A 71,097-nucleotide genomic window follows, 5' to 3' on the forward strand; every position below is an offset into this window, starting at 1 on the left:
ACATAAGAAGTATTACTGCTTCAAGTAACAGACCCTTGAAGCCCCAGACGGTATTATTTTCTTTTGGCTTTGCTACTGAGAAACGAGTTATATTTTTTGTTTTGTCAGGATTAATTCTTCACTGCTACTGGTGCGAAGACGGTCGACGCGGAGATGGATACATACTTCGAGCTTCAAATCTCTTGCCATTTTTAGATGGCCATGACGTCATTCGACGGAACGAGTATCTTGTCTTTGCGGACTCGGCATATCCCAACAACAACATCATGATGATCATGTTTCGAGGAAGGAATTTGACACCGTGGGCGACTGCATTCAACAAGCGCATGGCTAAAGTGCGAGTATCTGTCGAATGGGGTTACGCTCAAGTAACTCAAAACTTTGCTTTTCTGGACTGGGAACGTCAACTGAGAATTGAAGCGATGCCTGTCGAAGCATTTTGGCTGATGGCTGTATGTTTTACGAATTGCCTGACCTGTCATTGGGGACGTAACCAGATTTCGGACTACTTTTCGTGCTCGCCTCCTACTTTAGAGGCGTACCTCAGTGGTGTTCATTTTTAAGCGGATTAATTTTGCTTTGCCTGGCGTCGGCAGCCATCGCTCTGGCCTTCAGCAAAAGCTCCAACTTTTTTTATTTAAATTCGAACTCTTTGTTGGACTGATCTTGTTTTCGTTTGATCTCAACCTGGAACTCTTGCTGTCTCATCTGGAACTCTTGCTGTCTCATCCCCATCTCCTTTAGTTTCGGTTGGTTTGCGCTCTGGATTTCAGTGTGACGTAGCTTTAGTTCCTGTCGACGGAGTGCTATCTCCTCTTTTCTCATTTCGAGGTCAGCATTGAATTGATTCTGCTTTAAATTAAGGCGGCGCTCTTGCAATTTCGCCGTTTGCTCCCGATCTTCTTCAAGTAAGCGTTCCATTCGGAGTTGGTGCTTGGGGTTTCTGCGCTGCCGCTTTGTGACGCTCGTACCATCACTTTTGTCGCTAGAAGCTAACCACAATTGTGTTAAGAGAAGTTAAGTATTTATCATCGAGGGTAACAAACCTGCCACAGCATCGTCATCTGTCAGCACCAAACGTCTTTCTCCCAGCTCAGATACCTCTTTGTCATAAACTGTTCGGGCTACATTTTCACGATGACGAAGGCCAGCGTTACGAAGTTTATCGTCTCTCTTCCGCTTTGCCGCATTCGATGTTTTGGTCGCAAGATGATCCTTCTGCTACTCTACCATTTCAGTGAGCTTCTCTCGGATACGAATCTACAACCAAGAGCGTCGTTAGCTTTATAACTAAATTTGTTGTAACCAGTATATGTACCTCGATTGCCGACCGTTCATGTTCTTGACCGGTCTCAGCGTCAAGCTCTCTTTCACGGAGCACGTGCTCCTTCAGCATACTTTCGACCCAGCTTTGAATCGTCCGGTGGTTTGCCGTATAGCCCCATGACGTTCTAAGGTGCTCTGCAGCCTCAGCGACACGCGTTCCTAACTGTCCATAGGGGGCTACATGCGCCTCTGTGTAGGAGTATCTTTCGAGCACGGCTTCCTGTGCTTTGAAGTTCGTTACCCAGTTCTGGATTGATTGAGGTTTGCGTGATTGGTTTGCACGTTGCTGGGCGTTAAGAGTAACCGAAGCAGCAGGCCGTTCCTCATAAAGTTGATGCCCTGGACCGGGATGCAAGTCTTGTACAGGATCGTTAAGCAGGTCTTGGAAGGCACGTCTTCGACGGCCATCAAGTTGAGTTGACGCTGTAGATCCTCGAACTAACGCATTATTAAAAGCAGTAGGGGCTCCTGCTATGGCAGAAACACTGTGTACTTGCAGATTATCTTGGTCATCGCCTGCGACTTGATCCGTCGACCTCACGCCTTCGCCGAAGATACGCTGTGTAGGCAACCTACGGATACTTGGGGTGTTAAGGGAAGCTGGGACCATCGCCTGAGCATCACCAACAGCAATGGCGTCGCTGTGGTCTTTGCTGTCCTCCTCTGAAGACGACCAGTTGCGCCCAAGTAAAGCAACCACGCTATCCTTCGCTTCCGACATCGTGTTAGCCTTGAACAAAAAATGTGGATTGAGGCGCTAGCGGTAGGAATGATGGTCGATTGGTTGAAGTGGGAGTGAAGGTCTTAGGTAATTAGGTGACTGCAAAGTGCTCCAAATTGTATACAGCGGAAAGGACGGTTTGACTGCAACAAACACGAGGTTTGCGGCAACGAACTGATCTTTGGCCGACCAGTAGGTTCGCAGTACATTTTATGTTGCGCTTTTGGCTGCAAAGTGCAAAGTGCAAAGTTCTCTTAACTGCCCCACTCCAAGCGGATCTCCGTGGCCCGTGGATTATTGACTTGATGAGTCGGTCACTGTCGCAGTACCTCAGCTTCGTACTGTAGCTTAATGGGCTTTAGCGAATAGGTCCACCCCTTGAAGAAACAATAATGAATCTACGTTAGACAAAAATGCGCAGGTGGAGAAGCAACACTCAATGCAGCTAGAACCCTATCGAGGTAATCATCACGGTGGTAAACGACCTCCATCCAAACAAAATCGTGATTCGGAGCAGCGGAAAAAGCAGCAGCTTAAAGACAAGGGCAAGACGTTGAAGGCCCGAAAGAACCATGGTTGGAAGTCGTGGACTCGGAGCAACAAGTTTGGTAGCAGGAACAAGTACGAGGAAACGATAAGACCCGTGAAGAGGATAACGGTTATGGCTGCCATCAACCGGGCCATCTAAAGATGAATTGCTCAGAACGAGAGGGTATTAGCGCAAATGCTAGTCATGTAAAGTCACTGTTTATAGTTACCTTAGGCGTTTCGGCTGGTAGAGCTGAGAAGGAGCTTGCGGCAACACATGCTGACGCCGCGGCGAATAGAAGACGTAATCAATCGAAATCTTTCGATAACGCCTCCTACATCCACGCGGAGATTGACTGCTCCAACGCCGGCAGGTAGACGACTCGCTAAAGTCGCGTACGATGTGTTTCCGCTTTTCGCTACCGGAGACCTCGCGGAACTGACAAAATACCGCCTGTCCCTAACGAGGTGTCAATTGACAGTGCAGTCAAAATTCCAGCATTCTGGTTGGTACATTCTACCTACTTGATCATCTTCAGCTGAAACATTGCGACAGCATCCTCGTCGTTACTACAGGCTCGAAGCGCACGAACAAGGATTCAATGTCCTACAATAATGCCAAAATACGCTATTGGTTACTCAAGAAGGGTACTGTAGCTTTGCAAGCCGACATGCACCGCTGCGGACTGTGGAATTTTTACGGTATAATAAGTTCATGTCAGACAAAGGACTACTTAAGGCATGTCATAGCGCACGTGGTTTCCTGATAACCAGGCTGCTTTGTTTCGACGACTAATTGCTTCTCGTATTGTCCATTCACTCTCCCATCGAGATGTTTTATGAATTATTAATTGGATGCGCCAGCAATATCCTTACACGACTGTGGTTAGACGAAATAGAAAAACGTCCCTCATTACCGTAGACGCTACTTCTAGTGATCGGTTGATGACCCGTTATTACCCCCATGCGACATAAAATTTCATCGCTGATAACGTCATTGCTGCGCGGCTCCTATGGTTGGTCCAGGTATGGATATGGTCCGCATAATTCAGGCTCGGTCCAGCTGTTGACGGCCATGTCCTTTAGGATATCAGAGCTTATCCTGCCACCAGCAATCCCAGCGATTCCACCGGCAGCCTCAAACAGAGGGTCGTAGAACAAGACGCCACCATTATCTTCTTCACTATTGCTCTCGTCTTTACTGTCTCTAACCGCAACACCACCGGTCATTGAGTCCACTCCTGCAACACCTGTATCATCGTAGGCATCAACGGAAGCTCCATCATCGTCAGGCGCCGTCGCAGTGAAGTCGAGGAGGAGAGGTCGATCGTGACCGATCGCTTTTACACGTCACCGGCGCTAGTGATGCAGCTTCTACACCTTTGCCAGTCCAAATCGGCGACAGTGGAAAGCAAAGCGGTGTGAAGTAACTTAAGTGACAAAGAAATTTTTAATTTTTATTTTCAAAAATTGACTTCAGAGCAATGGCGATTTAGTGCGGAGCTAACTGGTGGTCGGCATCAAAACCTCTTCTTCTGGCATCATGCCAACAGAACCAAAGCATGGCCTCGCGGCCCGGACACGCGTTCTCGACGCACACAAGGCTGGGCAGGACTGGGCCTTAGTAGCCGATTGCAACGGAATTCCAGCTACAACGGCTCGGACTATCGTCGAGCGAGGAACCCCGGACATCAAGAAGAGAGGCGGCGCGCGGGCGACATGCACTAGGTGCACGCCGGAGATGGAGGAGGCCCTCGTAGAATACCTGGAGGATAACTGCCAATACACGCTCGTGCAGATGCAGGAGATGCTGCACTTCGACTTTGGACAACGCTCCTGCTCATAGCCAGACTGAGGATCTGATTACTGAGCAGGAGGACTTGGAGCTGTTGCGGTTGGCGCCATACTCCCCCATGTGTAACCCGATTGAGGGTACGTTTTACAGACAATTATAGCGTGCACATGTACTAACATTTGTGTCTATTTTACTGTGCGGCAGGGTGTTTTAGTGTATTAAAAGCACGCATTAAGGCTTATCTTGCCTTAAGTCATGACGTAATGTTTCTTGCTCCACACGGAGAGAAAACAGAGCGCCGGATGCAGCTGCTTGAAAACGCTGCAGAGCATAGCTTGCCATGTATGGATCTGCGCTTGGTTAACAAGATGGCGCGCCACTGTGCGTTGTCAGTGGCGGCAGCTATTCGTAGCGAACCTATGGAGTACGGCACGTAAAGTTTTGCACTACACTAAATCAACTTTGCATGACAGGCTTTTTCTAAAAAAAATAAATTCAAAAATTAAAAAAAATTAATTACGGGACGCTCCACTTTGCTTTACACTGTCGCCGATTTGGACTGGCAAAGGTGTAGTGCTCGGTTTTTATTGATGACACATTGGAAATGTTTCTTTAATGAAATTGTGAAGAAGACAAAGAAACAATCCACAGATGTGGAGAAAGGAGCTTATACTCCGGCGGAGGCTACAGTAGTACCGGACATGAAATGGTATGCGGGTGCAATAACCGTCTTAATCATTTGTTAGGTACTGGAGGCAGCATTGTCGAAGACCGCGTCGCCAGGGGACAGAAGTCGGGTGAGAAGGTAGAGGTCGCATGCGCAAGAATCCTAAAGGAATATCAGTTGATCATGGACGAAGTTGATGTTCATGATCAGCCCCGCCTTTGGAGGCAAGTACCGTTATCTTGTATGAGCAGAATATATTGAAGATTAACCTGCATTGTTCGTGTTACGTAGGTATTCACTTCAGCTCGCTTTAAAGTACAATAAATATACAATAGTATTTTTCCTTGTGCTGAATGTTCTAATTGTGCTCAACCAATGTCGCATAGTAGAATTGAAAAAAGCTTACCCATATCCAGTGAACTTTGAGAAGCATTTTTGGGACGCATTCTAGAATGATATTGCAAGAATACAGGCACGTCACGGTATTGAGAACAACTAAGCTAGTGTGTGTGGGAGTCCGATATTTTTGTTTTTTTGCGAGGTTTATTTTGCGTACAGCTTAGCTCTCGTGTACAGTTCGAACACTGTTTAGAAGTATAATACAAATATTAGTCAGTTTTGCGAATTCTGGGATTAGCTTTTTTACATTTTATTGAACGTGTTTTGAGAAATAAATGAATGCCTTATTATATGCGAAATGTAAACAGTTTCATACAAAAAAAAAATTTAAGTTTTGCGCACAAGTACTTGTAATTTGACCGAGCTACATTACTAAACTCGATCATCGCACAGCTGCACTCGAAAAACATCTCGTTTTAGCAAAACTAGAATATCGAATCGCTTTAGATTTGGCCAACGAGGCGCCGGCTACGACGATCTGCAGTGCGTTCAGGTTATGGGGTTGGATGTACAGAGCTATACACCTTCTTATAGGCATCGAGAATTGTATATCGAGGGTCTGCAGGAATGTCGATTGGCCTGGGTCCGGAGATTCGAACCATTAGCATTCTTGCGACGTCAGCAGGAGTTTTGCGCTCTGCGATCCACACCCTGTACTGAAAATTCTGCACCATCTCCGCCAGATTTTTAAGATCGGGGAGATGTGCAAGCGCTTGGAAGAGATCTGCAATTTTAGCCTCCGATAGCATGCCTTTCCTCTTCAGAATCTCGTAAATGAGATAATCAGAGAACTCCTCACTTCCCCTCGCCGCACGGTAATCATTCACGAATCGAAACCACTGGATTGTCTTCCTGCTCTCATCAATGTCTATTCCGAGTTTTGAAAGACGGAGACGGTTAAACACCTCCTCGGGGCTATTGTTATTATGAATCCACATCTGTCTCGTCAGCTTCATGTCAAGTTTGCGTATTCTCCAAAGCGCATCGTCCAGTTTCGCAAGTTTCGTAAATTCTATCGCTCTCTCGTCGTCTTCAGTAGAGAAGTTAGTGTTGATGTCACGCCCAGGTGATCCCCCATACGACCTTAAGTGCCGAGCCGTCTTCAACACAATGTCGTCATGTGGTAGCTTAACTTGCTCTTTGGTCATGATCTCGTCAACAGCTCCAGCCCCACCTGTAAGAGCCAAAAGAACCACCAGCACTATCCAGTACATCTGCACAGTACTATTGAGGTGATATCGTGGTGTTTTCAATTGTTCCTGGCTGTCAGGTGGATTTTTACGAAATGATGTGAAGGAAGACTGAACTTCCGTAGTCATGCTCCCTCCCCCCCCAGGAACCACTCACGGTAATTTTGCCCGGGCAACGTGTATCAATACCAGTTAATCTTGGAACTCGAATAGCCGGTTTTAAATCTGTTTCGCGTCAGCATGGTTGTCGTGACACGAAGAGCATTGATGACGTGCCACATCAAATGTTCTTTATTTAAAATGACTACTTAGACTGTGGGTTGAGTAGTGAGGACCTCGTTTGTTGCCTTAGAATGGTGGACCAAATTGGCCTGGCCAATAGGTCGGGCTTGGTCCCAAGTTGGAAGGGTGACCTCGACATCCATATAATATGCCTCTTGTTTGTTGGATTCATGCACCGCTGCATTGGCACACTGTGTGAATTGATTTTCTGGGTTCCATGCACATATTGTGACATTAATTGGGCTCCAGTGTCCGCTCTGCGTCGCGCGATCGAGTAATGTCGCCCATTCCGCGCACTATACAGCCTGCGGCCTGACCATACCGGTATCCAGGAAAAATACGCATTGGTTCCTACGATAGAAACTGTGGGAAGCTTGACTTGAACCAGCCCGCCAATTAAATCGTGCAAGAGAGACTAGAGGTCCACACAAGAAGAAGCACTGGTATAGGCAACATCATTTATTTATTACTATGGATAAACAACTAAGAGTGGCACGATTGGTGAGCAAAATATATTTTTACATATATTTTGCTGTGATATCTGTGAATATGAAGTTGTATGTGCATTTCATTTACTCTTAGCTAATGAATTATTCAATACTGTATCATTACAGTAACGTATTGATAAGTCCAAGGAGCCGCCTCTTAGATGGCTTTCGTTTGGTAAATTTAAAGTTGATTTTGGATTGAAGTTCAATTGGTATTTCTGGGCGAGAAAGACAATCAATTCCATTCCACCAGCTCATAATTTAAAGGTATCGCGATTTGGATAGATACTTCTCAAGGTAAACAAGACCAAGCACCCTGAAGCAATCGCGGTGATAAACTAAACGAAACCGTTTACACGACCAGTTTTATCCGTTACAGGTTCAACCTTCTACTTTATTTACCGACCCGGCGATGCCGGTGGCGAGGAGTCAGCGATCGATGCAGTAGTATGTACAGTACCTCATCGTCAGTTAAGCGCCTTGAACTGGTGACTTCACCCCGAAAGCCATTGGCAACGACTATCAGACAATAATCAGTATGAACGCATGCCGATGCGTGAGCTTTAGACATCCAAGTTGTCGTGACACACAGCTATTCAGTCTATTCCCATTCAGGAACGCACACCGCCTCTCGAAGACCTGGTACAATACCGGTATTAATATATTTTTGTTCATTTGAATTCGGTAATGAAGATTGCGAACTGGTTCGACGGTCCTGTGCACATTTCTAGAATCACGCTGCTATTAAGGATTACTCTTTAAGATTTAAGACTCGGCAGCGTTCCTCTTCTTTTCGAGTGTTGTCTGGTTCAAACAGCTAAGTCAAGACGACCACAATTTTGGTAGATGCTGCCTCGGTTTGCTTTCTGATGATACGACGTATCACAACCTTTTAAAATGGCGGAAGATTGAGAATCATATTTCTCGATCTTCCCAAGAATCGCTCTTTCGCTTCCTCTCTATTCATCTGTACGTGTATAGTACAGTACTTGGATCGAGATATCCCGTCATTCTCTATTCCCAGATATAAATAAAGCTGACGTGACGAGAATTCATGATCGAGACATTGGTGTTCAGTGTGCGTTTCCCACCACCGACTCTCATGGTCCCTACACTATTGACTTCTTTAACATTGTCCTCCTGTCACTGCTCCGCTTATTTCAGCTCCAGCGCTGTCGCCATTGACGCTCACGATGATTCACCCAAATGACAGCGGGGTGAAGCGTTGCCTGCGGACTTAACAAAGCTAGGGGAAACCTCTACATGTACATTTATTTTTGGTGACACAATAGCAGAGAAGTGGTCTTGAGAAATAATAGCTGATGAAGACAGCTAAGTCCTGTATAATTCCTATCATCTCAGCGGGGCCTAACGCAGCTGAATACCACTACGCGAAAAAGGATCGTAGACATTTGGTTAGCCCAATCTCGTCCCGCCAAGAAGTTGGGGCTGTCGAGTTCCACAAATACTCTTCTCAAGAGAGAAACCGAGCGCTATTCTCTATTTCAGGATTAATGATAAACGAGGTTTATGAACAATTAAGGCTCTTAGAACGCCACTTGTTACAATTCCCGGCCCCTTCCCCCTTTAAATGGGATATGACGACAGGACGTGGTACTACGCGGTGGCCGTGGGGCGCCGCGTCGGCATCTTCACCGACTACCAAGACGCTGTAGACCAAGTTTCACGGCTACCCAAACTTCCGGATGAAAAAATTCCAATGCTACGACGAGGCTCAGGACTTCATCGACTATTTCAACGAGGACTGCGAGTCCGTGGAAGACGAGCAAAATCCGGTATGGTACTACGCAGTCGTCGTTGGTCGTTGCACTGGGATATATACAGACGTCGATCAAGCGCTGGCTGAGACCCATGGATACTCCAACGCCAAGATGACAAAGTTCCTCACCTTCGATGCAGCACATAATTTCCTCGGGAAGTGGGAGCTGGTTGTCCAGGATGGCCACGAATACAGCGACGGATCTCGATTCTGGCTCGCTTTCGACGTTAACGGACGGTATCCGGACTGTCAGGACCCCAAACATCCGGACTCGATGGTGGCGTTCTGTGACGGGAGCGCTCTACGAAATGGTCAACGTGACTGCGATGCGGCATACGCTCGTGTCTTTCCCCATGACCAAGCATCGAACGTTGTTAGAACGCTCAATGGCCCGTGGGCGACAAATAACCGCGCTGAGTACATGGCTGCACTTGCAGCGTTGCAGTGGGCGCGCGATGAAGATCCGTACGAAGACAAAGTGCTGTAGACAGCAGCATGCTGATAAATTCCATGACGAATTGGATCTACAAGTGGCAAAACAATGGGTGGACCACTCAAAACGGCACGGAAGTCAAGAACCGCGATATCTTGGGGCAGCTGCTGGACGAACAAGGCAATCGTGAAGTCATTTGGCGCCACGTGCGAGCTCACACCGGGAATAAAGACTGGGAATCGTATTGGAATGATATTGCGGACACGAAAGCGCGCCAAGCTGCGGAGAAGCTGGCCAATGGCTACTACTGAAATTGCAGCTCTACTTCAAAGTAAATATTACTTTTTCAGTGTAATTTCTTATCCAGTACTTAAGCAAATCAGTAAATAAAGGTTATTTGTCACTTTTTCTTGTAAATTTTATGAAGAAAAATGAGCTGATTTTGTAATTTAAAGCTGCTAGCAGAGCGCCAGCTCATTGGGTAAAAGTATGGGCTCATATCCTGATTAGAGGCAATCTGTATTGGGAGAAACAACAAGTGTTACGCTCCTGTGTAGGCGCCGTTGGCTGCTGTTGACTCGATGGGCTGGTATGAGTATGACTCAGACAACGGCTACGAGTATTTTGAGCCCTCCGAGTACTATGCGGTGGCTATAGGGCGTAATCCTGGCATCTACACGACACAAGATGAAGCCGTCGAGCAAATTTCTGCGTTTCCTGGCTATCGGATGAGGAAATTCGAGGACTACGAGGACGCACGCGACTATTTAATAGACTTTGAGGTTTTCTGCGATAGTGAGACTGAGGGCAGCGACCAAGAGGACGAAGACGAACTTGAGTCAGACGAGTGGTTCTATGCTGTAGCAGTGGGGAGATCGACCGGAGTTTTTCTAAACTTGGACGATGCAGAGAGCCAAATTTTAGGATATCCAAGAGCACGTATGAACCAGTTTCTTGACTATGAAGACGCAGAGCGATTCGTTGAAAATTATCACGTTTTTACTATCGAGGAAGAGGAAAAAACTGAAAAGCCAGAAAATAAACGCAAAAGCTGGTTTTATGCCGTGGCGGTAGGACGTTCGACGGGAATCTTTATGAGTTCATTAGAGGCGTTGGAGCACGTGCACGGGTTCCCTGGCTTCAAGATGAAAAAGTTCCGGGAGTATGAAGAAGCAGAGGAATATCTTGCGTTCAATCAAGTGTATTCCAGTGACGAAGAATACGAGACTGAGAGTGAAGAGGAGACGTGGTATTATGCTGTGGCGATTGGACGGTATACGGGTATCTACATGGATTGGGAGGTGGCGAAATTGCAAGTACATGGCTTTTCTGGCAGCCGAATGAAGAAGTTTCTAGACCATGACGAAGCGTTGAAGTATCTTAGTGAGAACCGACAGAATTTTGGTGAAGAGGAGGAAGAAAAGAGTGAAGAAGAAGAGGAAGAGACATGGTACTACGCGGTTGCAGTTGGTCGACGGGTTGGCATCTATACAGACCATCAAAGCGCAATCGACCAAGTTCATGGCTACTCAAACTTCCGGATGAGAAAGTTCTTGGACTACGGTAATGCCCTGGAGTATTTGGCGAGTTTTAGCGAGGAAGAAGAGGACAGTGAAGAAGAGAGCGAACCAGAGCCAGAGGAAGACGAATGGTACTATGCTGTAGCAGCTGGACGCTCTCCGGGCATTTACAAGAACCATGAGGACGCTATGGAGCAAGTCCATTGCTACTCGGGCTTCCGCATGAAGAAATTTCAAGACTATGACCAAGCTCAGGAGTATATCGACTTCAACCAAGTGTATTCCAGCAGTGAAGACTGCGTAAGTGACGAGGAGACGGATGGAGGCGAAGAAACATGGTACTATGCAGTGGCAGTTGGACGCTCGACTGGCGTATACACGAACTGGCAAACAGCGAGAAATCAAGTGCATGGCTACTCAGGTAATCGGATGAAAAAGTTCCTTGAATACGATCAAGCGGTGGATTACATCGACGTCTATCATCGCTGGGGGTAAAGATGATCAGAGGTCATAGCTACGAGCTGTCAAATACGGGAAGTAGTAGTATTATAACCAAGAACCCCATCGTAACGGTCTCTACAGAAGCAAAGGTGGCAGCATTTACGGACGTAGCAACTCCTGTCTATTGAGTGTACGTTGCCGTGGGTTATATGGACCAAGGCTTTGCAACGCGAGCTTAGCAAATTGGCAACTGTTTTTTTTTACTAACCGGCCCGAAACTTGATGTTGATACCTCGTGAGCTTGTTCAGGTTGAATATAAATGTAGTGAAAACTTGGTGATGATAGTTCAAATAATGGAAGTCTTTTTTGGAAAGCCATTAGAGAGTCATTACAGCTGAAATTACCACTAATTTAGCAGTGCCTCCGTCTCGCTGCCTGTCTTTGCTGCTCATTCTCGCTAAAGCCATTTATAAGAAACAGAGAAATGAGTTCGGCGGCCGGTGACTTGAAACATCTCAATAGAACTTTTCCTTGCAATCTCATAAAATGCCGGACTTTTAAGATCAAGAGCTCCACTCGCGGTACGCCGAGCCTGTGAATGTTTGCTACCTAAAAGATAAAAGGCTAGCACTTGCACTTGTGATTGGTTAAGGTTGTTAACTAACATGAGACCTGGCGCTAGGAAGAAGGATAGATGTTGACCAGAATTCTTCCCTGATCACACGAGTTAGTACGCATTTTTCGAGCCCGCCACAAATCTTCACTGCGCTGCCATTTTAGCAATAAGTAGACCGTTTTGGAATTATTCCATCACGGCAGGCGACAACTTTATTGATGGTGGGTGGAGTCAAGCCGTTCTGATACCTGGAACGCAGCTAGAAATTGTGCGGGATTCGGATTCTGCCCTTCGACCGACACACACTACGGGTGGGGATTCGCCTCGAGAGCCTCGACTGGTTGTTGAAATCAAGGTTGGTGGTCGGGGTATAACCGAAGCACAGAAATTTTGTCGCGAATACCTCGATCTCATCCCAATGTTACGAGCTGTTCTTCTGCTCCATATAAAGACCGTGTGCTGGCAATTCTGATGATTTTTTATCGCCGCGGCTTAGATGGCGGAGCGGTGGTCGTAGACGTGGTGAGTTTCGGGAGTGCTCCTGTGAGTCCTGGAATGGCAAAACGCGTGGAATGCGCTTGTCCTCTCCGGAAGTTGCCACTTGTTCCGTTTATCGATTCAGCTAGCGACCAAGAACCCATGGAAACCCGAGGATCGACCATTCATCGAGGTCCCGACTGCAGACATTTTCTACCAAGCTATCCAGGATCCTACCGACCCGAACTGCTCAAAAGAAATTCTCCGAATTAACCTTTGGGCCGTGCTTACAAGAATCAGCTATTCCTAAGTCGGGACAACACACCTTAGTGCTCTCCAGATAACGTATTCGTAATGTGAAGTATTCCGGAGATAACTCAAATTTTACTCGATTTTCTTGATGCTATTATTTTCAAACAGGTTTCCCGAAATTGAGCACCCATAAATACTTAATAGAACTGCTCCTTCAAAAATAGTTTTTTAAGCACATTCTTGTTCGATACTCACGAATAATTGACAAGCATGGAGACCGTGGCACTTGAATGGATCAGCTCTGCCGAAGTAGAGCCTCAAGATGTGGTGCAGCTCGTGCAGCGGCTCCATAATGTTCCGGAGGATGCGGTCTGTGAAATTGGTGATATATTTTCTCGAAGGTGGCGTAGCAGCCAGAAGCAACAAGAACACCTGATCCGAAATGAGATACACTTGACCTGTGAACCAAGTGTAGCAGAGTTTCTCTGCAAAAAATTCAAGTAGGTCTTGTAATAGTCGAGCATCTATCTAGGCCACCACGTACTAACTGTTTCGCTTGACCAGCAAACAGACCCAACACGTAACAGGAGGTGAAATTATTCAACTGAGATGCAAACATGTATATACAGGTGAGCTTGACTTACAGCGTTTCTCTTGTTGGATACTAATACTCAATTCGTCTTTGCAGGATCTGTACCTATAGGTAAACGCATCGGTACACCTCAAGTCATGATGCCTGCTTCCGAACGTGTAGACGATGACGAGACGGCATTTGAATCGCGATCACAAGCGGTAATGGGCTCTTTCAACGTAAATGGCATTGCGATGCCACTAACACGACTTGTCTGAACAGATACCAAGCACAACAGCGTCCGTTTTACCTATCGACAAGGTGATTGCGTTGATCGATCTATTGGGAGACCAAGTTGTGGATGCCCAGGAAGCATACGAGCTATTTTCCGATAGAGACGCGTGTACACCCCAGCGAATGACGCTGCTAGGGATCACGAAAGCTCTCTCAAAGCTATGGTGAGGTGTATGTGTGTTGTGTAATTGCACGGCTAAATGGTGGACTTATGATTATTCTCATGCTGTAGTAAAAACGAGTGGACTGCGAAACCTACTCGAGCACGGAACATTGGAGACAACACTAACGCCTCCGTTCAGAATCTTCGATTTTTGCTAGCAAGTCTCATCGCAAGCAACAATGTGGCTGTGGAGCGTGTTCCGACTGCTACGACAGTGCCATTCCTCTCGTACACGGACTTTTTAGCTACGTACGTCGCTTTTCTTGCCAACCTTCACTCTTCAAAGATGTGAGCCATCACTTCACAATGTGTAAGCACGAGAATAAATATACCGTTGATTCTAATTCAAGAAGATCTAGAGTTACCAATTTAGAGCTCTTGCGACGAAACACCCGTAGTTGGCTCATAAATTGAATTGTCGTTTATCGCTCGAAGAGACCGAATATCACCATCCATGAGTGCGCTCTCTTCGACAGCAATCACCAGCGAGATTTCTTGCGGTGGGGCTAAAAGTAAGCGAAAGGGTCGACGACACCGCACGACGACATCAAGATCTAATGCCCCTGAGCACGAGTCTGAAGAACTCCGCGAAAGGAGCCGTCGTAGTCGAGTCCGTCGTGGCGCGACAAATGGGGCAACAAATGACGTCAAGCCAAGCACGAAACGTCGATCTCAAATCGCGACTTCCGGTGTCGAAGGCGGAAGAGTTCGACCAGCGACATTGACGACTGACCGCCGGTCAGAACAGCCAAATATCTTACGAGACTCTACTATGGCAGCTAGACGAGCGCTGACTTCTTCGGCTTCTTCCATCCGACCGTCGTACCGTAAGCGTCTCGATGTTAGTCAAGGTGGAGAAACGTCTTATCCGTTTGGTTGTCATCAACACAACAGGGGCAACAACAACGATCCTGAAGATGATGGTTATGCCATGCATCATGTACCTCTTCGAAAGGGGTCCAATGGTTTCCCTCTTCCTGAGCAGGACTGGCCAACAAGTACCAGTAACAATCACGCAGCCACGAGAGTCCACTTGCCGTCTCGTGCTAGTAAGTACCGGAACTTGTCAGCTGGAGTGAACAAAAAGCCACGACTTCGTGTTCCAGTGGCAAATGAGCTCCCGATCCGTCCTCCATCGCGGCAGCGACATGCCTTCCCAACGCACCTCATAGACACGAATGCCTTTGACTCTCCTGAGACCACGGCAAGATGCAGGCGCGGTTCTGGTACGAGCTCAAGGACGTCTAGTGCCAGAAGCAGAGGGAGTCCGACAGAGTTTTTCTCCCCACCTGAAGGTATAACGGAGCGTCCACCATCGAGATATATGGTCAAAGCGAAACGAAATAGCAAACAAGGCTTGACACAGGATCCCAATGAAACTTCTCGTCGCGGAGTCGTCGACAAAATTATTTTTTCGAGTAACCAAGCGCACCATGACCCAAAGACGGACGGGTTTGCTGACGTGGATGAAAGCGTGCCACCGCCATTCAGAATTAAGGTCACCACGGATGCCAGAGAGACGACTTTGGACTCGCCAGATCCACGATCGACGACTCCTTCAGCGTTAAATTCATCGAGATTTTCACGGGATTTGCAACGCTGGCCGTTTAGCAACCAGGAACAGCTCTTGCGGATGGCAGTCAGAGGCTCAGACTGCAATCGGAGCGATCAATTCTCAGCTGAAATAGACGCCACACAAAGTCAACTGCAGTGGTTTGGAAAAGATGATCAGATCAACAATGCGCATTTATTTGAGACGGTAATCTCGCTCCCAAGTCCACGACCTGTAGAACCTGATGTTGACATCGCAATTGAGGATGATCTTGAGGATAGTGACGGACCTCAAACACATAGTCGGAGTGTAGTTGACAACCAACGACAACCTCAACAGGAGCCTCAACAGCAAGGAGAAGAGCGTTTCCCTTCGAGACGAGCAGCTGCGGCTTCTAAGATGGCTGCGCTAAAGAATGCAGTATCGGTGACGGATAACCCAGAGCTCCAGTGGATACGATCCAGCACGAACCCATTCTTTGTTGACTCTTCCTTAACTGTCGACTACGACTCGATGGACCCCGAGACAGCGATCGAGCAGACTCCGCTTTACACGTCTGAAGACCTCGTGACCCTCGCAGCGACGGAAATGACGGACTTGCGCTTAGATGACTACACTGCGCTGGGCGACGCCTCTATGCCCGTACCCTCATCATCTCCTACTCGAATGGAGTGGGATTATTCAAGATTGCTACCAGCATCTCGCTCACCTCCCCTTCGCACTTCATTGGGGAAAGATTTCCTCAGTCTCTTTGCACAACATTAATCTAGCTTGATAATTTTTAAAATACTTCACGTGGCCTGAGCTTATCACATCGAAACAATTTTTTTTGTTGGGCCTCTTTAGAAATCATGGATAGTCGGGATCAGCCAGTTTAAATTCTCTTGATTTTGACAAGAGTTTCTCCCCAAAAATCGGCTCGATCGTTTTGGAAATAATTCTACGCCGAAGAAGCTCTATAATTGTCAAAACCCAAGCATGATCATCGAATGTTGGAAGTTCCTGTATGGATACCACCGACCATCGGGGTCGGTGACACGCATCTCCTACGCCCACTTCCCAGCATTTGCTATGTAAAATCGCGCTTTAATCGAGTCCTTTCCGATCCAGTCCGAATAGCGTTTAGAAGTCGAACACGGCCATACCTTTATTGCATTGATATTCCAGCTAGCGGGGAATAACTATAAACTATACATATAACTTTTATACTTATAGATATAAACTATACATACAACTTATATACTTATATGATATACGATATAAGTCACTGATCTGTGCTCAGAGCTCTATTTTCTTTGTTTCTTTTGTTTCGAAGACCTCTCAAGTGTTTTCCGCTCTTGTCGTTGTCAGATGTCGGGGGATGACTTTGGAGTTACGTCCCGTCTTCTCGCTTGTGTTCAGTCAGGTCTATTTCAGCATTAGCCACTAAAGACGGGTCCCACATGAATAGAGGAAGAATAGAGCGATCAGTGGGCAACAAACTAGAAGCCGCATGACGTGTATCGGAAACGATGCAGCGATTTGAGGGAGTGGGGGGGGGCTCTTACGTGTGCGTGGAGGGGGGGGGTCAAAAAGAGCCGGCTACACGGTAGCTATCAGGGCTTGGCCTCCGAGTTAGAGTCTGGCGCTGATCTGGAACCAAACCAAATCTATACAATTTGGACTCCAAACTGTCGCCCAGCATCCTTTGATTTGATTACTAGCGTCGCAAATCAATGTTGGCTAAACTATTATTGTAACTAGCCGAGCGCCGCCGCTACGCAGCGATAGTTTAGATTTAGTTCTACTTGTTTTGGCCTTCCCGCCTGCTACATTTTGGCGGGATAATTATTTTTTAATACCCGCTGAACCCCTGTGCCTAATCATTTTTTTTTTATAATCTGAATCAGTATCATGCTTACCTGACTAAATATAATTATTCTAATGATTTTGAATCAAGATTCTTGATACAATCTCTTTATTATTGCTGACTAACACTGTATCTTCATCTTCCACCCAAAATTACCTGCACTGCAAGTAGCATTTATGCATACGCTACACAATATGTTTTGTTTAGCGTCGTGCTCAATATCACCGGCCATTTCTGAGCCGGTATGAAACGTTGTCCACATCGACGCAAAAGATAGTAATGACCTGTCCAGCTTGCACTACTTACCCGCTTGTACTGCTTATTTGAGCTTGTTAGTAACTAAAGATTGATCACGTCTCATACCAAACTCAATAAAAGCTTTACAATATTCAAATTGAAATATTTTTAATGCATGTAGCGTTCATTTTGTACTGATTCAGAATTAGTTATTAGACACTCGATTCTGTGCCAGTTATGATTAAAGCATTTGGATAATGTGTCGCGAGACGTCTAGCTGCTGTTGCTGTTGACTGGGGGGTAGTGTTATTTTTTTAGTTTAACGATTTCTCAGATGGTTAAACGTCATTTAGGCGCTAAGTTTATTTACGGGTCTTTATGGGGTCTACTAACCAACAATAATCTACACCTCTCGTATTTTGTTGTTGCCTTACCCACTCCATTTAAACTATGCCCTTGTCGGCAACACGTCCGCCCGTTAAGTAGTATCGGATTTTGCTGTCAAAACAACTCTTAAAAAACAATGGCTTACAGCAGTATCACAAAATGTTTTGAGTTATTTTTGCTTAATCTAAAAGTAACTATCTCTATGCAAAGTCTACAGCGTACATGCTCCCAGCCCACTACAATATTCACAGCTCATTTTAACGAAAAATATTAGTTTTTTTAAACAATGAGACAGTGGGGGTCTTCATTAAAGGCTTAAAACTACGAATCCGAAAAAAATTAGTGACATTTTCGAGGTTCTAGGGAAATTCGCCTTCACATAAGCTGATTTTGCCCTCGAACCGCTAAAAACAGCAGTAAGAGTTTAAAGATCACCCCACTTTAGTGACTGAGTTAGCGCCCTGGAGCTTAGAGGTCCCGACAAATACGACAGGCTGCGGGAAATTCTTAAAGAGCGCTCACAAGCTTCGCTTACGCAGGCCAATGAATTGCATGCCGTGGAGCTAGAGGAGAGACGTTGCCAGTACAACGAACACATGTGCTGCTACGGGAATTTCTTGGTGTATTTAAAAGAGCAGAGAAAGACTGCTGCATTAAAATAAAATCTACTTTTTTGTATTACTTTAATCCAGGAGCGACGAGCCGTCAGAGACCTTCGCCGATCAAGATTGTCATAAGATTATAGGTTCCAACGCTGCGTGCTTAAAATAAAAGTTATTTGTATATATATTATATTTCGCTACCACTACGAAATTCAAACCATTTTTTGAGATTGGCACGAAGATTATCACCAGTTGAGTCTTCTACTTCGGTTTCTGGGTCGGGAAATTTATCTTGATATTCTTTTAGTATGCGACTTCATTGTCATCAAATTCAAAAGAGTCTTTGTTGTCCAGCAACACGTTTTGAGTAATGCATAGAGCATAACAATATCAGGCACAATTTCGATATCTAATTGAATGCCTTGTAGTAGTATCCTCCTAAGGCACTTCAATTGACCAAAGGAAAACTCTACCCGATACCGGGCATGGCATAGTTGCTTGTTTAGCTTTGCACAAACACGATCCACGGTGTCAGCTAACTCGAATATCATCCCAAGCTAGTTTGTATACTGGTAACCCGAGTCACCAAGAGGTAAAAAAAACTGTTGCGATCGTCACTGCCTTTGATGTGGCAGAAATTTCAGGGAATGAAAGTGTCAAAGCCCAATTTCTGAAAACACGACTGTCGCCAACAATCAAGGTCGCAGAATCGACCCCTCCAATCCACAACTGCTTGTAATACTACACTGTACTAGCACTTGCGATTGTACTACATATCCCCATTAACACCTGGTCGACAGATTGGTATGTGTGATCCATCAATACAGCCTATTATCTGCGGAATACCGCATTGTTCTTCAAATCGAGATGCGCACGCCTCAAACGGAGGGAGCGAGACCAGCGATTGCAGCTCACAACACACAACCTTGACAGCTTCTCTCATAATTCCGGACACTGTCGATGGCCCCACCCCGAAACGGTCAGCGGTGTTTTGTAGAGTCACCCCTTGCGCACAGAGAAGCAGAAAAATTGCCGAGCGCGTATGCGGCAATACAGCGTCGGCGGTCTGTCGAACCGGAGCGAGTCGAGGACAGAAAATTTGAGCGAGAGACTCAAAACTGATAGCATCCATACGAAACAGGTCACGCATACTGCTGTTGAAAAATGTTCGGGAAGAATACAACATTTTTGCCCAATGTGAGCTTCTCTCTTTGGCAAGAATTTCCCGATCTTCAGGCTCAGCGTATGTGTCTATCGCCTCCATTTCCATATTGAACGAATTATGGAGAAGCATAATAGATTGCCCCCCTCCTACTACGACGGGTGCCATCGATTCCAGAAGCAGGAGTGTTACCAGAGCTTGTTCGTGCATGATAGCCTCGATTTGTATCCAGCGTTTTTTTTAGGAGTCGCACTTGTATTTATTTATACACGAGCCGTCACAACACATATTCGATGTTTCAGGTGTGTGCTGCTGCTGTCAACTGTGAAATAGACGTTTATACTTGAGATGAGCGGGATTTGTGTATCCCAAGACCGTGCCACACAACGTCCCAGTGGGACGAGAAGGGGTGTCAACCTTACAGGTCATCCCGATATCCCGCAACCTAGATTGCTGATTGGTCCATCCCTCTTTTGGGACGATATAAGTCTGAGCCTTAACCCCTTGAACGCGAGAGCGTGGACCGTACATGATATCAACGATTTCTTATCGTGTACGGCCCACGTTAAGGGATTTTGACTGGGATTTTGTATTGACCAATACAAACCACTAGTCAACAAGGTTTAGGGAATTTAATCTTTCCCTCCTAACAAAATCCACAGCCGGGGATGCTGATAAAGCCACTACACAATTATTTTATGGAGGGACTGTGATGTGCCAGCCTATCATATATTCAGTTTTACAGTTAGACGATCGGTATATCACTCATTTTATTCACTCACTTTCAGATTCCTAGACTTGGGCGTAAATAGCTTTCCAGGCAAGATGGCGGGAGCTAACAAAGCTTGGGTGGACATCAAGCAAGCCGGCCATGTTCTCCAGCGACTATGCGTAGCTGATACCCGGAAAGAAGAAGTTCGCGGCAAAGACTATTTCGTGGGCAAAGAAGAGCTCATGAACACCTCGGCAGCGTCGAACTAGGTAATGTTTTATAGTGTTTTGCCTTTGTAACATTACTTGCTAATTTTGATTAATCTCTCTAGCGGAGCTACGCAAAAGCGGACAAGTTGATGCCCTGTACCAAGATAAGAATCTAATGCGCCCACGAGAGCCTTCTGATGCAGCCAATACAAAGCCGAAGGAAGACCAAAATCCGTCAAAGACGGCTCTCAGTCACAAGTGCTCAAACACAAATGCAGAAGAGAGCACTGCGTGTTTAGGCGGAGGTATGATTTTATTATGCTGTATGTTTCCACGTTTAAGCTAGCTGTAATCGTGTATGTCGGGATAATGTGTACAGTAGACGAATCCGATCCTATCAGACATGCTGCAAGTCCTGTTACACCTCCACCTGCCGATCCTACTGCCGCTATACTTCGACCCGTTTCACTGCACGACACAACCGTTGCCAATGATGAGTCTAGCGCTGATGATAAAGTTTCTCAGAGCTCAACTAAGGGTAAGAATGTGTATATACACGTTTCCAACTGTCAAGATACTCACTATCGTGTATAAAATTGGTATCAATAAGCTTGTACCCCTCAGACTCGACGTAATCTAAGCTACATAGGTGAGGCAGCTGACACGGACACGACTAGCTGCCCGTCTTATGGAATTGGACGCTCGCTAGCTGCAGATGAAGAAGAGAAAGATGAAGCAACCACATGTCGTGGTGGGCTAATTCTTGTATATACATGAAAAGTGCTATGCCTAACGTGTATGTACGTGGTTACTTACTAAAACAGTCGGAGAAATGGCAGTTGCTGGAGTGAAGAAGTATGCTGCGCTTGATTCCGATGGCGATAATGATGAAGGTGCTGGTTGGGACGACAGCGAGATCTCCGAAGAAAATGAACCTTTCTTTGGTATCGATGAAGCTGGGCCTCCCCAGCCAGATTTGATGTTTGGCGCTTCTGTGATTGCAGCGGCCGGCGAGTATGACTCAATCACTACAGGCAGTGTATCAAACGCAACGCTAGAGCGATAGCAATATCGGGATGGTCTCGAGCTACGAAGCCGACGCGTTACGAAGCTCTAATAAAGCCACACGAACCACGGCTGTCGCCAGCCATGCAAGAAGATTATCCTAGGCTGTATAATGAAGAAGAAGGACCAACTCCTGAAGCGGTGAAGGCAGCTAATACACCATCTGGATCTTTTCGTTATGTAACCAAGACTATGGGAAGTCATTACGTATACTAGTAATGCTTACTTCAAAGAAATGATGAATGAGCGGGTCGACGGTGTGTTCAAGAAACAACTCGCAAGAGCAAAAAACACCCGAGGTTCAAACGCAAAAGTCTGAAAGAGGTCAGAGATGGCCTTCAGCAAATTCCTGACATTACCGCAAGAAAACAATGTGTTTTCATTTGTCTCCTAATGGCCCGTACAGTTGCGCCAAAAAAAGAAAAACTGGAGAAACATGGGCAAACTACTGACGAGGGCGCTATACCTCAAGGGTGCTTCGGTCAATTTATGGTGCGCGATCGATTTATTCATCTATCTGCACTTCAGTGACAATGCTGACGAGCGGGCGGCTGTTGACCGAGCCTGGAAGCTCCGCCCGGTCATCGATGCGTTGCAGCGGAGGTTCCAGATGGGGTACACGTCTCCAGCAACGATGGCCTTCGATGAAGCCATGTTGCTATCGCAGTCAAGCTTCAACAGGATGCGTGTCTTTATGAAAGACAAACAACATCGCTGGGGCACTAAGGTATTCATGCTTTGCTGGTCTACGACTGTCTACTGTATCCAGTGAGTACCAAGTGCTCCTTCGGGGATCTTTTTTTGTATCAAAGTTGCATTACCGTGAACATACATGGTAACGTTGGCTCTTATAATGGATGTACAGTTTTGAGGTTTACTGTGGAAAGCAAGAGCAGCCAAATTAATTGGTGCTGTCGGATTACAATTCCGACCCAGCCGCAGTGGCTAGGAATCTTCGCGAGGTGTTCGGGCCTACGGGGCCAGGGACTCAGAAGATGAAACTTGTTGTCATGGATCGCTTCTATACATCAGTGCGGTTGGCAATGCAGTTGCTTACCATGGGCTTTTACGCTATCGGAACAATACAAACCGATCGACTGGGGCTGGCTGTATCAATAGTCGGAGAGAAAAAAGAGGGTGGAAAGAGAAAGAAAAAGATTCCAAAGAGCCGCCTGCGTACCATTGAGCGCAGAGCGTTTGCGGTGGTCGACCATCTGCAGATCAGTGGGCTCCGTGAGCTCCGCTGGTGGGATAACAAAGCTGGTTACATGCTTGCTGCTGGAGGAAGCGTCGATCTGGATCCAATCGTGAGGGGGGACAAGCTATCCAGTGAACAGGCCGAAGTTGCATGCCCCAGAGTGCTGAAAGACTATCAAACTCTAATGGGGGATGTCGACGTCCACAATCAGCTGCGTCTACAAAGGCAAGTATTGCTATGCTGAATATACAATTTAAGATTAATATTATCGTGTATGTACGTGATGTAACAGGTACTCGCTCCAGTCGGCAATCAAATACAAGAAATATTACAAGTCCCTGTTCCTCGGTCTGGTGGATCTCGCTGTAATCAATGCGACATTATCTACAACGCTAGACGTGGGATTGATGAGAAGCGAAACGTATCCCACGTCAGATTTTTTTATAGAGCTACACTTGGAGCTGCGTCAACTGAACGAGGAGGATTGGCATGGTATTCTCAACAACGACATCCTTGCAACGAATTTGGCAACGCCGCCACCATGATCGCAAGCCACTCGCACACGCGTTCAGAACGATGAATGGCGTCTGGGTAATAACCAGGCCGGAAGGAAGCGGAGGACTCGCGCTTGCAAGGTATGCTCGCTGCTAAAAGGCTCTGATGACGCGAAAGGTGGTGATTCGTCTACTTACTGCAGTGATTGTAAGCTTAAGTCGGCGAAGACCAGACTGAATTCTTGCAGGGGGTTTCTGTGTGATAAAGCTCGCCGTACGCACAACGGTATACCCATGACCTGCTTCGACTTGTGGCACAAAGTGTGGCGGGACCCAGCTTCCACACTCGGCTCGTAAGAGAAAGATTCGAGCCAGCAAGCCAGCGCGAGCATTGTCAAGAGGGGGTGGTGCTGAGGAGAATGACGGGAAATCAAGCGAGGTTGAGGGATCAACTGAGGAAGTGGCAGAGGGTCAGGATCCAGCCAAAGCGAACGCGCATCGCAGAGCCAAAGGACTTATCAGTAGCTTGCGTCACAACGGATATCATATGCTTCTATCACAACGTCTTTGTGCACGGATGGCAACCCTTCATCTCACATCCTGGCTGCTTTTGGCCTTCATTATACATGTTAAAAGCTAATACTGTATGCTTTACTTCGGTTTGCAATCATTATCAGGAGGATACATGCTAACGATAGGCAGGAGTGGGTTTCGAGGAAATACCATCGGTCAGTATAAAACTACTGATCTGTCCCCAACGCGGCACAGAAAAGACGGCAATCAGTAGAAAATGATAAAGTTCGATCCGTACCTAACTCTAATCAAAGCTACATTTCTGCTGCCTTCAGCAAAACCGCTTTTGCCCTAAGCGTACCATGCCTCGAAAGCCGCCTCCGAATTATGGGAGTTCTCCCTTCGTGGTAGATCTTTCTGACATCGCTACAGCTATAAGCATGGGTATTTTGAGGGAGGACGCAAAAGTTGATACCTCAGACCGCTCCAGCCAAAAGTATGGGGGAGTATACGCGACGCGAACCAATATTGCAGACACTGAGTTTCCAACACAAATAAGGAAACTAACGACACAAACAATTGCAATCGTTGACTGCTGATTAATAATTAAGGTATTTCTTTCCAATAGATTATCTTACTGATCCTCATTCTCAATAAATATCAGCGTTGACTGCTGATTAATAATTAAGGTATTTCTTTCCAATAGATTAACTTACTGATCCTCACTCTCAATAAATATCAGCAGCAAACGGACTGGGGAGTCAATCTCTGTGAGTAGATAGAACTCTACTAACGTACCCTGAGAGTAACAGTTGGATACGCTGTGTACCCAGCTACTTCAACGTCAATATGTTATTTCGGTGTACCATTTTTTAGCTGCTCTAAACGCCTTTATTTATATGGTTGTTTTTGTGGAGTGCACTTCCGTGGCATTCGCCATTTTGGTCGATGCCTCCGCTCAACCCCCGACAGCGTCACGCCCGAACGATCCAGCGCCGACTGGACGGCTTCTTTTGGCAGCTTCGTCTAAGCAGAGAAGTTAGCATACCGAACGAAGTCGACCGAGAGCTGGACGCCGAGCGTGCATCGTCCATAGGTGGTGGGTTACGTGACGGTGTCAGTAGAGGAGGAGGTCTTTTTGCCGGAGTCAGAGACTGATAGACCAAACAAGGCAGGACTAAGAGAATATGCAAATGCGAACTTAACACCAAACGAGGCAGGACTAAGAGAAAATGCAAATGCGAACTTAACAGCACTCCAGTAGCTGTGAAATCAGTAGTTGTGCAGGCAGCGCCGCGTTGGGGACAGATCAGTAGTTTTCTACTGACCGATGGTATTTCCTCAGTGGGTTTCACGTGCGCCTATTCGGGATATCTGATACTAAAACATACCAAGTTTTGTGAAGAAACCCTATACTCAAATATACAAGTTTATTTGGCGCAGAGAGAGTCTCGCGCTCAAGGGGTTAATACATGTTTTAGCGCTATAGCCCATACACTATTTTTGCTCTATTTTGTCAATGGATTTGCTGTGTTATCTCAGGGGGCCGATTGCAGTTAAGAAATCGCGAATGGAGGTTGGTGACAAAACATCGATGCTTTCTCGTAATTGTGAAGCTTTGCTTGTGTAAGTGTAACTTTGCCGCTGTCTAGAATTCGATTGGCGCGCTTTCAAGCCGAAGATGCTGCAGGGTAAAAAATGGCATTCGTCCATAATTAATAAATAAATGCGTGAAAGATAGTAATTTTGGATAATTACTTAAAAGCCCTATTGTTATGCATCCTTAAACCCACTGCAAAGTTTTCTGATGCTCTGCACCTGTCGTTTCTCAGTCAATCTCGAAATCACTAAAGTCGCACTGAGAAAATGCATCTGCGAGCTTGGAATGGTAGTGGCGATACTCATCCATCACAAAATTGAAAGGAGAATCGTCGTCAGCTTCAGCGAGGATCCCATTCCCTTCCGGAACTCCCCCGTGAACGACTTTAGGCTGCTCCTCGGCCCTTAATTCTTCGACTTGGATATCAATTTCGGGATCGGCAAAGTTATTCCCAAACCACCCGCCTCTGCAGTACCATTGCTGAATCGTTGCAGTAAAGCTAGGACTACCATAACCGTCATGAGACGCTTTGCCTGGTTTCCCATTACAACCTTGCCGTCCCATCAATCCCACTCCTTCCCAAACATTTTGATTTGCTTGCATGATGAAAAGTTTGCCACCTTGTCCACCCGCACCACCCCGACCACCGTCTCCAGCTTGAATTCGTGGTTTTCCAGACTCAGAATCCTTTTTTACTACGACATTTGCCACCCCAGGTGTGCCGTACACTCGCCCAGATAGTGGAGAATCGTTCCTCTTGTGTTCCACCAGTTGGAGACCACCTTCCAAGCCCGCTGGGGCTGAATAGTCACGATTTAAAAGCCCATGCTCGATTTCGCAATGGATCATTTCCTCGAATGTTGCCACGCAGAATGACGAATCTGCTCCATCCGCTCCATCACCGCCATTTTGCGCGTCTCCTCCACGTTGGCCATTCGAAACTGTGCTTTGAAGAACGTGCAAATCATCTTGCAACTTCTTGCACACAACAGTCAGGTCCCCGCCAGGAAGCCCAGGCTCACCATGAGCTCCATGTCGTCCAACATCATCATTGATGCGCGTCGCACTTTTCGCTTGGCACTTTGCTGATAAATCCATGGCACGTGATGTAGTCACCACGATTGTAGGGCTAATGAAAGCAATTTCTACCCACATTTGAATATTCACGTCAATGTCGAGTGACGCGTAACCAATGAGGGTAACAATGGGGATCACTTCTCGCTTTGCCAAGACATACTCCGCTTTATGCTTCCGCACAAACTCATTGATCGTTTCTAGCTCCTCTGACAATCGAAGCTGAAACGCACTGATAACCAAGCTGTCGTGCATCTCGTGAGTCGAGCGATACGCCTTCACTGCATTCCTCAGCTCTAAAAGCTTCTCTTTGGCGCCTTCCAGTGCAAGGCGACACTTTGCATTCAATTAATCACTTATATGACAGCGGGTATCGCCACCATGCAATGTTTCTACAACAGAAAGCCGGTGTTTGGCTCGACAAAGCGCTGGGTCATTATCGTAGTCAGCAGGAGCAACCCGAGACAGAATGCTCACCAAGGTACTTAGAGGAATTTTGTCGGGGCATTTCAAAGCTTCTAACGTGTTGGAGATTTCTTCGAAAGTTGCTTTATAACTTTCCCAATTGTAATTTTCCAAAAAGCGTGCTGACAATTCTTCTTGAACAAAGTGAACACAGCTTTCCGTGAGCAATTTCAGCAGTAATTTTGCCGCATCAGGTAGTTTTTCGTCATGTTCCACCTTAGACGCATGAAGACCGCGCAGCGTCTGCAGAATCTCACATTTCCTTCCACAGTATTGTTGCGAGTAGTCGTGACCATCAAAGTCTCCTGGCGCTGGTGCCGGAAGAGCATAGGAGCGAATGTCAAGCTTACTTTCGACAATTTTAAGGTCCGATGTACTGTTTGGGTCAAACTCGGGTCCGCACTTTGTGTAGACAATAATGGCATTGTCTCTACGAATCAGAGAGCTGTTAATCATGTCCTGCAGCATGACAATCTGGGGTCGTTCGTGCAAAGGCGGACTTACGAGTATAAACTTCAACGGTTTATCAGCTTTCAGCATCCATTGAAATATAAAATGCACCACCAACTTCACGAACGGGCCCCGCGTATCACGATACCCAGGCATATCCCACACGGCAACGTCTTCATCTTGCATGCTGACGTGGTTCACAATAGGAAGTAGGCTTGCAGAGACTGAGCCACTTCGAATTTCGACGCCATCCAGTGCTGGAATGGCAACTAGCACTCGAGAGTAGCGAGAGGCATGACGAACAAAAATACGTTCGCCGAAGAGAAACGACACAACGGTACTCTTGCCGGCGCCAGTGGTCCCGAGAGCCACAATATTTGGCTCAGGGTCGACATCGCGATCACTTCCGAAGACGGAGTGAGTCAAGTAAGCATCCACCTCATCCAGTAAATCCAGGCACTTGTCGACATCGGCGGCGTTCGGAGAACCAGTTCGTGTGTCCAAGCGGTGTGAAAGCTCCGTAATATCTCGCTCGATTCGTTCGCGATCCATGGCTCACTTGTGCAACCACCAGGGAAAAATGTAATGGTGCTGAGAGTCGTTAAAAAGTATGCATTTGCATCCATCAGAAAATTGAGAAAAGTTCAAGAAAACCCGCATCAACTGTCAAAGGCACATTTTTATTTGTAAGTAAAAAATAAAAAATCACGATATTATAAAATCCCGCACCTCTGCGCTACATTGGGATCATTTTGAGAACTCATTAATCTCTTTGTAAATGCTCCAGAAGTCAATGTGCAGGCTCTCTTTCACTTCGCAGGGGTGGTCGGGATCCGTTAGAGCCTTGTAAAACAAGTCTGCAGCTGTAATCTCCAAGAATGGACGATCAGCACTTCTCCACGGACTTTGTGAGTCATAATCAGTGTCTTGGGACGTAACAAGAGGCAATTTTCGATAAAAGCATGACCTCTCCACTCGTTTCGCCATACCAGGAGTCACTGAAGCATTCCCGAAACTTACCACATCTTCAACCACCGCTCCGCCGTCAACACCGCGACGGTACAAAACCATCAAACACGCAAACTCATCGCCCTTCCGATAGCTTAAGTAGACCAGGAGCACAGCGCGCAGCATCGGGACGAGATCAAAATATTCGCGACATATTCTCTGCGTTTCAATAATTCCCCGACCACCAACGTCGATTTCAACGATCAGTCGAGGCTCTCGAGGCTTCTCCCCACCTGTAGAGTACCTTGGTCGAAGTGCGGCATCCGGGTCTCGCACGATTTCGAGCTGTGTTCCAGACATCAAGACGCCCATCTTCCATACGCCAGAAAAAAGGCTACGGCCCGCTTTGGCATAATAATCGTAAAATGGGTCGTTAATGGCTACAACGACCGCGCAGTGAAGGTTGTGGCGGGATGCAACCATCTTAGAAATGTGAACTAACTGGCGTATTGGCGAATGGAAGAAGAAGGTAATCTTCCAAGTCTCGAACCCTCACACCCAAATTACAGACCAATCACAAATTTAGACGAACAACTCTACAAATCACAAATACACAAAATAATTCTTCAGAATTACAAAACTTTTTTTCTATGGCTAAGGGAGGTTTCTACGCAGTAGCGGCGGGGCGCTCAACTGGCGTCTTCACGACGTGGAGCGAGTGTGAAGCGCAGGTAAAAGGCTTCACTGACTGCAGATACAAGAAGTTTAAGACCCAGGGCGAGGCACAGGCCTTCATGGACGCCTACAACGGTACTCAGTCAAACCCTAAAGTCAAAAGACCTAGAGACTACAGTACCGTGGTCGAAGATGAATTGAAACCACCTTCCGCTCAGAAACTTAAACACGACAATAAAGCTCAATCAGCAGACACTTCCAAGCCCGCTGTGGCCAAAGGGAGGAAGACGGGGGTCTTTCGGACGTGGAAAGAGGCCAAAATTCAAGTCGAAAATTTGTTCAGCGCCAGTTTCAAGAAATTTCCAACAAAAGAGGAGGCCGAAGCGTTCGTGAATCAACACGCAGCATCAACCACGAGACTAAATGACGATCCAGACCCCAAAGATCCCAAAACTTTGGTGGCTTTCTGTGACGGTAGCGCACTGGAAAACGGACGTCGCAAATGTCGTGCAGGTTACGCCTGTATCTTCCCGCACTGTGAGCAGTGGAACGTGGCCAAGCAGCTAGTGGAGGACCGAGCCACGAACAATAGAGCGGAGTATATGGCAGCACTGGAAGCCATGAAACGTGCCAATGTAGAGGATCCTGAGAGATCTCGGATGCTGTACATCTTCTCCGATAGTATGCTACTGATCCGATCCATGACAGAGTGGGTCGGTACGTGGCAGAAGAATAACTGGAACAAGTCGGATGGAACTCCAGTGCAGAATCGCGATCTGCTGGAGCTGCTGGTGGCGGAAAAGGGCAGTCGTCGTATTCGATGGACCCATGTGAAGGCTCATACGAGAAAACAGGACTGGAGATCCAAGTGGAACGATGTCGCCGATAATGCTGCTCGGAACGCAGCGTTAAGTGTAGGAGGCAAGTAGTTTAAAGTGATTTTACCTCTTTGAAGTACACAAGACGAACGATCAATGATAGATAACTTTTAGCAGAGTTGGTGAGTATTTCACTGCTGCATTAGGCCGTTGGCAAGTCATGTGGGACGAGAGAACACTCAACACTCGTCGCAGATCTAACCGTATTCCTTAAATCAACGCACTGCTCAATTGCCAATTTGCAGAGTTCTAGTGAAGGACAAGCACGTTCAAAGTTCAAGTGCTCTCTCTTACGATGAAGTCGTTTGTACTGCTTTTGGTGCTGGCGATTACCTTTGTCGTCGCTTCAAGCGCGCGTGGGCTAGACGTCGCTACCCAAGGTAGGACAGTATTGGCTTTGGGAATCTTCCAAAAAGTAGTTGCTCTTATCTGCTGTCTCAATGCCTAGGAGACAACCTCCGCTATCTGCAACGGAACGACCAGCCGGAACAACCGGCGCTGTCTGTGATGCAGCCTATCATACAGCCTGGTGTGCAACCTGGTATGTCGGTGGGTGTCTCGAATATGGATGGAGGTGGGATGGTAACTGAACATGCCGACGCCGAGGGTTGGTGCGGCGGTGTCTGCCGACCCGGCAGACGGGTCTGGCCAAAGTGCACTTGGTGGTGCAATCCTTTGACTCAGTACTGGCCACGGTGCCGCTTTGGTGGTCCCTGTTAATCTGAACTCCCTACTCTCAAATGACTCGCCGGTGCCAAGTCAACTACTGCGTCCTTGATTGATTTATGCTGTCTTCAGTGGAGGTGGATAAGTGACCTGAAATTGCGGTTAAGCTTACTATTAATAGGAAGAAAGCAAAATTTTGTGGGAAAAAAGTAGGATACTTCGACTAACAGAAAGATACTTAACCCCCCTGTTACCAACGTCATAAGTTATGACATAGTCCAAATTGTACGTCGTAACTTACGACATAGTGTTTTCTTCATATTGGAGTTGGCTCGGAAACGGCGACCTGATACTGAAATCAAATCAAATTTGGGGCCGATCGGATATAAGGCTGGAGAGGTTTTTGCTGCACACACAAAGACAGTACGAGGAAAAGGGTTCAAGTGGACCTTTCCAACTGTCATCATTTGATGAGTGGCCAGAAGTCTTCGGGCACTCTCAGCCATTCCAGATTTTGCCGGCTGAGACGTAAGCAAAATGCCGGTCTCTGTGAGCGCAAGGACCAAAGCTGAGGCTCAAGCGTCGGTGTCAGCGCCCGCCCTGGATCCGCGCCTGGTAGACTTCGGCCACCTGTGGCGCCAGCTCAAGGCCGCGGGGTGGCGGTCGAAGCCTCCCACCGGACTGTCAAACGATTGGGCGTACGTCAGGCCGTCCAGCGAGGTTCCTGCAGAAGGCGAGATTGTGCTCTACGGTATGTTGTGCTATTGCAGTATTACTATGCGTCATTTCTAACTTGGTTTGTGGTAGGTGAGAGAGCGGTGGTGGAGCACGCGATCACAACCGGACTGATTCAGGATGAAGAGGACAACAGCAGTGGCGAGGAGAGTGGAGATAACGGTGAGGGCAAGAGCGGTGGGGGCGGTGAAGCTGAGAGCGGTGGCGGCGGTGAAGCTGGGAGCGGTGGGGGCGACAGCGGTGATGGAGATATGGTGCGAGCGTCGCAGATTGATTGCAATGTGGCTCTCTCGGCCAACACAGTCGACGCGCTGTTCGAAAGTGACAGCGAGGACGATGGCACACCTGCGTTGTCGCAGAACGCGGTTGGGAGAGCTTTTGGGCTATCCCCGCTACGTGCTGACGCGGTGCATGACTCAGACCAGAGTGTCGTGATCGGAGCTTTCCAGCGGCTGCTCTCGGAGACGGAGCCCGACCTAGACTCTGAGGACGACACGGTGGAGGAGCCGAGAGACGCCAGCGAGGGTGACGACGCTGGAGGACCAGTTGTACCACGCGATCCAGCTGATGTAAACTTGATGAAGGCTGGAGATCTTAGAGAGGAGTACGAGAGTCTGAGTTCAGGCTCCGACTACGGCCAGTTTTCTGACGACGACGACGTGGAGCCTGTCCGTCCTGATCCAGACGAGGACGAGGTATCGGACGACGAGGAGTCGCCCTACATGGATGCCGCTTTCATTGAGGCCCTGGGTGGCACCTTGTCCATCGAGCAGATGGACCAGGAAGCGCTGCGAAACTTTGCCTGGAGCGCGCCTTCGACAGTTTTTGCGGACGATGTGTCCTGCTTTCGCGGATTGGTGCAGGAGACCGCCCATCCAACACCAGAACTTTGCTCGAAGAAAGAATCACCTCTTGAATTGATGTTTTATTTCCTACCGAAGCGCCTGTGGATGCGGATCACCAAAGAGACGAACCGGATGAAAAGGCAGACGGTGGACCATCGAGCGCGTTATGAACGATCGCGGACGTCTAGAACGGAGAACATGCGTACACTTCGTGAACTTCGACGCCGTATTCGTCGGGAGAGCGACTACTCACCGCGCGAGATCTTGTGCGTTATTGGGCTTCTCGTGGCTCATATGTTGAGCCCCACCCGACGCTTTTCGCAGCACTGGGCAATGACCGACGATGGTGCTTTAAGTGCAGGTGCGTTCGGCAAGTACATGAGCCGGAACCGCTGCACGTCGATCCTGCGCGATCTACACTTCGCGAACAATGACAGCCCGAACCGTCAAGACAAGCTGTGGAAGATCCGTGACGTTGTTGATGTACTGCAGGAACGGTTCCTGAGCGCGTGGAAGCCGCCGAATATCATCTCGTTTGACGAAGGTGTCTTGCCGGCGACATCCAGACGCAACACGACCAGGATGTTCATGCCAGACAAGCCTCACCGCTACGGGACCAAGATGTTTATGACATGCGACTCGTTGACTGCGTACTGCCACCGGTAAGCGACGAATGTTTTTTTGTATGATTTGCTAGGTCGTAAGTTATGACTTGATGATTTTGACCGTGCTCTCAATGTCGTATCTTTCAGGTTTGAGATCTATGTCGGAAAACGCCAAGCCAGCGAGTCTGCTGCGCAGGCATATGACCGTAAGACGGGCGCTGCGGCAGTCATCCGCAACCTGAGCACTGTTCTAGCTGGGCATCGTGGCTTCCGGGTTGTGGTCATCGACCGCTTCTATTCGTCCGTAGCCCTCGCCATCCAGCTTCTCTCTATGTCAATCTACGTGATCGGTACGATCATGACGAACCGCCTGGGCTTCAACCGCGACATCGTAGCGGAGCATAAGACGCGACCAAGGCGCATCGAGCGTGGATCCTTCAAGTTCGCAAGATCGACGGCAGTGCCGACCATGGTTTCGTGCCTCTGGTGGGACCGGAAGCCGGTCCACTACCTCGCGACAGGTGTGTCCATGGCAGAGGACAGGATCCAGCGGAACCTGAAGGGGCTCGGGACTTCGATGTTCAAGTGCCCGAAGTTGGTGACGGATTACCAGCGCTGGATGGGAGGAGTCGACGTGCATGACCAGCTCCGCCTCCAGTCCTCCTCCATCCAGCTCTCCTTCAGGTTCCGGAAGTATTATAAGAGTCTTTTCCTCGGACTACTGGACCTGGCGCTCGTCAACGCGTACCTCACGCATAAAGAGGCCAGTCGGCTCGCCGGCGAGACGCCCATGAAGCGATACGAGTGGTTGAGCATGCTGCACAAGCAGCTGCTACAGCTCAAGGACGAAGACTTCATGGCAGCCCCCACTCCGTCGCCAGCAGCACGCAAGCGACGGCGCCCTGCATTCTCCGGGCACACGCTCGTGCAGTTCAACGACTGGGTGACTGTGAGGGGCGGCATCCAGAAGAGGCGTCAGCGGTCGTGCAAGGTGTGCTCGCTGTATCGAGGCGAGCTCAAAAAGTCGTTCCAGACGACCTACTACTGCCCGGACTGCTCCAACGGCGACGCCAAGTTCTACCTGTGTGGCAAGGCGCGCAGAGGTGGCGACAAGACTTTCTTCCAAGTGTGGCACGAGGACTTCGCGTGCGGTGACAGGATCCCAGCACACTGGCAAGCGAGTCGTGCTGCGCCGCGCTCCCAAAACCGTCGGCGTCCGCAAGAAGACTCGTCGTGAGATTCTCCGCGAAGACAATGAGGGTGCTGACGAGGAGGCCGAACCGTGAATGCGAAGGAACGCCAGACGATGAGGACAACTAATCCCAGCTGGAGGCCCTCCATAGTTATCCCCCCTGACGATGAGTGTGTTCATTGCTTCATAAATGTGACGTCCTTTACCATATGCTCTGTGTCTGTTCCTCTTTTAGCATGTCAGTCATCGAAAAGCCCTGCTCTATGTGTGCATTCGCTTGCGTCTTCCCGTTTTAATTTTTATGTTCACTCTTACAAAGTCGTAAGTGTCGGTGTCCGTGTCGTTTGGGTCATCCTTACGTCGTATGATATACGACGTAGCGTGTCAAAACCTTTGAGAACGTATACCTCCCATCGTTTTGGATAGGCAAGTGCACATAGAAGCACCATACAAACGCGCTGGTAAAAGCTACGCCGTAAGTTATGACGTAAAATTAGTGGTTCACGGGCTCATTTTGCGGTAACAGAGGGGTTAAGCTTGTTCTAAAAACAATCTAAACATACTTCCATTATTTGCGCGTTGGACTTCAAGCGACCACCGATTCACTAACACTAGACGAGAAGCGCACTGTAACTTCAAAGATCGATGCTGTTGGGCAGACCAGCAAGCTTGCCCTTGACCGATGCACTCACAGACACGCCCGAGAAGTCCAAGCCAGACACCACCTTTGGGTTGGCGACAATGTCATACAAGTTCGTCGCCGAGCCCGTAAGACCCGAAATGGTGACACCTGAAATGGTAACCTGGCTGGTAGGAGAACCGGTGTAGCCACCCTTGGCCTTGCTATAGTCCGAGTGCATGACGACGGCGTTCTTGACGTTCGAGAGCTCGTTGTCGATGTATTTAACGTTCGAAACCAGACCCTTCAGTCCGATGATGGTCTTGATACGCACGCCGTTGTCACTGTTCTGAATCGTGTTTCCTTCGACTGTGAGACCATCGACGGTAGTTGACTGGTCAACACTGTTACCGCCCAGTGAACCGATCGAAATACCGTGGCCACCGCAGCACAGGTTGTAGCTGAAGACCGTGTTGGTACTGGACTGCATGGCGAGACAGTCGTCCTGGTTGTAAATCTTGTTGTGGGTGATCGTGATGTGGTCGTTCTTGGTCAGGTCGAAGCCGTCCGTGTTCTTGGCCAAGCCGTTGCCATCTCTCGAGTCAATGGTGAGACCTGAGAGTGTCGTGTCCTTACTGGTGACGATACTGAAGGTTCGGAATGGCATGTTCTTGATGGTAAAGCCAGACACAGTGGAGCTGACGACGTTCTGCAGCTTGAAGAAGACCGGGCGAGTGATCGACTGACCCTGCTTCCAGTACCAAGCACCCTGGCCGTCGAGGATACCGGAGCCCTTGACGGTAAGGTCAGTTCCACTGACACGCACCAGAGGACCTTCCCACTTCTGCGTACCGAAAGTGGTGGTGCCGACGAACTCGATAGTGGCACCGGTCTTGGCAAGACTCAGGTCCAGCGTGACACCGGGTGGCACGCTGAGCGAGCTCACAGTAATACTGCTGCACTTGGAGATGTCCGTGCCCTTCTTGTAAGTACCGGAAAGGGTGCAACCACTGCCCGACGGTGCTGACTGTTGTTGTTGCTGAGTCGGGTTCTGCTGCGTCGGATCCTGTTGCTGAGTAGGGTCTTGCTGCTGGGTCGGGTCGTCTTGCTGTACCGGAGCTTCCGTCGGTTGCTGAGTTTTCTTGCTCTTCTTTCCCTCCGCTGCTTGGCGGAGCATGGGGGAAGCCTCCGTCGTAGCAGCGAGGAGTGCAAACACAGCAAAGGCGGTAGAGAGGAGCTTCATGATTGAGTTATTCCTTTGGGAGCAGCTCTTGTGCGGGGTGTTGCACCGAAGTGGCAAATTGGGAAGTGAGGATCTAAGGATTTCAACCAGCAACAGTTGGAGCTTGTGCCCCCTCAGTCGCAACAGTAAACGAAGGCATGAGTCGGGGGACCGTTAGTTCGCTAAGGCTGGCTCAAACATCGGGCACGCCCTCTTTCAGTGCCCTTAGGCCAGATGGATCGCTCCGTACCCGGGCACAATGGCACGCTCGAACGTCAATGGACCAGGTCATGACTGACACACCACGAGCCAGCAAATCAAGACGAGCGAAGGTCCGCCGTAGACGGCGAGCAACTTGGACACTTAGAGATTTGAAATCCTGTCAAGTTGTCAACGTGCGACTGTAACAAGTGTTTCCTCTGCATGGAGCAGCTGGAACCGCCGAATAAAGGTCATGGAAAATAAGCACTCGCACGAGGCGCATACACGGGTTAGCTATTTTTGGGGTCGTTTACGGGTAGGGCCTGATAATTGGGTCAGGCGGGTTTCCTGACGGCCCTACCAAACACAGGACCAATTGCTAAGCTACATATTGAAGTGAAAGATATGAAGCTAAGCAGTTGGGTTAAATGCTTAGACCACGATGGTCTGCGCGGCACGAGGTTCGTCGGCTTCAGTGTCGCATTCATCGGCATCACTGTCATTGCTGATCACATCTGCGCCCAAATTCGTAGCAGCAGCGTCCCCTTCGCTGCTAGTACCAGAGACGCCCTCGTTGTCATCATCACTGTCGACATCTACAGCCTCGTCATCTTCTTCACTGCTCGATTCTTCTTCTTATGTAGGAGGATCCTGTTGGAAATGAAACCTGATCCAATAATCAGGCCTGACCTGTATACGACCCCGTTAAAATTCTACCCATTTACCACCGTTCAATGCATAGGAACACGCTTCCGCCACCTACAGTCGGATGACGGGCAGCCTGCCATGCCGACGAATATGGGTGGAGATGGTGTGACCGCCGACAATTCTCAAGTGCTTGACGGCAACAGTGAGCGCTTTGGTATGTGCATGCCCCGGATGAATAACTGGCCTGGCTGCCAGATCTGGTGCCGTCCTGGAACCCGGTTCTGGCCGCGTTGCCGTGGCTGTTACGGCAGCCCTGGAAGATTGATCTGTCTCCGCTCCGGTTAGCAGGTCGAAACCCAGATGCAACTGTTATCAATGGTGCGTTCTACACCGATGCAGATCTGTGTTCTAAATGCTTTGAGACGAAGAAAGAGCGGGAATTTGAAAGACATGAACTGCGCGTGGGTGGGTGTATTCTCTTATGAAGAGGAACTCTGTGCTTAGTCTTTATTTTTGGGATCCGAAACTCAAAGGTGGTCCTCTAGCTGCAAAGCAGTACTTGTTACTGTTTAATCACAATAGCTCGGTCGGATTACCAAATTGATCGCTATGAATATATCGTTGTCGCTGCAATGCGACCACTTTGGAACGTTCTACTGTAATTTCCAAAGCCAAATTAGGAGGCCTGCAATTATGTATCGATAGACCTTTTACTAGGAACATTCTGCATGCGCAAGGAGGCACGTCATGTGAGACGAGCAACATCGCTGCGGTCTCGCTGTTTCGGATTCAGTGTTGAGGACTCGTCGCAGAAAGTCAATAGTCAAGACAAAAATCTCGCATGACATTTACCGCAGTTTGGTCAACCAAGATCGGCCCGTTAGGGTTGTCAAGAATGTACGTGCCGGCAACTGCAATGTACCAAGCTTCATCCAAGAGCTCAGTTGCCATTTTGGAGCGTTGTTGCGAAGCCACCGAAGAACTTGCTGACTGCAACAATGAAGTCGTGTGCAGTGCTACTGCTTTTGGTACTTGTGATTGCCCAAGGCGCGTATGGGCTCGAGGTCGCTACGCAAAGTGAGATAGCGTCGTTGTTCTTACGTATTTCCGGAAACTTTTTCACATATTAACTCTATCCAATACCTAGGTACTCACCTCCGCCACCTCCAAGGTGACGATCAGCAACCCGAGCAGCCTGTGCAACCCGAGCAGCCTGAGCAACCCGAGCAGCCTGAGCAACCCGAACAGCCCGAGCAACCAGCTATGCAGCCTGCTATGCAACCAGTCATACAACCAGTCATGCAGCAGCCGGGCATGTCGATGGGTGTCTCGAATTTGGGTGGAGGCTACATGACCGGTGACAATACAAACACCATGGGCGGTACAAACCAGTTCGATGGTGATGGCTACTTCGCCAGTGCGATCGTTGCTAATATTTTTTCTATTACTTAGGAGCGCGACGCCACCTGCAAGGGGATGACCAGCAGCCTGTCCAACCCGAACAACCCGAACAACCGGAGCAGCCTGAGCAACCAGAGCAGCCTGAGCAACCGGAGCAACCAGTTATGCAGCCAGTCATGCAGCAGCCGGGCCTGGCGACGGGTTACTCGAATGTGGGTGGAGGCTACATGACTGGTGACAATACGAACACCATGAGCGGCACCAACGAATTCATCGGCCGTCGCTGTTACCCATGGCCTCAATGCCGTTGGTGGTGCCGTCCGGGATCCTGGAACTGGCCACGTTGTCGCTTTGGCGTTCGTCCCCGTCCCCCGTGCTTCCCAGGCGTGTGGAACTGGCCGCGCTGCAAGTACATTTTCTAAGTCGGAAATCGTGAAGGATGTGAGCAGTGAATTGATTTGCGCTGGGGCAAGCGCTAATGTTGACCCTGACGGACAGATGCGACCTTGAAAGTCAACATGATGAAGTGTCGTGTGGTGAAGAGTCCTGCTAGTAGTGACGAGACAAAACGTAGTGATGAGAGGACAAATACCAAAAAATAACCTTGATGTTTTATTTCGCCGCTATCATGTCGTTATCGATTTAGTAAGAAATTCATAGCTCTTGTGACAGTGAACAATGATTCCGCTACAAGAAAGTAATTGTGCGCGTATCACGTCACAACACGTAAAGTGATCATCCCTCTTTCGTCACATTGGACAGTCGCGCACGTCGCAGAACAAAGGTCACCACTCACTGAGTGGCACTCAGTTGCCAATTTGTAGCGCCGGACTTGAGTAAGATGAAGATTTTTGCGGTATTACTGGTGGCAATTGGCGCTAGCGTGGCTTCAGGAGCTCTTGCTTTCGAGGTAATTAAGCAAGGTGGGAAAAAGTGTGGGCATCCGTGCAGTCGTTAGCAGACCTTGCCGCTAACACCCTATTTTGCTATACTTTACATAATATGTAGGAGCTCACCTACGTCACCTGCAAGGGGATGACCAGCAGCCTGACCAGCCTGAGCAACCTGAACAACCTCTCACGCAGCCTGCCTTGCAGCAGCCCGGCGTGCCGTCGGGTGTCTCGAATATGGGTGGGGGCTATACGACAGGCGATATTACTAACATCATGGGTGGCAGCAATGAGATCGTGCTCGGTCGCTGCGTCCGCGGTTCGCTGAACTGGCCACGTTGCTGTGTCCGTGGATCGTCGTTCTGGCCTGGCTGCCGGTTTTATCGTTGCTTCCCCGGCTCGCCGATCTACCCGCGCTGCACTCTCTACGGCGTGTAAGTATGCATCCACAAAATGTCGCTGTAAAGACTTCAGTTGCCTCGGTGGACAAGCAACTCGAAGGTGAAGTCAACATCAACTAGTGTCGTATCGAGAGAGAAAAGAACAGGTTTTAGCTACAAGAAGTCAAAGACGGATCCCGAAAAATAAAAGGATGCTCCCTATTTGTGAGCCACAGGAAAAATCATATTTGGTACTACAGAATTATTATTAATAGCTGTAGAATTATAAGCTGCTACCGCCAGAAATAAACTTTTGACTGCACGGTTACTGTGGCACAAAAATTGCACCCTGGACATTTGCAGCGCTTCCGCTATGCGTTAAAGCTCAAGTGGCAACACCAGTAGCACAATACACCGAACATTATAATTAAATTTCTTTCACTATGCTTACACTTCGAGCTTGAATTCAAATAGATACTTACAAATTACTACTTTAATTAAATGTCGTGTTCTCATAGATGTCAGAACAATACTGCGCAGCGAAAACTAGCGTAACCAGCGCGAGGTACCAATTGGAGAGTTCTGGTGAGAACGCGTCTCAGTGGCTGTAAAAGTGCAAGGGTCCTGCTGGATCATCGTATAAATTCGTCTAGGAACGTCAACGCGTTCGATAACGAAATCTTCGTTGTGTGTCAGGATAATCCCTAACGTGGCTTATGTTACATCAATGTTAGCAGCTGTCTAGTTGCTGACAAAACGATTAAAAGAAAGATTCGGGTGCAAGAATGAGGTACCTTGCTTGGGAAGTATCGAAACACATCGAAGCCCACATCTCCAGCGATGAATCTACACGCACAAAACTGAATAAATCAAGTGGAAGGGCAAGAGCGTTGCAGCCGACTTACTTGATGAGTTGGGAGTCGCATTCTTTTTCCAAAGGAGGAAGATTTTGCTTCCGAATTCAGTCGGCGTTAAGGTAGACCCACTTCAATATGCAGTCACTTTCGTTATTAGAGCGCAGTATCTGCTGCACTGGATCTCGACTGCAACGTGGTTTAACCACGGTGGTTAGCTATTTTCCCCGTGAAATATTATCAGAAGTTTTTGAATTGTACCTAGTTCCGACGACAATGGCCAACACAAGCTCAACGGCCTCAAGGACGAACTGTCGAACACAGTTAAGAAGCCACAGTCCAGTGCTGTACCCTCGCGAGCTCTGAAAGAGATTCGACTGGTTCCGAAGTCGTTGCCGTAGACGCGAGTACAGCCAAAAGCGCGCCGACTCGTTTTTCAGCGCATTGTTAACTTTGTGGCACGTTGCGCGCGCAGTTAACAAATCCTTAGCAGTCAGGAATTCTGCAATTTCAAACTGCACTTCGTTCGGTAGCGCTGTTCTTCTGTGAACTACCAGAAAAGTTATTATCAAAACTGTTATAGATCGATGATTATACACTTACTACTGGGATAATCGCGTTAACATATCTGCCGTTAAGCGACTCTCAGCGTCTAAAACGTATTTAAACAGAAGCTTCACAAAAACGCACGCCACGACTCCGACACTGAGAGCGACAACTGGGTGTTAGGGCCATAAAATAGCGTACGATAGACTGCCACCTCCACTGAGCCAGGTAGCCATCATCCATGGTTGGGTTGGTACTCGAGAGTGGCGACGCATCGACGCTGGAGTCGCGAAAAAACGAAAGTGAACGCGATACTAGCTACAGTCAACATTGGCAGCGTGTTCCACCCGATAATATGATGATCACGAGTAATAATCCGTAATCTGCAGCAACGAAGGCATGGTCTTACAAATGGTGTAAACACGACGATGATACAACAGCGCCGTAATGTGCATGCAGGAAATACTTCCAGTACTTACCCTCAAAGGACGCGTGGTTCCATACCTTTTTACAGCGAACTCTGAGCAGCAAACGTGTTGAGCTCACTTTTTAAGCGATGTGTGCTCCTGACCGTGCGTTAATAATGCAATATGAAGTTTACCACTCGATACTATTTTCCGTAATCCAAGATACCAATCCGGATGGGATCGGAGGGAGGAGGAAAACTTTCTCACTATAATGGAAACGAAGTTTGTCACTTAGAAATCCTTACAAAACATGTACCAAAAGCACTCGCCATCATGATAAAAAAAAGGGATGTGGCATACTTCAAGTTTGGAGGATGGGACAAACATAGTTACAGTTAACTGTAAAGCAAACGCCAGGCTCGATCGTTGTTTCAGTTGAGTTTTAACTATCCTTCTCAAATAATACACGATAAAATCTTCGCAATCGTCTGCTGTTCCGTTGATACTGGAGCTGTGAACTCCGGTCCCAATTCGTAGATTGCGAACTGGAACTGCGAGATGCTGGAGTCAATCCGCCACGCTATCGCAGGACGCGACGTTCGCATCTTCTCCGACCTGTAGTGTTCAGAGCGCAATGAGTACTCTCTTTCCAGCTTCATCTTATACTACACCCATGACTTACGACAGTACTAGCGGATACAATGACGAAGCCAGCTCAACTGGAGATCTCTCCTTTAGAGTATCCAACTCATGCGTTAAAGTCGCTCCCTAAAAACAAATACAGAGATGTGAGACCGTTGTCGCCAGTTCAATCTTTAGATGCATCATACACTTGTGCACTCTAACAGGTCCCAGACCAGCACCCTGCCGTTCGAGAACGAGGCATAAAAGATGCCAGGACGTGACGTCGACCATGCCACGGCGCAGACACTAACCCCAAATGGTACTTCTTCCCACGATGTGAGACACAAGGACACATCCGAGTGATACAGACTACAGAAGAAGCAATGACATTACTGATAAAGAAGCCAAAAAAACACAACAACTCGATAGCAACGCACCAAATGCTGCCGTCTTCATAACCCACGAGGAAATAGTCCGACTCGAAAGGATGAAAGTCGATACAGACGACTCCACTCGCCGCATCTATCGTCTTTAAGCCTTGTTCCCGTTCATATTGCATACGAGAAGTAGCTTTATCAAAGCGATTGCCACGTATTAGCTGACCTGTACGCGTTCCAACGATAAACCTGGGGGTATAAAAAAATAGAGTTTAGTGATTAGAGACACACTCTAAAATTAGAGCATGGAATAGAGTTACTGGTTAGGATCTCGAGGGAAATACTTCAACACAGCAACCACAGGACCAACTTGCGCAACCAAATTAGTGAAAGAAAGCGACACCGCACTCGTCTTTGATCCAATGCGCTTCGGAGGCGCTTGAGGCGTTAGATATTGCTGTATTTCGATGCGCGTATTCATGACCATTTTCACGTTTCCTCCAATCTGCACACACTTGTCTGTAGCCAGAGCTTCGTCCCCGTGTTCAAACTCTATTAAGCTCCAGATAATCAACACGCCTCGGTCATCCATGGAGCCGAACTGGAACGTTCCACCCGTGTCTGACCCGTCTCTACCTCGATCAATCGTCTCTAGTGCCACAATCGTCGACGTGTGTTGCTCCAGTGCACGGTAGTTCATCCCACACGTCGAATACGCTGGCGTACAAACTGCCTGGCCCTCTATCAGACTCGTGGACTGAATCATGGATTGCGGACGAAGATCCCATACATGTATACTACCATCTTCCGTCCCAACTACCACAAAAAGGTCTCGTGAAGGACTCAAGCACGCAGTCGACGCCACACCTTCACTTTTGAGTATATAGAGAGGACGATTCGGTAGATTAACATCCCAGACACACGACACGGTCTTGTCCCGGAACAATTGACTCTTATCGACACTGTAAGCAGCCCCGTAGCAGGATAGAAGCGTGCTGGATACAGCTGGAGAGAACCGAAGCGCTACCAGGTCCCGACCTTGAAGAACTTGCTCCAGTGCGTCGATTTTCTGGCTTGGGAACACTAATTTCCGGTCAAATTTCGAGATATTCGTCACTTGATGGCGCTTACTGTCTTCTTTATTCTTAAAATTCTCTTCTTGCGCTTCTCGTTCCGCCGCCATCGCGTTCTCCCGCCAACGTCTCACATACATAAGCAGCATGTTCCAAGAATTTGAAGAACCGCGCTGTAGATGTCGCTCCTTCTTCACTCTCTTTCTCCCTGTCAATCCCGATATCATCAGGAAAGTGCATACTCTTATTATGTGTTTCTGGAGGCTTCGTCTGCGTCGCCAGCGTCCTCGCGCCCTCACTCGTCTGCACAAACGCCTGCTTGACTAATCCTCTTCTCAAGCGATTCGTCACTTTCTCTTGCTCACTAACAGGATTTAACTGGAACAACGAGAACTTGTCCACCTCAAATTTACGTCGTTCCAGAATCTCCTTCACGCGTTTGGCGCGAGGATCCAGCGACTGCTTTAAGCCAGCAATCGACGAAGAAATGGACGTAGACGGTCTCATAGTATCCGACCTCTCTTCACTACGATTGCTGGCTTTACTACTCGGTCTCGACAGACTGGAAGTCGCTGAGTGGAGCCCTTTGGTCTCTGCCTGCATGGCCTGTTGGATCCGACGTAGCTCTTCTAGTTCGGCTGCGTTCGAGACGCCTCGAGTCTTACTCGCCTTGGCCTTAATGGTCGGTAGACAAGTGGATTTGGGTTGACTCGTTTCTTCTTCAAAGTCCTCGTCGTAGTTCTCAAAGCCGTCGTCGTCGTAGTCGTCTGCTTCTTCTTGACATTCTTCTGCGTTGGCGTTTAATGCCTCTAGCTGCTGTTTCTGACGAGCTTCGCGTTGTTTCTGTTCCTCTACCCGCTGAGCTTCCTGGAGCGCCTGTTTCTCCACTTCTTCTCGACGTTTGGCGTCTTCGAGCTCCTTGGCTCGTTGCTTTTTGGCTTCCCGTCTCAGCTGCTTTTCACGTTCGGCGTCTTCTTTCTGCTTGGCTGCAGCGACGTCGACGGCTGCATGAGCTTCAGGACCTGTAGGAACTGATGGACCTGGTGGAGTGGACTCTTCTCCACCGCGCGACGTTGATGATGTTCGTTTCTTTGATGATTTACGTTTAGTATCGACGTCTGCTTTCGGCTCTGCTAAGTGGATTCGAGGTACCGTGGGCACTGCACCGGCTGGAGATGCAGATGCTGCAACGGGTTGAGCCACAGATTGGGAGGCAGGAGCTGCGACTGAGTGTCTCGAAGAACTTTTCTTGCTCGATTTCTTAGCTGGAGCAGCATCGCCGATGGCTGACGGGCCCTTGGGCTCCGACATGGTGAAGATACTGCAGATAGAGATCCTTATGCGTCTTTTCGGCCTTTTAAAGGTAAAAAAAATCGATGGACATATTTATGTGTAACAATTGGTATTCTCTTCGCTTAGAATTTTTTTTTCCTGCATGTTGAAGAGCGGAGCAAAAGCACCAGCTGCACGACTTTCGCGGTAATTGATCATGGTCTTCCGCACAAGTGAGTTCTTCGTCGCCGGGCGAACCGGTTAGCACCATCCAGTTCAACGTACATGAGAGGTACCGCGATCGAATGTCGGATGGACACGCTACAGGCTGTCATAATGAAGGGATCCGCCGATTTGTTAAAGCCCGTTGATGCACGGCTGTGTGCACAGTAATTAAGGTCTTCCAGCTTCCGACACTTGGCGTGCTTGCTGCTAAACCATGAATCTGGGGACCGCCCAACAGAACATTCATTTTGGACATAAAGAGAAGAGTTTGGGCCGATCGCTTCCGGTTCTTTGCAGCAATACGAGCCTCCTTCGTGGGCTCGTTTGCCAAGTCGGCGAGAGCTTTGCGATGGGAGCCTGCTAGATCTCATCATTCTTTCCGTGCTTCTCCATTGAGATAGCTTAGTACTGTGATAAAAAAGAAAAAAAAATCCCTGAATGAAACACGGCAGAGGACTATCTCCGGGTTGGGTATTAATAAATAATAAGCTCCAATACGACAGTTCTCGTTGAAGCAGCACACGCTAATAGCATCCATCAGTTTATTCTCGTTCTTCATTTTACGTACAGTACTAGTCTACATCTCGGTACTCTTAAACATCAGTTCAGTTAAGGACTTCAGTCGTCACCCGTAGTAGATTCCTTCTCCAATGATGTCGAGTTTGCTTTTCTTGTATCGCTTTATCTGGTAGTCCCACATCTTACGCGTGAGTGGCACGTTGTGGCCCGCTACACGGCTGGACACGAGGTTCTTTTTGCGGAGATCAGCCGGGATTTCCACTGGTGGCTGGGCCACAACATGGCGCATGCGACTTACACTGAAGCGAAGCAGCGGCTCTGGGTGGGCGGTCAGGATCTTTGTCTTTAGTTTCTGGGCTTCGTGTGGCAAAGACGTCGCATCCTCTTTGGTGCGTTTGGTTGCGCTAGAGCGCGACTTGAAGAGTAGCTTGGACTTGTTACGAGGAGGTAGAAGACCCATCTCAGCGCTGTTAAATGGGTTTAATGAGCTTGAGCTATGCGTAACCAATTCGAAAGTGAGGTGGGCATTGCTGTCCTTTGAACGTCCGTGTCAACGTCAACCACAAGAAACGTCGTGTGCCGGCGCCACTTGTCGGTCTAATCAGGCCGATTTGATGGCAACATGAACATGTGACTCGACTCCAGGACATCCAATCGGAGGGATTACCAGATCGTCCTATCAACCGAATTGGTTGGCGGTACATCCCGAAGATATCGATTTGGAGAGGTATTAGACGGGCACCACAACATGTACCGTTCACTGACATGACGGTGTTCCCGCGGACTGTAGGCTTCAAGTTGCTGGTCGATGCATTAATCCAATGATGCAAATAAATGGCTCAGTCACAAGAAATTGGGAGGCCACTTTAGAAGGCATTTACTGTAGTGTTTCAAGTCTCTTTCGTCTACATGGCTGCTTGGTGCACGTCGACGTAAGAATTGGCCACTGGGATGTGCTCCTTTGATGAATAAATACTGCGTGACACTGTGTACAGTATCACGTTCAAGACTTAGGCTACCTGGCGAAATAGAGTGCGTTAATCTATGGGCGGAGTGCTGTAAATTAAAGTCTTCATTTGACTGCGGCGAGATACTTTGTTAAAACGAACATTGACGCGGTATCAGTGATACTATCACCGGTAACTGACGTACTCATCGATCATGTCGAGGTGCTTGGTCCTCCTCTTGCAGTTCTCCCACATGTGCATGGTGAGCGGCACTGTCTTGCCGGACACGAGCGTCCGCATGGCTCGTCGGTCATTGAGGGTCTCTGGAATGAGTACAGGTGGGGTGGCCATGTGGCGCATGTGGCTGAGACTGAAGCGAAGCAGCTTGACTGGGTGTGACTCGAGGATTCTCTGCTTGAGCACACGGACATCCTCCGGCAGGTCCACAACCACTGATTGGGACTTGCGACGGAAGCTTGAGCGCTTTCGAAGTCCGCGTGGTGACTTGGTAGCACGTGGCTGGGAGCGCTGGATGTGAAGAGGGGGCACTTCAGGCTGGACTGCCATTGCTGCTATGTAGCGACTTTGGGGCAACCGAGTAAGTTGTGGAATGCCAAAAGTTGTTGAATGAATCTGAGTACAGGAAAACTATGAAACGAGTTGGCACGTTCTCGTACAGTGCACTCTGAGTGGCTGGCTTCGTGCCGCACGCGGTTTGCCTACGCCAGCGCACAGAGCTCGGGCGTGGAAGATATCTTTGCTGATTGGAAGCCACCCGCCTATCCTTGTGTTATTGAAGGAACTTATTAATAGCGGTGGTGGTGCTGAAGCCCGTCGCATGGAATCACGAGGTGCAGTTTGGTCACGGAAGGAATCATGGCCGTGATTCATTGGCAGACACAAAACCGTCTGGTCCAAACAGGCAGCCTTTTCTTGATCAGCACACCGTGTCGCCTGCTTTAATAAGAGGGAGAGACTCTCCGAGAGTGTTGGCTGCTGAGTTGCGAGTGCAACCCGCAGGGCCACGGCACCTGAATTTCGAATTTGTTGTAAAAAAAAAGACGTGTCTTGTACTGGAGATCCAGTGGTGCTTGGGCGACCATGTTCGTCTACGCCTTTCGCTATCCCATCTTCGACTCGTCGCATTTTCGACTGTCACATGTGCTGTGGCGTCCTATCCGGCGGCGATGATACCACCTCGTCAGCGTCTGCGCTTTGAGCTCAGCATCTTATTTCGTAAATAGCCCAGACCAACGGCAGCGTTCAGGTGGACTTGTCAAGTCACCTTAGATCCCGTAAAAAGCTAGTGACCTGGTACGGCTCGCACCACGTGAGGCTTGCCAAGCTGATGCTTCAGCATTCGTCTTCGGCGTGGAATCGGTATTTGGTCTAAAAAAAATAGTCAGAACTGAGTTGTCATTTTACAAAATTGATCTCGTCAGGACCAATGCACGAAACAGCCTTACTCACGCGCACATGAAATTCAGCGCTATAAGTACAACAGGTTTTGAATACAGTACTGCAGCACGTGCAACATATTTCAATTCGCCGGTAGATTATGCTTTGCCGTGTCGAGACGTGATCCATGAGTGAAGTCCAACATTGAGCAACCTCGTAAAGTCACGCTAATCCTTAGTTTTTGGACACGTACCGTTAGTGAATTGCTCGCGCAAAGTTGGTACTTCAGCTAATGAATTACTCAGGAATAACTGCATAGAATAAATATTAGGCCACAGGCTAAAAAAGTGAATTTTTCGTCAGTTATGTGCATGTACCTTATATAGCAGTATTTGCTCACGATACAACGCTATCTGGCGCAAACAATACAGTTTCAAATTTAAAACGCCTTAATAATTCTAAGCTGCGATATTTTCGCATATAGCTCAATCACTTTTAATATAACTAGGCTGCAGCTGTAATATTCAAGTATACATAACAGCGTGGTATCATTGGCAAAAATATGTATCTGAAGCTAGTGCGACATCGTATTATCTATAATATATCTGGTTTTCGCGAAATCCTGGCCATTTAATTTGGAAAAAAGTCAAAGCACAGAGAGGAAGCTCAGATTCACTTGTCAATTACCAAGATGCCCAGTACAGCCAGCCAAGTGTTCGACCGCCTCAACCGACAGTTGGAGGACGAGACCTCCAACCTCATTGGCAAGTTGGAAAGTAGGGAAGATGAAGTGTCTCGCTGCTGTATTTGCACTTGTAGAGTACCTGATATTGTACTGGCGAGATGAAATGCAACACCAAACATTGCCCTTTCACAACTTCTCACCCAATTACCCAATTTATATAAGCTTTTTTTTGTTGGAAAGATAATGATTTCTTCTCTTAAGTAGTCATAATCATCCTTGAATATCTGCTCAAATTCACATGCTACACTTAATCGAAAAGTGCGTGTCTTTCGTTCCGCCCAAAAAATCGAGGCTATGTTCTTGACATACGGCATCAGATGTTTTGGTCCTTACAAACTTTAGTATTACAATCAACAATGCCCTTTTTACTCATTTCTATGCACATTTGATCCTAGGAAGTGGGGCTGTCGGCGATGCGTTTAACACTGCATGCAGCAATCCCTACGCTGCTCCTGTAGCTAAAACCAACTTCTGCAGATGCGTTGCATTCCAAGCTGCATTCTGGCGTAAAGCTTGTCACTTTAGGCTTCTTTGTTTATTAAATATCGCAAGAAATGTTCTGTGCATGCATGATCAGCATCAATTTCCCGCAGACGTTTGAGCTTCCACCATTTTAATAAAAGACAAGAAAGTCAAACAACGTGTGTTTGTCTGTGATCTCTATGCTGCCCTGTTTCCATTGCGGGTCTGCCGGCATTAATCCGATAATTACTTTTGTATTTATGAGCAAAACAAAAAAATGGTGGTGCATTTCATCTCGCCAGTACAATAGTGTACCGGTATTGATAACAAAGAGTAATTCATAACTAAGTTATAGGCAGACCCAGGTGTCGTTGAAATAGACCGACTCTTGGGTAGAAGCCTCCATAATTTAATTTTTGGGTCACAAATGTAGCCAACTGTATTTCATAGGATCGTACTTATACCAGAAGTAGCATGAGATGCGAAAATACTAAAAACAGCAGGGTAAATGCAAAAAAACAAGCATGTGCTTTTCCAAGAATCATGTTTTCCGGAATAAGGCATGGAATTCGCATTAAATTAGATTTTATGCGAAATCAAGCACCATACGCTAAGACACACTTTTTGAGACTGTTATCTATTATAGAAGTCCTTATTAAACATTTTTTTTAATCGGTCAGGGGATTCCAAAAATATATGTTTATTTAATAAACTGTCACTTTTTTCGCGATTACTTTCTAAAGAATAAGAAACGACAGATGGGTCCTTTAAAAGTCTTAGCGTCGGGGGACCGCCTAGCTAAGGGTTTTCTTGTTGTGAGGTGGCTCAGTCAGGTGTACCTTTGAAATGGTACAAAACAGAAGCATCAACTTCATTCTTTGCGTTTGCGGTCCTCCCAGAGTCTCTCTCATTCTTCAATTTTCCAAGGTATTATAGTGTCCCCGAGATGTCAATCATGCCGAAGTCAACTACCATGCTCACCAATTGGTGCCTGCGAGGATACTGGATGCGAAGCAGATAATAATGGTTTAGAGCTCGATTCTGCGGATATTAAGGTGGGTTAGCTATTTTTGGGGTCGTGTACGGGTAGGGCCTGATAATTGGGTCAGGCGGGTTTCCTGACGGCCCTACCAAACACAGGACCAATTGCTAAGCTACATATTGAAGTGAAAGATACGAAGCTAAGCAGTTGGGTTAGAATGCTTAGACCACGATGGTCTGCGCGGCACGAGGTTGGTCGGCTTCAGTGTCGCCTTCATCGGCATCACTGTCATTGCTGATCACACCTGCGCCCAAATTGGTAGCAGCAGCGTCCTCTTCGCTGCTAGTACCAGAGACGCCCTCGTTGTCATCATCACTGTCGACGTCTACAGCCTCGTCATCTTCTTCACTGCTCGATTCTTCTTCTTCTGTAGGACGATCCTGTTGGAAATGGAACCTGACCCAATAATCAGGCCTGACCTGTATACGACCCCGTTAAAATTCTACCTTAAGGTGCACCTTAATTGGGTTGCACAGCTGCTTATTCGAGCAGATTCAACGGGCGTATCGGATAGATGTGTACAAAGGCTAAAAGCGATGCAGAGAGTACTGCGATACGAGCTAAGTAGGAAGGAAGGGTGCAAGCAGCAAGTGTCTACTTTGCACGTGCTGCATAATAATGACTTTGGCATAGTTGAGCACCGCAGAATCGTCATTTTTCGTAATTGAAACAATTGGCGGGACCCCGGGGTCCCATCCGGACCCCGGGGCTCTCATAAGTAACCGGTACAAACAGTACCAATTTTTGTTTTGGCTGCTGATGTCTCAAGAGGTACATCCACGACTACATTTGAAGTGCTGATATGCTGCCGAACTGTCAGCATGGGTGCGATAACGATGCCTTGGAATGACGCTCAGAGACTTCACAGTAATTTCTGACATATTATTGTTCAATATGGCAGCTAACGGCTTATAGATGCACTTGCTTGCAGGGCCCAGGGACTTCACAGCAATATCTGATATTTTACTGTCCAATAGGGCCGTTAATGGCTTCTGGATGCTCGTTCACGGGATGCTGGGCAAGCTAAATTTTGAAAAAGTAAGTCACGAAAGAATTTTTTTATAGGTTGTGGTGCATGCCCGTAATAAAATAAATAATTCTGGATACCAACAAAATTTTTTGCGGGACCCCGGTCCCGCCAACTGTTTCAATTATGTATTCCATATTTTGAGGGAGGGGTGAGAGGTATCCGATACTCCAAGAGCAGGGATTACTATTACCGAAGGGCTCATCTATGCACGTACACAGAAAAACACTTTCTTTGCGAAAATAGAAACTGACGGCAGTTTCTAACCATCCAGACATAAATACATTTCATTTAATTATTATATTTTGACATTTTTCTTTTTCTGAATCCTGGAACGTTACGTAATCCGTTTCTGGGTAATGTTTTCCCAACCACTCCAGAATATGTCTTTGTTCATGTTTTCGTGCAAATATTTTCGCTGTCGCCGTGCATCCTTCTCTGCGATGAGCTCGTAAGAACAGCAGCACTTCAAAATGCTCACGCCCAGCAGCAAAATCCATGGCATCGACGGTGCATCCCTCGGATCGATGAAGCTGTAGCCATCGCACGACCTTTAAATGGCCATTACCTGCAGCATAATCCATTGCATTGGTCGTGCAACCTTCACTGCGATTCTTGTGTAGCCATTTTACCACTGCAAGATGTCCATTTTCAGCTGCCGAATCCATGACATCAGTGGACCACTCGACGTCATCTCGATCGTGAAGCCATTGCAACATCTCGAGATTGCCGTTGCGAGCTACCATACTGGTAGCTGAGGGGGCGAAACACAACTTCGGATAGTGTTTCTGTAGCCACCTCACAACTTCGAGATGTCCCATCGAGGCCGCCGACTGTAGAGCCCAGTTCGTGCATGTAGGACCCTCACTTTTTCCTTCATTCTGCATTTCGACAGCAACGGTGTGTAAAACTTAAGCACGTGCAAATGCCCGTTATTTGCTGCTCGATCCATCGCAGTTTGGGTTGACCTTTCGAAACGAATAGAGTCAGCTTTCGGGAAGAGTTCTTGAATTTTATACTTTTCGAGAAATCATTTTATCAGATGCTGGTGGCCATTCAAAGCAGCGTCAATCAGCATGAGCGAAGGAGCATTCGCAATCCCTGCCTCGCTAAGATACTTGACAATGTTCAAGTGACCTTGACGAATGGCACAATTCATTGCAAAATGGGGATACGGGACATTGCCGCGTTCCAGAAGCCACCGGACAACACTCAGATGAACTTCAGCACAAGCTGCTTGCACCGCTTCTCTGGATCCTTTCGTGATTCCTTTTTCTACGAGCCACTGGACCATATCCAGTTGACCATTCTTCGCAGCGCCCTCGAGTGCGTTGTCCGAACATCCACCGTAACTTTGGTCGTAAATCCACAGTAACATTTCCATGTGGCCTCCAGCTGCAGCATCATCCATCGACGGAAGCGGGAGAAATGGCTCTGCTGTGTACACAACATCAACTAGCCACTGAATCAGCAATTGATCACCGTGTCGCACTGCATATTTCATCACAGTATCAAAATTGTGTCGAGCATCAGGTGTGTTCTCGTGCAGCCACTTCGCCACTCGTCCATGTCCTTCTGCTATGGCATTGGCAATATCATCACCACCCCAGTATATAACATTTCTCTTGCTCTTTTTATGGTCTCTACGACTATCACACTCTAGCAAACATTGTAGTATCTCCAATCGGCCATGACGTGCTGCTTCCTCCACTACTTCAACACCCGCTGTACAATCCGAAAAATGCTCTAAAATCCACTGCACAATATCCAAATCTTCGCGTTCCACCGCCTTACGCAGAGCTTTGCTGAACTGGAATCGATGGTAGTGAGTGTTCGCTCGCAAGTACTGACTCAACGACCAAATGGTGGCTGCTTTCGCATCTGGATCACCGTTCTCCCAGATCCGATCGAGCAAACGAATCGAACCATGCGAACAGGCCTCGTCGAAGGGGATCGTCATCGAACCGTCCAAATACGAGGAGATGCAGATAGCGACATGATCCAATGCAGCAACTGCAGGAAACGTCGTCAAGGCGAGGGTAACTGCTGTCAACGAGGGCGCCGGCATCGCTAATAGAGCAGGGAAAGAAGTGAAGTGGTGCGCATCATTTAAAGCAACAGGTGGGTACCAATCAGCCTTTCGTGTTTTCGATGAATCGTGAATCACATGTACTGTCCTCACACGGTCAACACTGATGTCGGGCCCGTTTTAATACATAAAAAGTTTATTCGGAAAAGTTTTAGAGAGGCACTGAGTAAGATCGCACCTAAAAGCACTTTTACGGTACCCAATCGGTAAATTACCTTGATATATTACCAGATATTTCAAAATTTCGAAAATCTGAAATCAGACACCCCCCTTTAGGTCCCTCCGCAAAACGTTCAGAGCCGCTCATTTGGAGCCGCTCATTTGGATTTTCGCGCGTCTAGGCCTCAAGTCGACCTTGGGTCGCTATTTGTGTACGTTACGTTATTGCGCTTGTGTTGGTTGTTATTGTTGCTAAGAGATATTGTAACCGCACTGGAGACGGTCTATGAGTGAAAGCGAACCAGAGGCGCACGTTCCATCCGCCAGCGTGTGGGAGGCCTCACCAATCGACCAGGAATGGCATGAAAACTGAGACGCATTCAACAGCTACATGGGCGAGTATCAGGAGAGGACACACCAGCTCTTTCGACTCCGTAGTTCGACGTCGGTGGCCCGTCGTAACACGGAGATCAGAGCTATTGCTGACAACACATCGGGAGAGACGTCCGATTCACCGCCCTCGCTTATCCCAGATGAATTCAAAACCTATTGGATGAAACTTATCTGCACGCACGGATGGCGTCGAAAAAGTCACAGTACTGGTCAACGAAAGAGCTACTTCGGCAAATCGACTGAGTGCAAGGCGGATATGAAGGCTGCTGTGACGTGGAACAGAGATAAGCAGAAATTCATGGTGCGCGTTACTGGCTACAGCATCAGCCATAATCATCGCGTCGACCGAGCTGTGTACGAGAGCCATTCGTCGGTGCGGCGTGTCGAGGATCCAATGCTACTTGCGTTCGTGGACGTGTTGCAAGCATCGGGTTCGAAACCCAAGCGGATCATGCAGTTTCTGCGCGAGAAGACGGGTACGTATACATGACTTTCGTCTTGCTTTAGCTTCTATTTCTGATGAATCCGTTTATAGGTCAGAACGTGACGCTCCGTGACGTCCACAACATGGTTGCCATAATGAGAGAGAAGCGGCGCGGTTCCAGAACCGTAGAGCAGCGACTTGAATCTCTAATGCGGGAATTTTGTGGACGACGGGGTAACCGAGCTTCTGTGTTTGTTGATGACGAATCTTTGGCGCAGACAATCACGCTGCAGACGCGCCAGATGCGTCGCTGGCTCAAGGCTTTTCCGGAGGTGCTGTTGATCGACGCGACGCACAGCATGAACGACTCGAGGTACAAGCTATTCTCGTTCATGATACATGATGTGTACGGCCATGTAAGTCTACGTGTCTAGAGGTACCTGTTGGTGACTATAGACACGTAATGTACAAGAGTTACCCTCAGATGTACCTGTAGGTACCGAAAGGTACTAATGTTACCGTTTGCGTGCCTAGGGTCAGTATGTGCAGCACAGCTTAATGAAAAATGAGAGTGCGGAGTGTCTTACCGATGCGATCGAATCTTTCAAGTTTATAAATCCGTCGTGGGAGGAGATTCGTGTCATCGTGATCGACAAAGATATGGGTGAGCTGAGCCTTTTGGAGGCGCACTTTCCAAACGTTAAAGTGATTCTCTGTCACTTCCATCTCAAGAAATACATCCGGTCGGAGATGTCAAAGCGTGAGTACGGAGGGCCAAGCAGCTTCGACATGGATCAAGTAGAAGACGCAGTGGATATGATGAGAACAGCAACCACAAGTGAAGATTACACAAGGTATCTCAAGTACCTGTATTTCCTCTTGGATAACGTTCAGTTACGCTCTACGGACGCGATCCCAGACCCAAAGCACCCGTTTCTCCGTTATTTTATGAAGAATTGGGACCAACAGAAGGAGCGTTGGGCTCTCTACGCCCGTTCAGACGTACCGCATCTTGGAAATCACACAAATAACCGGTAAGAATTTATGGAGTTAAGGCTTCTGCATTTAATTTGACGCTAACGTTTGTGTGTTATGCGATAGCTTGGAGGCATCGTGGGGGCATCTTAAGGAAATCCTGAAACCTGAGATGCCTCTTGACGAATGTGTGGATACACTGATATTTCTGCAGGCAGCTGCAGAGATGAAATACAGTAAAAATATGACAGCGGTGGGTTACATGCGATATCAGGGCGCGGATAAAGAGCTGGAGCGACTTTGTGAGCCCACACGCCTACCGTCAGATTGAGCAACAGTACTGGATTGCAAAGGACCGAGCTACCCACTACGAGGTCACCGAAGTGACGCCCAACATGTTCACCGTATCGTGCGGCAGCGACAATAACGCCTATTATGTCGATACGTCGGTAAGTTTTATAGTTGATGCTAGCAATATTTATCTTAATTATTGACTAATTGTCTTTGTATTGGTACGAATGATAGGTATATTGCTGCTCTTGCGTTTTCATGCGTACCACGCTTCTTCCTTGTCGTCACGTCATGTACTGGAGACTGAGCAATGGTAAGAATGTAATTCCGATTCGGCACATTGCCCAGCGATGGAGATTGTCGTGTAAGCTGAATCAACCTGCTGAAGAGGAAGACGCCCCCCAAGATCAGATCGCACGCAAGTCCTTCCAAATCCGTGAGTCGATGATGGTGTCAAGCAAACACAAGGTTCTCAATGGCACCACCAAATTCAGTACGGCTTGTCGACGCGGTACTCAGATCGCTGACATTATGAGCCGTAATGGTACAGCAGTCTTCAATGAGATGCTGGCAGCGTTGGACAAGTTTGAGGAGATCATCAAGGACGGGGTTGCACCGTTCGTGGGTCGTGAAGGTCAATGGAAGACCCACTTTCTCAGTTATCGATTTCTTCGTACGACCTACCTTCTGCTGTCGATGCAAGCGGCACCGCAATATCCGATCAAGAATTGGATCCTGTTTCCCCCAAAATTCTCGAACAAAGTCCTGAATGTGACTATTCTGATGACGTGCCGCAAACACACCTACACCTGTGCGACTCTATGGATACTGAGACTACAACTACAGATGCTGTGTCAGGAAGTATTAATACCGTGACGTCAAATATAACTGGAGTGGCTACAAGTACCACAGGAACACCTCCAGTGGCTTCAGGTACCAGTGGAGTGGCTGCAGGTACCTCAGGAGAAGCTGCAGTGGCTACAGGTACTGATGGAGTGCCTACAGGCTCTCAGAATGGATCATCTGTACCTACGGTGACTGAGGATACCAATCGCGCAAAGGATATAGAAACGGCGCCAACAAGCATCCTGTCGAAGCGACAGCCCACAAGCTCGGCTAGCGAGAACTCTGACACATCTGCACCGGCGACATTCAAAATCAGTAAAAGTGCGAAGAGCCGTGGGCGCCCTAAAGTGCGAAAACAGCAGAAAGTGTCCGGGAAGAAGGAGCGCATGACTCGTGGAAAGGAAAAGGCGACAAAATTAGTTCAAGGAACATTGGTGCCTGTGCCGAGCCTAAATAATCTCGTCAAACTTCTGGATAGGGACTACAGCTACATTGATATCAAGTCGTCGACGCAGTCGCTCTCGGAACGATCGGTCCCACAATCTAAGAAGGCTATTGCTGGAATTTTCACATCCGAGGAGAGCGAAAAGGACATTCGCTACATTTTCCCGCAGTGGTTTGTGACGAAAGCATAGAGTGCTATTCAGCAGTTTCGGAAAGCCGTACCTGTGGTCTGTGGTGAAGATGGCGTAGGAGTACGAGTACCTCGCTTTGGTATCTATCAACTAAAAGATATCAACGCGATGGATCGCTGGCACCGTGCTTTGAAGTGCATTACGGACGTGGAAGATACTGTGGTTTGGGCTGTCAATACCAGCAACAAACGGTTGTCATTGCCAGATGAACTTTTGGACGGCGTGAGTGATGACATCGGTATGCGTGAGCAGAAAATCAAGACATTATTATTGCGCGGAGGACCGCGTCCACCGTTTGGTTCTCCATCGTCACTCTCGCTACTCACGCTACGTGGAAATAAATGGTTAGATGATGCATGCATGGCTCAAGGGCTGGTACTACTTCAAAAGGAAAACACCAAAGTGGGAATTATCGATCCGATATTTCATCGGTTTCACGACCGAGAAGATAAACTACGCGTTATACGCAGTGGTACTCCTTTTGATTCCGCCAATCAGCTGGTATTGATGGGGTTACATGTGGATAACAATTACTGGTGTGGGATTGTGTTTGATTTTCGCCCTGAAACCAGATCAGTCACGATATTCGACCCATTGCAAGCTACGAAGACCAATTATTACGGCATGTGCGATGATTTACTAAAGGATCTATTCGGAGAATTGCGTGCCAACAGGAGGCTCAAGAAGGAAACCAAGCCACGCCAGCCAGATGGAGCCAATTGCGGTGTCATGGTACTCCTCTTCTTTGGGTGCTACATTCGTGGTATTTCTATGCCCAACAAGCCAGGCCCCGCAATGTTGCGCTTTATGCGGCTGCGCTATCTACTGAAGTGTATACCGTAGCGCTTTTGCAGATGATAGCACTATGTTTACCTTTCAGTACAAAACACAATTCGTTGATATCTCACGTGTCCAGTATCATTTACAGGAATAAACTGGTAAGACGAGTTAATGACAGCTCATCAGGGTAGCCGTTTGCTCTTTGAGATAAGTAGGAGCACTGTAACTCATCGGTGGCATTTCTTCAAATTGGAAACTCTATAGTACAAGTGACGCTCGAAGCTCTTATACAAGCGGCCTAAAATCTCCCTCATAGGCGCCCCGTGAAATGGTTTGGAAGCCAATGTCCAAAAAATCACTAAGTTATCTGTACATTCGATCAACATTCACAATGTGTTTTATAAACTGTGCAACCTTCGCGTAATACCTTGTATTTCAATCCACCACCACCACTCATCGCAATCTCTAAATTTAAAGTTTTTTTTGAAATGTATTCTTTTATATTACCCCCCTTTTATGAATTCGGTGCCTCTTGCACCAAATAAAGTGCCTTAAGGCACGCAGGTGCCTATGGTGCCGCTCAGCGGGTAACACGACGCCCCGATTAGGTACACTCCATTCAGTGCCTGCAACAACGGTCAAAGTTTTATACAGAACCCTCTTTTTATCACTCGAAAATCACGCAAATGAGAGATTATGTCCACCACACCAATATGCCGCAGGAAAATGGGACAGGAGCGTTTGGATGCTCATCCACATCACCCTCGATCAACTGTGCACAGCCGGACATCGCGGCTTGGCGTGTCCGTGCGTATTGTGGGAGATGGTATCAGATTTTTGACTGTGAAAGTAATATTTCCTCCTGTTTTGGAAGGCGACCATTTACGGCTGATGTCGGATCATACGACCAGGTAAGTTAAGGGAAAATGCCAATTCAGGGCCGATCAAAGCAACATTATCTTGTTTTGATTGTACCGGTATCTTTTGATCTAGTAAAAAGTAAAATATGGCCTTGGCACCAATCAAAAGCTGACACAATTGTATATTTCCCTGGCTATTGAATTGTCTTACATCAGCTATGTAGGACAAATTAAAAACAGTGCATAAAATGTGACGGCCGTGCCAATTAAAGGCCGCTTGATATCACTATGGGTTGCTAAGTAATCTCTTATATGATACCTTAGTAGTGGCCAATGAAAATAGAAAGCCTGAAGTTCCGAATTGCCTATTGGCTAGCCCTTGCCACCGGCCCCTATTTGGCATTTTACCTTACTGCTAGTAGTGCATCCAGTGCGTCCAGCACTTACGCCACTTCCATGACGGGGCTCAGCGCGTCGGAGCTGCCCCCGGGGCCTATTCACGCTGGGGAAGAAGTCGAGTACTACTCCCGCGCATTTGTATACGGCGACAGCAGAGGCCATCGCCGCGCCATCGTCACCCGTGTTGATGGAGGTGAGGACGTCAAATTTCCAATCGCGGTGAACACCGAGGAGGTCCTCCCTCCCGACATGATGATGAAGCGAGTCGCTGACCGCTTTGGCCCCCCCCCCTCACTCCAGGAGTCGCAAAGTGGCGCAAGCTACGAACCTTCAAGCTCGTGAAAGGTACGTTTGCAGCCCCAACGCGGTCCTGCGCACTGAACAAAGCGCTTGCTGGAGCAGTCACAGCAGCATTGGAAGCCATTCGCGATGGCCTTCGTGGTACACGCGAGGAAATCGTCCCGGGGACACCACAGAACAGTGCATGTAGCTCTCCAGGTGCGGAGCTGAACTTGAACCATGGTCACCAGCCCAGTACCCCAACCAGCGGCCGTACCCAAACACAAAGCGCTGAAGAAGCATCTTCTCCGTCTAGAGACAGCTGTGCACGCGAGGAAGTCGGGCCAACCTCTTCTATTAGGCAGATTGTCGACTTGGTATCGCCTGGTGGGAAGAGCGAAACACTATTGGGGATCCGGCAGGCCAAACGATGTGGAGGCTGCTGCCTACGTCCTCTCCATTCCTAATCGCCATGCCCTGATAAGATCCGACATCAAGCGAAGAAGAAGAGAGCGCAGTGGCACGTACCAAGGTCTAGGAAGCGACGGCACCTGGCTCCGTGCGGCATAAATAAGAGTGGCAAGGAATTTTACCACGCGAAAACATTTAAAGCTGCTATATTCAAGAATCTACGGAACAGTCCTGAGGTGAAAGCGGAGCTAGAGAACATGCACATGCGTCACTCTTCGTACCCAGACCGGAGAAGCGCACTCTCTTCCGTTACCTCTTATGGCCAGCGGAAATTACACGAATTACTACCTGCAAACGAAATGGCATTAAGTTCTCGGTCATCGGCCGCGTAGACCTCTGTCAGTGCATTGGCGACTGCTTCTGGGATTTTTGCTCTAATGTGGCGTCCGCGTCCTTCTGCATTTCCAAGTATTGCAACCTTGAAGCAAAGTGCAGCAACGCACCGCGGACGCTGGACACGCTACAGTTGTTCGAAACTGGTCGGATTGGCCTTGGAGTCTACACTACCACATATCTGGATATCGGCGACGTCTTGGGTGCGTACTGCGGGGATCTGTATGAGTTTCCAACCGAGGTAAAGGGATAGCCGCCACAAGCAGTGAAGCAGAACAGCGGCTACACGCTGCTCTACAATGCAAAGTCCGTGGACGAAAACTACGTTTACGTGGATGCCCTACAGTGTGAGTCGATAACTCGATTCATCTCTCATTCATGCACCCAAATGCGGCCTCCATCGAGCAGCAAACGCGCTCTAGGGTGCGCGTCTTCGTCAAGATGATCAAGAACATACGTGCAGGCGCCCAAGTGACTGTTCACTATGGAAACGAGCTATGGTTCAAGTGCGCATGTGATTGATGCTGGAACGGGCGCGTGGAAGAGGTAATCAACAGCATGGAATGGTCAAACAACAACGAGAAAGAGTAAGGAGTGTAATTCGAGGTGCTGGGACTATTTGGAGCAACTAACATGAAGAATACATATAAGTTGAACTCCCTCGTACGTATTTAATAGAACCAATGCATGCATATACTATGCTGGATCACACCAAGATCAGTGCTGGTCCGATGGTACGCGGACGTCCCAGGTCTGGAAGCATTGCAACTTCGCCACGTCTTCGTTTTCGTCGGCTAATCAACACCTCCCTGCCGCTGCTACCAACGTGAGCAGTGAAGCGAAGCGCTAACTGGACTTAGATACACGACCCGAAGGCAAACCAGTAATCACACGGACACCACTGACGCAGGACGTCAACAGGCCAGCCGTCGGTCGGCTCTCCTTCATATTCCTTTCAGGCGTAGTTCACGGCCATTTGCGCCGTCACTGCGATAGCCTCTTCGCTGCGTTTATTCGGCGCAACTTGAGCGCGCGGTACTGGCATAGAGATCACTTGGAGAATACAGCAGGCTCCAGCGCGCACAGCTTCCAGGTCTTGGTCAATCGCCACGCCCAACATCTTCTCTCAGACCAACTCCGAGACCCTGCGCACGAGGGTAGGTGATGGACACACAACAAACTCAAACGCCCGAGTACTACTCGACTGATCTTGGCAGCATGCGCTCAGCTCCCTCAAAAGTATACCCATTTCGAGCCGCCGGCGCAGCGTGTAGTCGCGCTTCAACAAAGCGTTGAAGGTCTCTGCGGGATTATTCATGGAGGCAAAGCCACTGGGAGTGGCGAATACCTGCCACGTCGTGAAGGCTCCAGTCAGTCATTGCGCGTGAATGTACTGTGCAAAAGGCACCGAATTTGGCTCGTTCCTCAGCCCTGCAAAATTGGACGCAGCATCTCCAAAAACGCCCCCTGGCTGCGAGCGAAGTGCAAATTATACAGCTCTCGTAACATTCGTACTTGTTCACCCGAAGAAAGTAGCTTGTCCGCTCCTGGATGTGTTTCATGACGTGAAAGAAGCCCATCAGGAAGTAGTACCTCGGATTATCCCAAAGTCTGCAGCGAGCGCGTTGCATTGAGCTCTGTCGCCATCAGCCATAGCATAATCTACCGTGAGGTGCCTGTCGAAGATCCAGAAGTATACACGGCGTGAAAGCAGGGCGGCCTGGAACATCCGCTGCGTCTCTTGGGACGTCACCAAGAGAGCGACTAGGTGAATCCTTCGCGACCGGTCCAAGACTCCTACAATCAGCACATGGTGGTAACACTGATTTGTCTTGTACGCTCCGTCCAGGTGAAGGATGAAACTATCATGCGGCACATCCAGCCTCAACATCAGCGTCTTCCGTCGATATGCCCACCAAGAACGGCCTCTTGCTGGATCCGTTACCGACTGTGGGCTTGCCTAGGTTGTCCATATGCCAGGCGAACGTGAAAGACTGGGTCATGAATTCGGATTCACTGTACGCGTGCTCGCGAATCCACACCGTAAGTTCCAGGGCGCGGTCGTGGTTCTCGAGCTGCGATCGACCGTAATGGTTTACGAAATTTTGTACTGTCTTAAGCGCAGGTAGCTCCTCCAGGGGTGTGCCAAACTTTCGCGACAGCGCATGCCGAATACGCATCGGTCTCATGTGGCTCTCTGCCTGGTCGCAGCAATATGCCTTCTGCGCCAGAGTCAGCTTTCTGCAGGCTGGGGACGCGGCAGGGGAAGCGTGCTCCCCACACTCGAAGATAGACGCGTGCTTCGAGTTCAAGCACGTGACTATTTTCACCCGCCATGCGCACTTCACTGAGCTTGCCTCACTACAGGATTCAGAGCTACACTCGAGCAGGCGGTAGCGCATCTTGTGCTCGGCATCTAGGCAAATTGTGCATGACATCACTTGACTCTTGTTAATCTCAAAGGACTTGAACGACGCCAACACCGCTTGGCTTCAGGAGCGTCGACGTCGACGGCCCTCTCGCACCAGCTCACCCGCCTCGGCATGATCGAGTAGTTTGCGGAATGCTGTGGGTCACACCACCGATGGGTCAGATTTGCCCTAGACGCACCCCTTTTGCGCGTTTCCCGCGACGTCAACCTGCAGAGTGCTAAGAGGGATGCTGCCCAGCTTTTTAGTGTGCTGATCAGTTTCTATGACGCTGACACAGAGTAATTGTGCTATTACAACACTGTATTGTGCACTTCAGTGCTTCTCCACGAAAAGTTAGATCGCTCCACGTTTAAACGCAGCTTTTATTCCGCGAATTGGTGTAGTTTAGTCATGTAGCCAATACATATACCCCCAAAACCACCATTAAAAAGATGGGAGGGACGAATGGCCGCACGTCATATCACAACTTACTTGGACGTGATAGAATCTTCTTATCACGTGGATCTTCAAGGAAGTGGGGAGACCACGACGGATAACGCTGAGTGGGTGGCACTTACGGCACTTGTAGCTACGAGAAGGCGCATGTCTGCTATGCTTCGCGACCCACGTCGTCGTTTCTATCTGGAGTACTTGCGTTTTGAGAGGGAGCGTCTCTTGCGCGTTCGCCACTATCTGACGGTCGAATGTCTGTCCCTAGGACCTGTGGCACCACGGAAGGATCGGACACGAAAATCTACAACAAAAATTGGTTGTTGTATTTTTAATCTGTCACGTTTGTTGTCGCATTGATGTTCAAAGAGACATAAGTTTTATAAGTAGCAGCAGATTGGACAAGTTTAGATAGGACAAAATATGCTCGATTTTTTTTAGAAATGACGTCGATCGCTACTCTCTGTCTTCAACTTTCTTAAATGAACAAAGGCTCACGATATCCGCAGCACACGTCGGATTTCGAATCTCACGTCGGGCTTATAACGAGTCGGAGCCTGCTGCTTGAGTGCAGTTCCTATCGCTGCGAAGAGTTTATTTCCTGGTATCTAAGGGCGATTGCTCCGGCTAATGGCTACGGGATCAGCGCTAATACTCGTTTTGATAACTTTCTACACTCGCGCTATTGTCCTGGTCATTAAAGAAGATACAACTCAGAAATGTTTTTTTTACATGGCATCAAAACGGCTAATATTTTCGTCAGTTTTGACCTTAGAGAACTTGGAGTCCTCCAGATTCTATTTGAAGGAGTACATGTTTATTTAAAGAACGTTCAGGGCGGCTAACGGAGTGTCATTACGAGAAAGAACGGGTCGAGGCAAGCCGCTGACCCCTCAAGAAAAGTGCATGATTGTGCAGGCTCATGCATATTTCATCGCTGAGGAAAAAGCAGAACGTTCTGGGGGCGTGGAGACCCGGGATCGTGTAGCCGTGTGTATTGGCATCTCAACCGCCACTGTTGCACGCGTCATGGCGTTTTGGAACAAGAATTTCGGCACCAAGTTCGACGGAATTTTCGTGCTTTGATATTATTGTGATTATTAACGGTTAAATAACTTACCTATATAATTTTATATTTTGTTAAAGCCGCAAAATACTTAGCGTGGGGCCGTCAACAAGTACTCATCACCAGAGTTGAAGGGGATAATCCGGGAATTTGTGATAGCCGAAAACGAAGCGACTCGCCCAATTACAGCTCAACTGATTTCAAATCACGTGGCAAAAGTCATGGGCAAAAAAAAATATAAAAGCTCGCAGTATGCGCCGACTGCTCAAACGAATGTTTTTTTTTCATGTCCGGGGAAAAATTCGCAATTTTCTAGCAGAGAAGGAGAATAATGTAGCTTTTCGCACTACCTATTTACAAAAACAAACTTTCTAACCGAGACTCAAACAAGAATCCAGTACGGCCGGAGGTGTTTCTGGACGAGTCTTACGTCAATGTCAGCCACGTTGCCAACAAAACTTGGTTGACAGAGGACAAAGTAAGAAAATCTGAAAGCGGGCGTGGATCTAGGTAATGTATGATTTGCTTTTATTTTATTTTTCTAACATTCGTATTTTATTACTCATTTTTAGAATTGTAATTGTAGCTGCAGGTATAATTACTTGCGACGAATATGCTCGTACAGGAACAATAACACTTTCTCAAAGTGGCATTCACGGACAATTAAACATTGGGATTCTTCATCAAAAAAAGCGGAAAGGGGCAGATCCAATCGACTACCACGGCAATTTCGACTCGCAGATTTTTAAGTCTTGGTTTTTGAAACTGTGCATCACGCTTAAGGATAAATTCGGTCCGTGCAACATTCATATGGACGGGGCCTCATATCACAAGCGGATAACCAGCCCCTCTCCAACCAAAAAGTGGAAAAAGGCTGCCATTCAGGCGTGGTCTAAAGAACGCAGTAGGTTTAATGTTATTTTCTGTTTATTGTTATTTTTTTAACACTAATATTGTTAATCACATATGTACATTTAGAAATCAACTTCAACCAGAGTGATATCATTGCGGCAGTTAATGGAAGCCTGTTCAGCCCACACGAACCTGCCCCCCAATTATGGAGGCACAACGCGCTTGGCATCACTTACACCAACCATTTAATATATTAGAACCCCCCTTAACCATCCCAAATTCCAACGAAATGAAAAGGTTTGGGGGTTGAAGAAAAAATGGAATAGCCTAGATTCCATCTAACAAGGCTCGAGAGCTGAACGCCTAAGGTATATCTGGAGATCGCTAATAGTTACCGACGAAAAAATGGCAAAAATTTCACGCACATGTCCAGAAATTTGAAGATCACTACTTCAAAGCACTTGACTCCTGTCCCATGGTGACAGACGACGATGAGAATGACGGAGGAAGTGAAGTGGACAACATGGAGTCCAGTAGTGACGAGATCGAAGGTGGTGTCGTTGAACAAACTGTCGCAGTTCAAGATGACAACGTCGTGATTTACAGTTTTTAGATATTTTTATAACTAAATATACGCCCCGTCTCATATTGATTGTGGTAACAATGACTTGTATCTTCTTCGGTGGCCGCTCGATAAAAAGGTATATCTTTTTTAATTCAGCCAATGGCTGTTATCTATTTCGTGGACTATCCAGATTGAACACTCGCGCGTTTTCAGCCCCTACGAAAAGTCCTAATAACGCATAAACAACTTCGAATTGAGTAAATACAAGCCCAAAAGCAGTTTTAAAACCGAATCGCACCCTATAGTGACTTGGTGAGCTTGAAAAGTTAGTAGGGATTGGTGTAGCGCTCCTGATAGAGTTATATCTTCTTCAATGGCCAGGACAATATGCAGGTTTTGCGTGTTAAAGACCTTCGCAGGAAATCACACGACGAAATCCTTCGCTTGAAATGGGAGCGCCTCGTACGAATGCGTCATTATGTTACGTCCGATTGCCTGCAGGACCCATCGAAAGCTCCCTGGATGATAGTGTGGAAAAACGGCACGACAAAACCTTCCTTAACTTGACGAGACTTACCCGGTACGGATAAGTGACCGCTGCGATTACCGTCTTGTATTCTGACACTCTTAAATATCGTACAAATCGAGTTTCAAAGTTCTTTTAACGCGCTTCGAAGTGCTCTACGCAGCATCGGCTTATCACCGAATCGGAGGGCGTCCTCGCAAGCTTCAGTACCATCACCAGGTACTATGAGTTTTGCTTGCTTTCTATCGGTTCAATGAAGAGGGCCTCACTTTGCTTGAATTTTGAGGTGCCCCCTTCTAATCTCGCTAGGGTTCTCGCTAGTGCGGAAGATGCTTTTGCACGAGCTCTACATGGATTTTCACCCGCTCGTATCGTGTGGCCTACACCGGCCAGGCAGCGAGCCCTCGCCAAACGTGTAGAGGCTTGTCAGGCCTTAGTAAAATTCACTTAGGGCTTTTTGGACGAAAAGATCTACAGAGTACGATGTCTACGATGCTGCCTTTCCCTTGTATTTTGTTTTGCTAACAGTACAGTCTGTTGTTTAGGTTCTACAGCCAGCGAACGTCGATGTTCAAAAATCTCAGTACAATGGATGTTGCATAACATATTTGTGACTGGAACTTTCTGTTTCAGTGCTGACGTACTAATTGTTTGGGCTAAACACAATTGGCCAGGCAGCTGGAACGATGGCGACACCAGCTTAAAGTTCCGAAGAAAGTTAGAAGACGTACGACTGAACACGGACCCGCGATTCGGAGTCGTAGCCGATAGCGCGTTTCTGTGCGCTAGAGAGATGACTGGAAATTTGGTGACACCGCTCAAGGTTGGTGATCTCAGGACGCTATTACCCTTAGTTCGACCTGCGCCCTTCGTTCTCTCTGGAGCCATCACATTCATTCGACAATCAGCAGAATGGGGCATGGGTTCTATAAAAAAGTGTACGGAAGCCCTTTGCAACCTTTGCTCGACGACATGAAGAGACGTCAGCAAAGGTTGGATAGTTTGTTTCGCCTAGCGAACAATCGCATTCGGACTGCCAGATTTGAACGACGCATGTATTTGGTCCAGAAGACTTTGAAAGAAGGCAGCTTAGCATTTGCAATCACTCAAAATCATTATGAGCTTATAGCGATTAGTCGTTGGGTCTAGACCGCCGAAGTTATCTCGTACCACACGTAGATAAACACCACCGAGTCTATTACTACACCTTTGGCAATCCTAACTGGTGGTAGTGTAAGCCAAAACGAAGTGAAGTAACCGAAGTAACATCTATATTTGAGGAATAATTGTAGAAGTGGTTTGTCGAGGATGCCGAGCCTGCACGAGAAGATCAGATTCGTGACGATCAGGCTCTCGGGAGAGAGGAGTTCCATCAAGTCAGCGCTCTGGTGTGGATAGACTGCGGCGCTACTCTAGGTCTTCCGGGCCCCAAATACGTTGGTGTTGCAGAAGAACGAGGCCCCGAGCGACGTCCAGGTCGTCTTCTTTCCGAAATATGGACACTTGGAGCTGCAGGTTGATGCGGTTTGGACGTAGCTTCTTGGTCCGCGGCTGGCTCGGGGTTTCCAATATCCTCTCTTCGAGTCTGAGGCTTTCCCGGGCTCCTGATCATCGTCGGAATCAATCAGGTCGGCGAACATGGCATCAGCGCTTGTCATAACGATACCATGCTATGATAGAAAAACCACTGAACTATTTCAGATGTCACTTGCAGGAGGCTGACCTCTTCCGACAGGCTTTAGATCTACTTCACATTTTCAAGATTCCTTCCCTGGCTGCAGTTTTACCCCAGCAGCTCATGTATCAATCAATGGTTTTATTATTTTGGACGAGAACAGGTTGATCTTTTTTTGCCTAATGAATTTTGACTCTGTACTTAGTAGCGTTAATAGCTGGTAGTATATATGTAAAAGGTGCTGAGAAGTAGACGTCGGGGACAGCAAGCTTGTTGTATTGTGGATTTATAGATTTTAATTTATTCTCTGGATATTCATATCCAGAGTTTTAGGGGCGATCGAAAACCGTCGACGATCCTCTATAAAATATTAGGGTGCTACATTTGTAATGGTTAAAAGTATAGTGGCTTGCAAGTGATAGGCTAAAAGGACGGAATACCTAATAAACTACGGTAAAGCATATAAAGCACTGGTGAATGTCGTTCCAAGCCGCCTGGGTCAACATTCACGCTATCTGGTTTTAGGTGGATGTTGCTCCAATATACGATACCACCGATTGTGGGTGGTACAGTACATGAAGGCTACATGATTTAAAGAAGGGAATAGATGAATACTAATAGGATTCCTATCGAGGCCGTCTCGCGTCAAGACAGCAAGGTCGGACGACAACGCACGTTCGACCGCGGCTTCTTCATTTTGGCTTAACTGTATCCTCATCTCTCCGCTTCTAACCTTGTAGCGTGTCTGTCCGTCCGTCCGTCCGTCCGTCCGTCTGTCAATCAGTCCGTCCGTTTCCTCTCTTGCTGTATTTGCCTGCCTTTTCGCATGGCTACACCCGGCCTGTCTAATACAGTTTCATCCCATCTTACCGACCGCGCCTACCTTTCTGACTCGACCTAACTATGCCAAGACTACAAATATATCCAAAAGCGTTACACAATTAACCCGCGCCCTGATTGGGCAATATTTTTTGACTCACTTTTCATTCAAAAAGACAAAATTTGATTTTTGAGCGACGGCGCGGAGAGGACAAGGTGCGCTGGCTGTATAATAGCAGTAGGGTAGTTTTAGATGTATATGCATGTATGTACGGGCGTGGGGCTCCTTGCCCTACTATATATTCAAGAGAGACCTCTCAGGATACAGTCTGAGGCTTGCCCCGAGACTCCAAAGTGGTATGGCAGTTGGTAGCGATAGCAATCAGGTTGGGGTGGGTGTGACTGGGAGCGTCTACCACCATGCACGCGCCTAGGGGTCCTAGACCCACCGCGAGTGTCCACGCTCCAAAAGCGAGTGGCGCGTGCTGTTAATTGGCCAAACCGAAGTTACAGCCACATGCGGAAGAATCGTTACAGTCCCGCAATACAGAGGTGCTCTTAAAGTGTGAGCTCCCACATCAAAACACCCTTTGCGAGAGCACTTCTGGCGGGACGGAAAGGAATGCAGCAGTCGGTCTCACAAGAGCAAGTAGCCCAAGACCAAGTGCAAGGACGCTCAAGAACAAGAGATCAAGACAAAAAAAACTCTTTAAGAGCATGAGTGAGTCCCGCGCCTGTACACTTAGATATCATAGCGTCATAATAGACAGTTTTAGAGCATTTTCAAAACTGTGTGAGCCCCGTGAGGGGCTGGGTCGTTCTCGGACACCCTGTGCATACTACTGACATAACCTGAAGGACTGGACGGTATCGAACAGACCTGGGCAACCACTCAACAGGGATGAGGCAACAGCTTTGACGTACCCAAGAGGCAACAGCGCGATGCGGCGTCTGAATTACTATGTACAGCTGCTTGGTCCACAGCCGTGCAAGGTAATTTGGACCCGTCGGAGCGTGAGCTGAGGGCTGTAACACGTCGGCCAAGGGAGTGCCTAAGCAAAAGCTGACTGGACCAACAAGCCCCCTAGAGTGACGATACTTCTAAGTTGTTTGTAATCCGAGGAGCCGGGATGGAAATGACAGTGATGTGTTCTATTCACAAAGAGCTTCTGGATTAGTACTGGAAAGGAAAGTTCGGGGTTCCATTCGAATACCACGTTGCTTAAGCTACTGTGTCCATGTTCTGGTGCTTATATTCATAAAATAGCTGTAGAATAGCTCCTAGTGCACTTAGCCTTTCGAGTATAACCGCCCATGTAATTATTTTCCATTTAGATCAGGCCATAGACGCGTTCAAGGTAGAAGGACATGGCAAGAGGCCCGAGGAAAAGAAAAAGGCTCCCCAACAATTGTGTAGCGGGCTTTGGTGCAGAATTAACTCGACTAACTCTGTCCAATGGTTAGAATTACCCGCGAGGAGCTAGATGATCGCGTGCAACGAGCCCGGCGTGAGAACGCATCCCAATCCCACGAAGAATCGCGTATGGATAGACAGCTCCGTAAACAGAGGCTTCGTACCGCAGAGGCCCGCTACCGCAAGGCAATCCACGAATTGGAGCAGCTTGAGTTAGTTGAAACCCCAGCACCAACTGAATCCGGACAGATGAGAGTAACTGGTCCGGCGGTAGAGAGTGAGGAGAAGACAGAAGAAGACGATCCGGCTGAGCATCAACGACGATTTGAGGAGGACGCGCATTGCGAACACTTTGTCGACAATGCCCGCGGCTTCCAGATTGGAGCGTCAGCGAATGCAGACGATAGAGCTGCGGCTAAACGTGCGCGCGATGCGGAAAGAACACGGGCCAGGCGAGCCGCTATGACGAGCTCACAAAAACTACGGACACGAGCGAAGGATGCGGAGAGGAAGCGGATACGTAGAGCTAACAGATCCGGATCCCGAGTTATCCTAGACCGCGGACGAGATGCCGAGCTAGCGAGGGTACGACGCGATCGAATGGCTCCAGAAGACCTGGCAGCTCATCAAGCGTATTATCGAGATGCGCAGTCCAACCACAGAGCCACAAGAACAGAGGAGGGTAGTCAAAATGCAAGGATTCGTGATGCAGTGGAACACGACTGTCGCAGGGAAGGCATGTCAGATGCACAGCGCCAAGCGGAGCGTGACCAAAACACAGACGCACACCGATATCGCAGGAACGGCATGTCAGATGAGCAGCGTCACGCTGAGCGTCATGTAAACACAGCACAGCGGAGAGACTTCAGAGGGGGCATGACGGATGAGCAGCGCCAAGCTGAGCGCGATCAAAATACAGCTGCGCGGAGAGACTTCAGAGGGGGCATGACGGATGAGCAGCGCCAAGCTGAGCGCGATCAAAACACAGCTGCGCGGAGAGACCATAGAGGGCGCATGACGGATGAGCAGCGCCAAGTAGGTCGCGATGAGAATACAGCGGCGCGAAGAGACCATAGAGGGGGCATGACGGATGAGCAGCGCCAAGTAGGTCGCGATGAGAATACAGCGGCACGAAGAGACCATAGAGGGGCATGACGGATGAGCAGCGTCAAGCAGAGCATGAGCGGGACGCAGCCGCGCACAGAGCTCGAAGAGAAGCCATGACGGAAGAACAAATGGATCAGCGAAAAGAGCAAGAGCGGTTTCGCAGGCGATCTCGGCAGTATAAGAAGGGCCTCGCGTATCACGATAGTTTTGACCCTTCCACGGTGGCTGGTGGCCGTCATTACTTTACGCGTTACACGGACGAAACGGGGAGAGCGAGCGAGTTTGTCACTACTGCAACGCTTGGAAGTTACCGCAAGAAACCGACGGATGCTGCTGTCGTAA

At 48.1% G+C, this 71,097-nt stretch overlaps 10 protein-coding genes across 10 annotated transcripts; 5 read left to right on the forward strand and 5 right to left on the reverse strand.

Moving 5' to 3' along the window:
• Positions 1-5,930: 5,930 nt before the first annotated feature.
• Positions 5,931-6,650, reverse strand: PITG_10248 (secreted RxLR effector peptide protein, putative; the record flags this gene model as incomplete). The annotated part of the gene is made up of 1 exon (XM_002902033.1): positions 5,931-6,650. The coding sequence occupies one exon, from the start codon at positions 6,648-6,650 to the stop codon at positions 5,931-5,933; it is 720 nt and encodes a 239-aa protein (XP_002902079.1).
• A 1,800-nt stretch (positions 6,651-8,450) lies between these two features.
• Positions 8,451-9,920, forward strand: PITG_10249 (uncharacterized protein; the record flags this gene model as incomplete). Its single annotated transcript, XM_002902034.1, has 3 exons — positions 8,451-8,474; positions 9,073-9,641; positions 9,668-9,920. The coding sequence occupies 3 exons, from the start codon at positions 8,451-8,453 to the stop codon at positions 9,918-9,920; spliced, it is 846 nt and encodes a 281-aa protein (XP_002902080.1).
• A 235-nt stretch (positions 9,921-10,155) lies between these two features.
• PITG_10250 (uncharacterized protein) lies at positions 10,156-12,272 on the forward strand (the record flags this gene model as incomplete). The annotated part of the gene is made up of 2 exons (XM_002902035.1): positions 10,156-11,620; positions 12,254-12,272. 2 exons carry the CDS (start codon positions 10,191-10,193, stop codon positions 12,270-12,272), a joined length of 1,449 nt encoding a protein of 482 aa, XP_002902081.1.
• A 914-nt stretch (positions 12,273-13,186) lies between these two features.
• PITG_10251 (uncharacterized protein) lies at positions 13,187-14,342 on the forward strand (the record flags this gene model as incomplete). The annotated part of the gene is made up of 6 exons (XM_002902036.1): positions 13,187-13,298; positions 13,504-13,545; positions 13,620-13,726; positions 13,770-13,890; positions 14,103-14,193; positions 14,318-14,342. 6 exons carry the CDS (start codon positions 13,187-13,189, stop codon positions 14,340-14,342), a joined length of 498 nt encoding a protein of 165 aa, XP_002902082.1.
• Positions 14,343-14,716: 374 nt separating this feature from the next.
• Positions 14,717-16,261, forward strand: PITG_10252 (uncharacterized protein; the record flags this gene model as incomplete). The annotated part of the gene is made up of 2 exons (XM_002902037.1): positions 14,717-14,814; positions 14,944-16,261. The coding sequence occupies 2 exons, from the start codon at positions 14,717-14,719 to the stop codon at positions 16,259-16,261; spliced, it is 1,416 nt and encodes a 471-aa protein (XP_002902083.1).
• Positions 16,262-29,111: 12,850 nt separating this feature from the next.
• PITG_10254 (ribonuclease, putative) lies at positions 29,112-30,065 on the forward strand (the record flags this gene model as incomplete). The annotated part of the gene is made up of 1 exon (XM_002902038.1): positions 29,112-30,065. One exon carries the CDS (start codon positions 29,112-29,114, stop codon positions 30,063-30,065), a length of 954 nt encoding a protein of 317 aa, XP_002902084.1.
• Positions 30,066-34,692: 4,627 nt separating this feature from the next.
• On the reverse strand, positions 34,693-35,919 carry PITG_10255 (polygalacturonase, putative; the record flags this gene model as incomplete). Its single annotated transcript, XM_002902039.1, has 2 exons — positions 34,693-35,703; positions 35,791-35,919. 2 exons carry the CDS (start codon positions 35,917-35,919, stop codon positions 34,693-34,695), a joined length of 1,140 nt encoding a protein of 379 aa, XP_002902085.1.
• A 5,761-nt stretch (positions 35,920-41,680) lies between these two features.
• Positions 41,681-44,610, reverse strand: PITG_10256 (uncharacterized protein; the record flags this gene model as incomplete). Its single annotated transcript, XM_002902040.1, has 6 exons — positions 41,681-41,840; positions 41,908-41,993; positions 42,056-42,218; positions 42,287-42,475; positions 42,547-43,356; positions 43,427-44,610. The coding sequence occupies 6 exons, from the start codon at positions 44,608-44,610 to the stop codon at positions 41,681-41,683; spliced, it is 2,592 nt and encodes an 863-aa protein (XP_002902086.1).
• Positions 44,611-45,421: 811 nt separating this feature from the next.
• On the reverse strand, positions 45,422-45,775 carry PITG_10257 (uncharacterized protein; the record flags this gene model as incomplete). Its single annotated transcript, XM_002902041.1, has 1 exon — positions 45,422-45,775. One exon carries the CDS (start codon positions 45,773-45,775, stop codon positions 45,422-45,424), a length of 354 nt encoding a protein of 117 aa, XP_002902087.1.
• Positions 45,776-46,448: 673 nt separating this feature from the next.
• PITG_10258 (uncharacterized protein) lies at positions 46,449-46,829 on the reverse strand (the record flags this gene model as incomplete). Its single annotated transcript, XM_002902042.1, has 2 exons — positions 46,449-46,766; positions 46,824-46,829. 2 exons carry the CDS (start codon positions 46,827-46,829, stop codon positions 46,449-46,451), a joined length of 324 nt encoding a protein of 107 aa, XP_002902088.1.
• Between the last annotated feature and the right edge of the window lie 24,268 nt (positions 46,830-71,097).

This window comes from Phytophthora infestans, genomic scaffold, assembly GCF_000142945.1.
Source record: "Phytophthora infestans T30-4 supercont1.18 genomic scaffold, whole genome shotgun sequence".
Taxonomy (NCBI): Eukaryota; Oomycota; class Peronosporomycetes; order Peronosporales; family Peronosporaceae; genus Phytophthora; species Phytophthora infestans.